The sequence below is a fragment of the Lethenteron reissneri genome, chromosome 2 (genome assembly GCF_015708825.2).
Source record: "Lethenteron reissneri isolate LAM-NWPU_2019-01 chromosome 2, ASM1570882v1, whole genome shotgun sequence".
NCBI classification, from domain to species: Eukaryota; Metazoa; Chordata; class Hyperoartia; order Petromyzontiformes; family Petromyzontidae; genus Lethenteron; species Lethenteron reissneri.
In genome coordinates this window covers 8,977,265-9,049,353 of record NC_083780.1, presented here as the reverse complement: position 1 = coordinate 9,049,353, position 72,089 = coordinate 8,977,265, and the positions used below count along the sequence as shown (strand labels likewise).

At 48.4% G+C, this 72,089-nt stretch overlaps 1 protein-coding gene across 1 annotated transcript; it reads right to left on the bottom strand.

Moving 5' to 3' along the window:
* Positions 1 to 32,168: 32,168 nt before the first annotated feature.
* LOC133343973 (tumor protein p53-inducible protein 11-like) lies at positions 32,169 to 67,703 on the bottom strand. The gene is made up of 7 exons (XM_061553978.1): positions 67,458 to 67,703; positions 47,206 to 47,395; positions 42,167 to 42,225; positions 40,526 to 40,574; positions 38,511 to 38,607; positions 36,710 to 36,811; positions 32,169 to 32,484 (listed from the first exon to the last, which is right to left on the bottom strand). The coding sequence occupies exons 2-7, from the start codon at positions 47,392 to 47,394 to the stop codon at positions 32,348 to 32,350; spliced, it is 633 nt and encodes a 210-aa protein (XP_061409962.1). The 5' UTR covers position 47,395; positions 67,458 to 67,703; the 3' UTR covers positions 32,169 to 32,347.
* Positions 67,704 to 72,089: the final 4,386 nt, after the last annotated feature.

Below are 72,089 nucleotides of genomic sequence, written 5' to 3'. Positions count from 1 at the left end.
GAGCCAATCCAGGAAATTGAGCGCGCGTGCCGAATCCTCGTTGCCAATTACCCCCCCCCCACCCCCCGGCGTCACGGTGACTCACTCGGACCCGTGCCAGCACCGTCCTCCTCATCCCCATCCCGTTCAGCCTCCTCGCTCAAAAGGGCACGGTGCTGAGACGCCTGCCGCGGTGGCTAGAAGATGTTAACTACCTCGCCTGGTATACAGGAGGTCGTGGGTTCGATCTCGACCCTGACGTCTGTTCTATATTTGGAGTTTGCGTTGTCTCTCTCATCATCATCACGGTAGTGAGATGTTAACTACCTCGCCTGGTATACAGGAGGTCGTGGGTTCGATCTCGACCCTGATGCCTGCTGTATATTTGGAGTTTGCGTGTCTCTCTCTCTCATCATCATCATCCTGGTGGCTAGGATATGTTAACTACCTCGCCTGGTGTACAGGAGGTCGTGGGTTCGATCTCGACCCTGACGTCTGTTGTATATTTGGAGTTTGCGTATTTCTCATCATCATTACGGTGGCTAGGAGATGTTAACTATCTTGCCTGGTATACAGGAGGTCGTGGGTTCGATCTCGACCCTGACGTCTGTTCTATATTTGGAGTATGCGTGTCTCTGTCTCTTATCATCATCATCACCACGGTGGCTAGGAGATGTTAACTACCTCGCCTGGTATACAGGAGGTCGTGGGTTCGATCCCGACCCTTGACGCCTGCTGTGTATTTGGAGTTTACGTTGTCTCTCTCTCTCTCATCATCATCATCATCCTGGTGGCTAGGAGATGTTAACTACCTCGCCTGGTCTACAGGAGGTCGTGGGTTCGATCCCGACCCTGACGCCTGCTGCTGTATATTTGGAGTTTGCGTGTCTCTCTCATCATCATCATCACCACGGTGGATAGGAGATGTTAACTACCTCACCTGGTATACAGGAGGTCGTGGGTTCGATCTCGACCCAGATGCCTACTGTATATTTGGAGTTTGCGATCTCTCTCTCCCCGTGGTCGCGTGGATTTTCATCCGGGTTTCCCCTCCACTTTATAAACATGCATTGAGATAATTTGGCTGATATACATTTCCACATGATAAGCCACTTCGTTGAGCAATCGTTTGCGGCCAGGTCGCTTCTGAAAAATAGCTCAGTGGACCTTACCCGGTAAACTAAAAAAATAGTTTATAGTTTCGTGAGTTGTATCCATCCCTATAATAGCCACCAGAAAATATTTGTGAGATCTGTACTCGGCTACTGCCGCGTAACTCTCCCCTAATGAGCCTCATCGAGTGAACGACGCATCAATGAATAGCTGAAGTGGCGACAATGAAATTCGCATCCCCCCACGATCGCGTCACTCGCGAGATGAGATGGTCCTGCGAACGCAAGTCCACGCGTATTTTAGATATTACCATATAATGCCATGGTGGGTGGGTTGGGGGTGAATAGGGGAGCAGCGGAGGCGGGGTGGGGGGTAGAACGCGCGCTCGTCAGCGAAATCACCGTCGTTCCAATGTACGGACCGAGTCGCAGCCGACCTCTGAACTGTTGTGATAAATTGCCAAAGTCTGTCTCATCGAGCCTACTAGAGTGGATTGCACCCCTCCCCCCGCTCGCCCCACGCGCCCCCCGAATGGCATCATTGATAACTGTGTCGGCACGGTGGTGCGCAACTGACGCACGCGCGCACACACAAATCAGCGCGTTTATCAATAGCACTTGAATAAGGTTCACTGCCCGAAACGTCGCATATTATAAACCAATCCTTTCTTTGACGGCAGCGTTCGCTGATGAGCGTTGGGTTAAGCCCGGTGAGCGCGGAAACGGGTTGATCCGACAACGTTGGTTCATCCGTTTCCACTGTTTCCCAACGCCGCGCGGTTATACCGGGTTCGCTCTGCGCGAGCGTTACGCGTCAAACCCGTGTTTGTGTAGTGACTAACTCGGAGACGATAAAACTCGGAGGCACTTCTTTATTAGCAAGCACCATCGGGGCTAACACTCTTAATAGCTAGTCCGTCTATTGTTGGCGGCGCTACTCAGTCAGGACAGTTGGTAGGACGGTGAAGACGACGAGAAGGACGGTGAAGACGACGAGAAGGACGGTGAAGACGACGAGAAGGACGGTGAAGATGATGAGAAGGACAGTAACGAAGACTCCAGTAGCAACACAACGGGGATACCACTCCACACGACAGCCCCGAGCTCCCCTACAGGGGCCCCTCTTATACTGTCACGTGGCCTGGCTCTGTACCCGGCCACGCCCCCTTTCTGGAACCTACCAGCGGGTTCTTGGTGTGCCCTCTCTGTGACCTTTCCCCTAGACCCGGGGGGGGGGCTATGAGAAGAGCCGGGTGGGGAGCGAGTGGATGCAGTCTAGATTTGAAGCTCTCGTGACTGCAATGATTCATATTCTTAGGTTTTTTCGGTAAAGTCACGTAGGTAAAAAATAAAATTCATAAAAGTAAAATAAAAATAAAATAAAAATTACGACGTTTCGGAGGCAACACAAGCTGTATCTCACTTGATACAGCAATCGTGCTGTGACTGTTCCACCTGAAGACGGAAGCTTGTGTTGCCTCCAAAACGTCGTGATTTATATTTTATTTTTATTTTACTTTTATTAATTTTATTTTTTTACCTACGTGACTTTACCGAAAAAACCCTAAGAATATGGATGCAGTCTTTTACCGTGTGACAGGGTGATACAGTACGTGAACAGGCGAAGGTATAAGTTTAGAAAACGCTCGTTTATGTGCAACTAAGAAATAAAGAAACACTTTGAGTTCAGACACCTCAAACAAGCGTCAGACTTATTGCTCCCACAAGTTAAGGCGTAGCTTAGTTTCTGGTGCAAGAAAGCTGCGCCTACACTCTGGTGTATCACGTGGCCTGCTGTCGTCAGGGCTGCCGTAAGCCGCAGTTCCCCTTCCCTGCCAGCAGCCAGCGCTATGCTACTATTCTATGCCACTACACCACTATTCTATGCCTACTACACCGCTATTCTATGCCACTACACCGCTATTCTATACCACTACACCACTATTCTATACCACTACACTACTATTCTATACCACCACTATTCTATACCACTACACCGCTATTCTATGCCACTACACAACTGTTCTATACCACTACACCACTATTCTATACCACTACACCAATATTCTATACCACTACATTACTGTTCTATGCCACTACATTACTATTCTATACCACTACACTACTATTCTATACCACTACTATTCTATGCCACTACACCGCTCTTCCATGCCACTACACCACTGTTCTATGCCACTACACTACTATTCTATGCCACTACACTACTATTCTATACCACTACACTACTATTCTATACCACTACACTACTATTCTATACCACTACACTACTATTCTATACCACTACACTACTATTCTATACCACTACACTACTATTCTATACCACTACATTACTATTCTATACCACTACACTGCTATTCTATGCCACTACACCACTATTCTATGCCACTACACCACTATTCTATACCACTACACCACTATTATATGCCACTACACCACTATTCTATGCCACTACACCACTATTCTATACCACTACACCACTATTCTATGCCACTACACCACTATTCTATACCACTACACCACTATTCTATACCACTACACCACTATTCTATACCACTACACCACTATTCTATACCACTACACCACTATTCTATGCCACTACACTACTATTCTATACCACTACACCACTATTCTATGCCATTACATTACTATTCTATACCACTACATTACTATTCTATACCACTACACCACTATTCTATGCCACTACACCACTATTCTATGCCACTACATCTGCACACGAGCGGTTCGAGTAGACGGCGCTAGAGCAACGCAGCCGCTCCTCTGCGCGTTACAAGTTCGACGAGGTCGCGGGCTCCCTCGCTTCACGATGTGAGCGACGCACGGATTTTTTTGTTTTTGTTTACGCGGCCGTGCTGGAACTTTCGATGTACCCCCCTTCGAGGTTCGTTATCGAACAGCACGCCACGCAATCGGATGACGCATCGGAGGGCTGCACTATATCGTTGTTAAAATTAATGGACACTGATGGGTACAGTTCGTATATATATATCATTGGAAAGCCGTGCTTAGGCGCAGTAATGGAGTAATTGGTACGTTAACGGCAGATGTCCGCGTGCATGTTCGCTTACAAAACACACACTCACCACACAATGAGCGATACGTAGTGATGTTAACCCACGTGGAACGTATAACGTATCTGCGTCTTCCATGATCTCGCGATAAAACACACACACACACAAAAACCCCGTGAGAATATTCGTTAAAACATTTCCATGAAATGTTATACATATATATTTGAGGCGACGTTGGGCATATGTGCAATGAAGAAGGTCCATTTCCCGAACCGTCGCATATGACATATTTAAATGTTTTAAAGTCCCACAGTGTTATTGACGAATGTTATTCTTAGGTGTTTTCGGTAAAGTCACGTAGGTAAAACATCAAAATTAATAAAATAATAAAATAAAAATAAAGATCACGACGTTTCGGAGGCAATACAAGTCTCCGTCATCAGGCGGGACAGTCACAGCCAGATCAGCTGCATCAAGTGAGGCAATGATTCAAGATGTAATCCCTTAAAAGCGAGTTGAGAGGGGGAGGAGAGAGGGGAGGGTCTCATCAGAATGTTAAACACTGGGGATGTTAACACTCGGTAAAGTTTACCGAGTGTTAACATCCCCAGTGTTTAACAGTACTCTCTTCATTGTTCAGCCAGCATTGGTATAAACATACGCATTTTCTTTCTTTTCTCATGTGTATCAGACCTCCCCCCTCCCCCCTCTCTGTCCAATGCGTTGGCGTGGGCAGCAGTGTGTCGCTTGCGCACAATAGCTTCCACGCCGTCGCCCACCCCCTTTTTTGGCCCTTCTCTCCCGATACTTTCCATTCATTGGCTACCACATTCTGATGAGCCCCTCCCCCTCTCCTCCCCCCTTCAACTTGCTTTTAAGGGATTACATCTTGAATCATTGCCTCACTTGATGCAGCTGATCTGGCTGTGACTGTCCAACCTGATGACGGAGACTTGTGTTGCCTCCGAAACGTCGTGATCTTTATTTTTATTTTATTATTTTATTAATTTTGATGTTTTACCTACGTGACTTTACCAAAAACACCTAAGAATATGATTCCTTGCAGTCACGAAAGCTTCAAGTCTAGAATTGACGAATGTGTTGAGTGGTATTGTTGATTGTGCTTTGAGCACCGCTGCTACTGCAGCTGCATCACCAAATGATTTCTCATTCAACGCAAATCGAAAGCTGCAGGGTGGCACGTCACAGTGGGCAACACTGGTGCCTCACAGCAAGAAAGTCCGGGGTTCGATTCACGATTCGGGCTTTGTGTCTGCCTGTATGGGATTTGTTAATTTTCCATCCCCACTGTTCCCTAAGAGTTGCCTCCCACAGCAGGGAGCTTTTGAAACACCCAATGTAGCAGGACCACCCCAAATGCAACAAGGACCCTCCTGATAGAGGCGCCACGGTGGTGAGCTGTTAACTCCCTCGCCTGGTATACAGGAGGTCGTGGGTTCGATCCCGACCCTGAAGCCTGTTGCTGTATATTCGGAGTTTGCGCGTCTCTCTCTCATCATTACGGTAGTGAGATGTTAACTACCTCGCCTGGTATTCAGGAGGTCGTGGGTTCGAGCCCGACCCTGACGCCTGCTGCTGTATATTTGGAGTTTGTGTCTCTCTCTCATCATCATGGTAGTGAGATGCTAACTACCTCACCTGGTATTCAAGAGGTCGTGGGTTCGAGCCCGACCCTGACGCCTGCTGCTGTATATTTGGAGTTTGTGTCTCTCTCTCATCATCATGGTAATGAGATGCTAACTACCTTGCCTGGTATACAGGAGGTCGTGGGTTCGAGCCCGACCCTGACGCCTGCTGCTATATATTTGGAGTTTGCGTTGTCTCTCATCATCACGGTAGTGAGATGTTAACTACACACTCCCCGTGTTTGCGTGGCGATGTTGACGCACCGCAACAGGTACTCATTACAGGCTGAGTCGATCTAGGGGAGGCCCTGGACCGGTTCAGATAATCGTCGCTGGTGTTGATGGCCGTGGGCGAGAATTAAACTCGCTCCGCCGGGTTTCGTAGTGCAGTGCGCTAACCACTGCGCCACCGCCCCCCCCCACACACACGCGCGCATGGAACTGGTTATTAATAGAACGCAGTGTCTGCTCTTGAACAAAGACGAACAATGGAATTGCATCGAAGCTCATTGAGCGGTGGGAAGCCGCCTGTGAACTGAGTAACATTATACTTTTCTGTATCTCTCTCTTTCTCTCTCTCTCTCTGTGTGTGTGCTGTACTACAGAACAATGTACACGGAGTCGATACGCCCTGACGTTCAGGACACCGCGTGGTACAAAAAGCAATTCTAATAAACTTAGTGAGAGAGAATTGCCTTTCATTCATTCATTGTCATATTTAGCCGCGACGAACAAAACGCGTAATCTGAAGTGTCACCTAATGAATGTTCGTTACTTGCGCAGACTAAGCGGATTAGTCGTTAACAATGTTTTTTTTGCGGTGATGCATCATGTTCTATATATATAATAAAAAAATTGTCGAGGGAAAAAACAATGGGACGTTCAACCTTGATGTTCATCTTGTTAATCATGGGGTTGTTGTTTTTTTGTGTAAACCAATTTTTTTTATTTAAAATAATGGTATATTATTGTTCCGTTTGCCTGTGCCTCCGACGCACTCTCCGTTCCGTTGTTGCCCGTTCCTCCGCACGGAACGTTCCTCCGCACGGAACGCTCTAAAGCCAATGCTGTTCTGGTCCTGCGCGGATCTACCACAGATCTCTCCCTCGCAAGCTGGTCGGGTAACGGGCCCAAATGAGAGATGATCTGCGCGTGGCAAACACACGTTGGTTGATTGATTGATTGGCATTGATTTCCGCCTCAATCTAAAATAATGACTTCGTCTAAACGGGATAACGGCCACCCCAAGTGAATGGAGTGGTTTCATGGTTTTATTGCCACAACTGTTACATTTTACGAGCTAAAGCCCACGGAGCTATGAGGTCTTTTTTTTTCCAGAGGCGACCTGGCAACACGTGATGATGGCTCGTCGCAATGGCTTATACCATCATCATCATCATACATGGACATTTTATAGTTGCAACCAAATCATCTAAGCTAGTTCTAATTCCTGGCGAAAAGTCGTACTCAGACTGTAAATAGTCGTGGCTTGGCTCTCCAACACACCGGTGGTGCTGTACTAGTACACTACACTACTATACACTACACTGTACACTACACTATACACTACACTACTATACACTACACTATACACTACACTACTATACACTACACTATACACTACACTATACACTACGCTACTATACACTACACTAAACACTACACTATACACTACACTACTATACACTACACTATACACTACACTATACACTACACTACTATATACTACACTATACACTACACTATACACTACGCTACTATACACTACACTAAACACTACACTATACACTAGACTATACACTACACTACTATACACTACACTATACACTACACTACTATACACTACACTATACACTACACTACTATACACTACACTATACACTACACTATACACTACGCTACTATACACTACACTAAACACTACACTATACACTACACTACTATACACTACACTATACACTACACTATACACTACACTACTATACACTACACTATACACTACACTATACACTACGCTACTATACACTACACTATACACTACACTATACACTACACTACTAAACACTACACTATACACTACACACTATTGCTGTACTAGTGACGAATTGGCCACGTTCTGTTTAGGTGACAAACCTTACTCGTTGGCTGTGTCGGGTGGTGGCGGGTTTAACGACACATTTATATATTTACGCGATCTAACCCCCCAAAAAACAAACCCTGTATTATAGACAAATCATCTAAAAGGATTTTTATAAATTTGGAGGGGAGGGACCCGGTGAACAATCCACGTGACCACTACAACAGGCATCGCCAGGGTCCGGGATCGAACCCACGAAACCTTCTGCGTAGCCAGGTGAGGGAGGTGACATCTCCCTCGCCACTGCGGTGTACGGGATGTCCAGCAAGTCCAACTCTGCACCGGTTGCGACATCAGCAGGGTCAAGATTTCTTGAACGAATCAATGCCGGTGCGAGAGGTTCCTCCACTGTGTGTGTGTGTGTTTATTACTAGTTCATGAAGCCTGTCTTCGCCAGGCAAACTTTTTAAGAAATGGAATAATGAGCCTGATGTGATATAAATATTTTTGTTGACAATTTTTCATCTACGATCAGACACTAACGATTACTCTAAACATTTGTATTTTCGCAAAAAAATTGTTGATGACTTGATTCAACTTCTTATATTTAAATATGTACCCATCGGAAACCGCTAAAGGTAAAGATTATCTTTCATTAGAAAGAACAAAAATGAATGAACTTCATAGTCTTTGAGAGGAAGCTCGTATATTTTACCGTTTGCCAATTATTAAGATATGAACATCATTAAAGCGAAAAAATTTTCGTTCAAAAGCGCTTGAATCCGAAATATCTCAAGAACAATCAAATATAAAACAATGGTTCTCGCTTTATTTGCTGTCTAACGCTCTTATCAAACTAAAAAACCTGCAATAATATTTTGAACGATTTTGTAAATTAATATTTTAAATGATTTTTCTTATGATACTCACAAAACATGTGTATGAGGCCTTAAAATGAACAATCTCAGATTTTCAGATTTTTTTTTCCTGATATTTGTGTCCTAAAGGCTACCCGTGTACCGAATTTCAGCTTTTTACCTGGTCGGGAAGTATCCTAGAGGTTTTTTCTTCAGACAAACAGATCAAGGTATTTATCTAAAATAGAATAATTCCGCCATGCACATCCCACCGCCAGTTTCATCGCAATGAGCGTAGCGCCTCCCGCTGGACACTACGGGATATTGCACCACGTGAGCGCGCCTCTCCCTAAAGTTCCGTCCATAAATGACGTCACGCGATTTTGGACGATTTTTGACCCCCCCCCCTCTCGTCACACGGCGTCACAAAAAGTCAGACCCCCCCTCAAATATGACGTCGTAGTTTTTAATCTTGGGGGGGGGGGGGGGAGTTAAACGGCCAGGAATTAATTTAAATAATTGATTATGTAGACTCTTCTAGAAGACCTATTCTACGTATTCTTTGGGTCTGTCGGTAAAGTGCACGTAGATAGAACAATAAAATAATTAAAATAAAATTATCATTATTTTTTATTCTCTTTATTTTTATTATTTTATTGTCGTTATTTTTTCTATCTACGTGACTTTACCGAAAGACCCAAATAATATGAATTCCTGCAGTCACGAAAGCCTTAAGTCAAGATTCTATTCTACTGTTTAAAACAATACAGAGACAACAACAACCGCCATTCGCCACGAAGTGGCGGTGACGTCACCACGGACGCTTGTGCCAGGCCATGTGCACGTTGAGGCCACGTTAAGTGTCGAACGCCCGCTGGCAGGAGGTCACGGAACAGACTCAGCAGGTGCCATGGGTCGACTGACTGAGATGACCGGCCGATGCATCACCTGTTGCTCCCTACTGTGCCAACAGAGACAGACACATGCCAGCACCACGCCCAGAATGTCTTCCATTTATTGTTCCATCGCAACTCCACTTCAAATGGCCAACTTACGCCACCATCTGCCGAATGCCGCGCACATCCAAGTCAAGTGATGTGTGTGGGTCTCTTGTCTCTCTCAAAGACATTGATTGTGCGGATTTCATTTCCGTAGGAAGGGCTGCAGAGTCAAAGAGTGCGTACGCCCTCTAGTGGCCACTCGGAAGAACTCAGTCTTGAAACGTCCAATTGTTGAAATGCCACAAAAGATGTGGACTTCATGTGTCAAAGTTAAAGCGAAACAAACAATTTCAAGGTTATTTTTGGGGTGACAATTCAGCATTTCCGTGTGTGCGTGTGTGTTTTTTTTATGTTGGGAAATTACATTAATCCCAAAATAACAAATCTTGCTGCTCGGGGAGCCATAAGGGGCCGTCCATAAATGACGTCACGCGATTTTTGACGATTTTTGACCCCCCCCCCATCGTCACACGGCGTCACAAAAAGTCAACCCCCCCTCAAATATGACGTCACAAATTTCTCCCCCCCCCCAAAACAAACAAACACATTTCCATTTTGAAAATATAACATGGTTTAAATCGCTTTAAACTATTTGTCATTGTAGTGCGTATTTAATGTGGCGCTGCACTCTGATGTTGTGGGAGTGTTGTTATAACAATTAGTGTTGTTGTAATAACAATTCTATATTTATTTAAAGGTGCGCATTTTGATGTAACGTCACATTTCTCACCCCCCCCCCCCTCGTCACACATCGTCACAAATGTCTGACCCTCCCCCCCAGGTGCGTGACGTCATTTATGGACGGCCCCTAAGTTCAATTGCGAACGGTTTCAACGCCGAATCTGGAGTCGTCTGTTAACTACCTCGCCTGGTGTACAGGAGGTCGTGGGTTCGATCCCGACCCTGACGATACCTGCTGCTGTATATTTGTAGTTTGCGTGTCTCTCATCATCATCACGGTAGTGAGATGTTAACTACCTCGCCTGGTATACACGAGGTCGTGGCTTCGATCCCGACCCTGACGCCTGCTGCTGTATATTTGGAGTTTGCGTGTGTCTCTCTCATCATCATGGTAGTGAGATGTTAACTACCTCGCCTGGTATACAGGAGGTCGTGGGTTCGAGCCCGACCCTGACGCCTGCTGCTGTATATTTGGGGTTTGCGTGTGTCTCTCTCATCATCATGGTAGTGAGATGTTAACTACCTCGCCTGGTATACAGGAGGTCGTGGGTTCGAGCCCGACCCTGACGCCTGCTGCTGTATATTTGGGGTTTGCGTGTGTCTCTCTCATCATCATGGTAGTGAGATGTTAACTACCTCGCCTGGTATACGCGAGGTCGTGGCTTCGATCCCGACCCTGACGCCTGCTGCTATATATTTTGAGTTTGCGTGTCTCTCTCTCCCCGTGGTCGCGTGGATTTTGCTCCGGATCCTCCGGGTTCCCCCTCCACGTTTACAATCAACAACGTGCGTTGGGAGCAACTTGACTGCTTAAACATTTCCACACGGCGATCAAGCCACGTCGTTGAGCTATCGTTAGCGATAGCTATCGTCGCTTCTGAACAAGTATAACCCGTAAAAACAAAGTTTTTCACTCTAAATCCTTTATATGCGTGACGGCTAGAGTCCTCTCGTCATCTGGCTTGAGATGGCTGCCACCTATGGGTCAGATGATTGTCTGCCAGTATTAAGCAATTGGTAATTAAATATTTAATTTGTTTTCCCTAAACAGTGTAAAATTTTGGAAAAAAAATTTCACGAACATTAATTGTCTCGCACAACGAGTCTGTGTGCAAAATGTCAGCTCGATTGGATCACGGGAAGTGGGTTAAAAAACGAGCGAAAGATTTGCACGGTCGTAAGCAAGCAAGCAAGCGAACTTAATATAAAGGATTTTAAAAAAAGAGCCAGAGAGCTCAGTGAACCTTACCTGGTAAAATAAAGAAGAGTTTTAGCAGGAGTGGGATGGCCTCCACGCACGGGTAGTCCCACGGCGATGTTGGAGGAGACACTCTCGAACTATGCTTTTCAATTTCAAGTCGTCGAGTGTTGAACGAAGCCTCTTTTTTCCATATCCTGCTTCAGAAATTAAGTGAGGATATTTCATTGTCTGTAATCCCTCCCCCCCCCCGCCATTTACTGAGAAGCGGTGAATGCCGGCAAAATGAACGCCAGAAGGTAATCGTGTAAATCGTTTATAGTTTTCGATTGGCCCGGGGCGGTTCGACAAACTTCCATTCATCCCGCAGCCACGTGGTGTGGCGCCCACGATGGTAATGTGGAATGGGAGGTAGTCGCTGTTGCTGCTAGAACGTCGGACATACCTGCACAGTGGAGCCGGCCTGTGCACTTGAGAGGGCCAGCGTCCATCACATTAATTTATGCATTCGCGCACCGGTCCATGCATTCATTAATGCACCCACAAATGCATTAATTCGTGCATTTAAACATTCATCAGCGTATCGATGTATTTATTCATGAGTTAATTAATCCAGTCGTGCGTGTATTGATGTATTAATTAGTAAGCAAGCTATATAATTCATACATGCATTAATGCATCGATGCGCTAATGCATTGTAGCAATGCAGAAACGCGTGAGAATTGTTCTAACTTACCGGGGGAGTTGAAACGACGACAAACGGCGTGATAATCCTTTGACGCGTGTACACCGCGTGACAATTTAATTCGTTTGGCTGTGTCGGGTGACGGAGGGTTCTTAAACGACACCATTTTTTGGGTCAGCTCATAACGGTGGCCCAGCCCAAACACATCAATTGGTATTATAACATTGGCTGCGAAAAGCCTACGTGTTAAGTTAGGGTGATGGTGGGTAACCGTGATGGTGATGCTGATGATAGCAGCGAGGGTGGCGATGGCACAGTAGGGGGCACAGCTGATTGCATCCGCCGGTGGTCTCAATCAAGTCAACCCATGGCACCTGGGTCTGCCCCGTGACCTCCTGCCAGCAGCGAGCCTTTGACACTTTTCACGTGGCCTCAACGTGCACCTGGCCCGGCACAGGCTATTGGCGGTTGTTGTTGTTGAGGGTGGTGATGGTGGTGGGTGCCACGGTGGCGAAATGTTAACTCCCTCCCCTGGCATACAGGAGGTTGTGGGTTCGATCGTCACCATGACCCCGGTATATTTGGAGTTTTTGTCTCTCTCGCCGTGGTCACGCGGATTTTTCTCCAGGTCCTCCGGTTTTCCCTCCACGTTCAGAATCAACATAGTGCGTTGGCAGCATTTGGCTGCTTATACATTTCCACACAATGCCATTTTGTTGAGCTATCATTTGTGACAGCCAGGCCGCTTCTGAGAAAGAGCTATAAAACTCAGGAGGCATTACTTGGTAAAATAGAAATAAAAGTTTTAGATGAAAGTTTAGATGGCACCGATGGTAATAATGGTGGACAAGAACAGGAATCGCCTCTCGTTTGGGAAGGGCTCACCTGACATCCCGGACACACGGGTAAAGGTTTCGCAGTGATAACTAACGGACACGCAATACAAGACTCAAACCAACTTTTACTGGCACAAATCACTTTCCAATAAACAAGAACAGGACTGGCAATTTTTTTTTTAGTTTTTTTTTTCTTGGGTAAACACACAACTCGCACGTGAAATTTCACCAATTTTTCATCAAACATCTTTCAAAGAGACCCCATTCTTTTCGTTGTCAAGCAGGCGAAGAGGTCACGCGAAGGGCAGTCAAATCGTTTTGAGAAACCGATAATGTCGTTGTTGCTGTTGTTTGACGGTGCCTACAGCGAGTCTTTGTACGATAAGAAGCACGTGAGATGTCTTCTTCACAGCTCACGTTCGGGATCCATCCCTGAGCCTGAGCCTCGTTCTGCAACAGACTCCAAAAGTGGCGTCGTCGTCGATTGACGCCACTCGCGATGGACTGCTACTCATAAGGGCGCGCAAAGACAGACGTCCTTACTTACTAAACTCAGCTCGTCTACCAAAATGTTCCTTCACCGCCGCGTGGAATGAGTGGCGACAACCTTTTTTTTTGGGTGCCCAAATCGTCATTTCGTAAACTTGAAATAATGCAACCTTGGTGGCTAAAACTGCGTGACGATGACTGTCGCAAGATAGACATCAGTTCCATCAGTTGGTCGCTTCTTCATATGCAAAAAAACAAACAAACACGGGGAACGCACGAACTGCAGCAGACTCTCGCTTGATTTAAGGGACCCAAAAACGACAACAACAACGACAACAACAACAGCACGACACAGTGAATAATGATAATTGGGGTTTGTTCGTTAAATCGAACATCTGGTGAGATGTGACGGTTCAGAATGTGTCGCGTCCAGCTCTCAAAGCCCTTTTTTGACCGGTTCATAATTCTCTCTCGTGAAAATGTTTTTTTTTGGACAAAGCTATAAATGCGAATCTTGTAGCCTCACGTCCCACCGGGGATGAAGAGGGGTCACGTAAAGCATTACGAATGCGCCCGGAGAGCTGATGTCAATTGTACTGCACGCACAGGAACGGGGCACAGGATTGTGGTTAAGCACTTCCACGCAGACCCTCTACGTCTCTCTCTCTCTCTTCGTCGTTGTAACGGCCATAAGCTGTCAACCCACACGGTTTTACCCCGTATTCTTGTACAGGGGAATTGAGTTGTTAGGTCCACACGGCGTACGGCCGTTTCAATACGGGCAACATTTTTTGTCTATGTGTTTGCGTTTCTCCCTCGTGAACGGGACTTTTGTAGGATGAACGTTGAGATTTAAAAGGGCACGGGGGTGACCAATAAGGTCTTAATTGGTCTGTAAAACGGTAGGCACTGATAAGGGGTTGACAGGTTTGTGACGGTACAATAACGATTCGCAGCACGTCCCAAAAACCGACGCTAATCTTTCCCCTCCCTATAGCCGACACTCGAAAGAAGAAAAGTCTACAAATGCACGTGCTAAAATGTAAATAAAAAATAAGGTGGACAGAGTTTGAGCCTCAAGTGACATTGGGGGTTTTAAAATGGAACGCAAACGTCGAGTGGAATAAACAAACCGGTTCGCGGTGGCTCGGTGATTGTCACCGTCTTGAAAAATCACCGAACCACTTAGCGGGCGACGGTTGGGGTTTGGTTTCTGGCAATGCCTCCCACTGATTTTTTTATGGAGCGATACCAAATAAAAAAAAACGTTGCCATCTGCTGTAAAGAGAGTGAGAGCGCGTTCGTGACACCGTAACGTTACACCGTCGCAATCACGAGACACCGTGCGTGCTGATGTCCACGGCAGGGAGGCTGGGTGGATGTGATGGTTCGTGGCCCCGCAAGCAAAAAAGGGTCCTGGGTTTCATTCCCGTCTTGGCGCACCCTTTTGGATATTCTCTCCCCTGTTACGCATGGGGTCTCCTCCGGGTTTTGCTCCCATCGCTAACACCCCCTCCCCCCCGCCATACATTACAAACTGGCATTGGTCAAAACATCCCCAAATATGAAAAATGACACTGCAGATTACAAAGTTGGGATTAAACGTAGCAGGACTTGGCAGGCTGCTCCGTGCCATTCATTAGGGCTCTCGTGGGTAAATAATTGTCAGAGTGAATAATGATATCAGCCCGCAAGTTTATTTCTGGAGGACAGACGGATGATATTTAGCGCTCTATATTGGCACAATACCATCGATCGAGAAGCACACTGTCATAACAGACTCTTCCTTGGGGTGAAGGTAACCTGTTTAAATATTGGACCCATTAATGAAACAAAAAATTACCCTCATGATAGGTTGGCCGGGTCTGTACTGTTCCCTGGGCAGATGAAACCCACCACCCTAACCTCACCCCCACGATTGTTCTGAGGCCTAGGACGCAGCCTTTCCAAATAAATAAAATACTTGGCACGTCCTCTGAGCGCAAATGAACGTGCGGAAGAAGATTTCTCTGTCGACAAAAGCCCCCTCTGCTTCTTCGACCTGCACAGCAGCCAGTGCGGCCAAGCAGTCAGCGTGCGTGTGTGCGTGTGTGCGTGCGTGTGTGTGTGCTTGTGTGCGCGCGTGTGTGTGGGTCCTTATGGGGAGCGGTGGTGTAGCGGTTAGCGCGCTGCGCTATGAACCTGGCGGCCCGGGTTCGATTCCCGCTCATGGCTAACACCAGTGACGATTATCTGAACCCGTCCTGGGCCTCCCCTAGGTCGACTCAGCCTTAAATGAGTACCTGGTTCGGTGTGTAAACATCGCCACTGGGGAGACAAAGGCGGTCGGGCGTGGTGCTGGCCCACCCACCCCCTTGTGTACCGTTCCGGCCTTCATAGGTGCTCGTTAACAGCACTTGCCCCTACAGTCTGTTAAGGCTATATGGGGGATCTTTGTCTTTGTCCTACAGGCAACCAACAGCAGCTCGCAGACTCGCGGACGCAGTTTTTTCTGCAACGCCGCTGCACTGTCTCTCTCTATCTCGCCCTCTCTCACACACACGCAGAACAGCGCAGGCACGCGGGCTAATCTCCTTTGTTCTGCCACCTGTGCTCAAAATGCGACACCAGGGAGTGTAGGCCACATAGGCACCATCGCAACGACGATAACAACAGAAATACGGGTCACCGCATCGCGCTCGGAGCGCCGCTCATCCTTCGGATGCGAGGAAGCCACTGGAGCAATGCACTTTCCAATCTAAATCGAAAACTCATTTCCTTAGAGATGATACCGTTTGCGTTCAGTTTGTTGTCCTTACCCCCCACCCAAACCTCACCTCCGATTCGCAACCGGTGGCAACGTACGGTGAGAATGGAGTGCAACATACATGCGTGCGTGTGTCGTGGTGTGTGTGCAGGACAGCGACATTTCAATGCCCATCTTACCATCTATCTCCCACGTACACCCACCATCCCACCCACCCCCACTGGTGTTAATGCATTTTAAATGTTGTTGTTTGGGTGGGTTAACTGCTGCTCAAGCTAATTATCTGCAACAGCAGTCCCATCCATCCAAAACCGCAGATAGCAGAAGTGTCAACGGCATTTGTTCCATTCGATGCAAATTGAAAACGAGAGACATTGGATCTGTTGCTCGTGAGAAATCTCACACGTCGGCGAGATTTGCTTTCTTTTTTTAAACGCGAGATGGAAATGCACTTTACGTTAACTTAATTTCCCATGATCCCACGAAGCAGCAACAAGATGACCTAAAACCAAATATCACAACATCTGAACCCCACCACCGCCGTTTACACAAAAAAAACAACTAAGGCGTGGCTTCTCTTTCTTTGTTGTTGTTTCAAACGTTGGAATAGTTCTGTTGTATTCCAGCGTACGGCGGCAATGTGGTTCCGAAGCTGAATGCCCACTGTCGAAGTCTGCTTCTGCTGCTGCTGCTGCCCACGAGAGGGCTTCGGGCGAGAGAGAAGAGTTCGCGTGGTTTTACTATCGCGTCTCCTCCTCCTCTTCTAACGCAGGCCACGGTGGGTTTGCAAAACGGGCCATAGTGTGTGTTGCATGGCCACACGCTGCGGTTAAAAAGCAAGATGCTTAAAAGTTGTGCCAGTTTTTTGTTTGCCTTCATTAGGTCTCCTGCTCGCACTGACGCAAAGTCACATCGAAGGTACGTATGATTTGTGGAGGTCAAATCGTGCGGCGATCCTGTCGTACGGAACGGCCTCAACCCACAATAGCTTGTGAGACCTGTGAGAACGGGAGTCGATTTTTGTTGTGTTACTTCGCGAGACAACATCAACAAAGTCTTCCGCCAAATTTCTTCACGCGGTAAAATAAAAGGGTGGTGGTCATTCTTTGGTTCTTTCGGTAAAGTCACGTATAAAGAAAAAATAATAAATTAAATAATAGCATAATACGACGTTTCGATTGCAACACAAGCAATCATCATCGGGTATAAAAGAAATAGCAACAAAAATCTAACCAGAAAACTATAGACAGACATATACGCAGACAGATATCACAAAGATACACAAAGAGAGAACACGTATCGGCACTTTGTGTATCTTTGTGATATCTGTCTGCTTATATGTCTGTCTATAGTTTTCTGGTTACATTTTTGTTGCTATTTCTTTTATACCTGATGATGATTGCTTGTGTTGCAATCGAAACGTAGTATTATGCTATTATTTAATTTATTATTTTATCTTTACACGTGACTTTACCGAAAGAACCAAAGAATAATTCCTGCAGTCACGAAAGCTCCAAAATTAAGGATGGTGATCACTCACGACAGAGGGGGGGGGGGTCAAAAAGCCAGCCGACTTTCACGCGACCTGCGGGAAGTTGGTGAGAGGGGGGGCCCGTAAGGGCGTCTACAATATAGGGGATACATATTGGACAACGAAAGCAATAATTGTGGATACGCATCTTGATTACACGTCAGTAAAAAAATAATAACACATTGGTTGGTCACGTGTGTGGTAAGGCTGGCTTGAATTAACATACGATTATTGTAGTTTTAACAAGTACTGTACCTAAGAAAGCCTGAAACAAAAACAATGTACAGTATGATAGAAGAAAGGGCTTTTATCTGTCCTACTTCCGCCTCTAATAACCCGTTAAGCAAATCAAAATAAATTGGCAGTGAAGTCAACATTGTACACGTGCAAGCAACGGTGACAATATACATGACATCAGTATCTTACACTGCTATATGTAATTCCCATTCTGTTACGTATTTTTTTATGGGGGAAAATTAAAGCCCCATTCCAATTTATATATGACGGATAAGCAGGCTTAAACTATTGTTCGCGAAACGTATTAAAATGCGATTTAACGGGCGTAGAAACGGCTTAATATTCGTGTACGTTTGAAGAACGTGATTCTAACCGCAGCGAATTGTCATCTCAGATCTTCTTGGTTCGCTCGTCTTAAAACAAAAAAACGTTCTACACTTCCGAATTGATCAACTTTAATCTAATTCAGTAAATGTTTTTCAGCAATTATTTTACCGTGTCTAGTGGCCTGTTGCTGCCCTGTCACGTACCCTCTGCTTTGAGATCCCTGATTCAAGGCGCTTTATAAATGTTGGATTGCAAGTATCCCTCGATTGACGAAACGGGGGACGCGTTCTTCAATAAGCGGGCGTAAAACGAAAATGTCGTGAATGGGAATTCCCTTTCCCATTGAGTTGATACAAACAAATAAGGGATATGTTCTTTCGGACCAGTCGTTGCAACTCTACACCCAAAAATAAACACACACCTAGATCGCTTTGCGCGACACCAAAACAAAATTTCTAAAATAGAAAACATCAATAATTAAACGATCGAATACTAATTAATTTAAAACAGACAACGGAACCAAAGACCCTGCTGCTGCTGCTGCCTCTGCACGGACCACACAGCGACACGGTGACGGACGGATCTTATCTTGTCTTGGATTTAGTTTTCAAATATATATAGAGCGCTTTTGTCAAAGCGCTTAATAAGAATTAGAAATTGTGCATTGGTTATTGGTCGATGGGGAAAATGGATGATGGGGGTTTGAGTGTCGGGGAGAGTGAAGGGATGCCAAGGGAGGGTGATGGCAGGGAGAGGGAGAGGCGAGATTAGGTAGGATGGTTAAAGTTTTAAGGATGCGGACAGCAAGACGTAGAGCGATACGCAATTGAAATAAGACGAGTCTTAAGGGAGGAACGCAAACCGGTGAGCGAAGTTGCCTGTGTGATGTGGAGTGGGAGTTTATTCCAATTGAGGGGAGCCAGGAAGGGAAACGTGACAGAGCACAGGAAGGGCGGTGGGGGGGGATGACAACGCAGCCGACCCGGGTGGCTTCTCCTTTGATGGGTCTCTCGGCGCGTGGCCGGAGTAAAATTTCGTTCGATTTCGTTCGATTTCGTTCACCGAAAAAGTGTCCGTAATTTATCTTCTTGGTTCTTTCGGTAAAGTCACGTAGAACGGAAATAATAAAATAATAGAAAGTGAATTTATTGTTATTTTATTATTTCCCTTCTACGTGAAAAATAAAATTTTATTATTATTTTATTATTTCTACGTGACTTTACCGAAAGAACCAAGAAGATAAATTACGGACACTTTTTTAATAACGACAAGACTGGCGCGCCTTGATTTACGAACGTTCCCGTTAACGCTAGTTGACAAATTACGGACAAATTTCGATTTAAAGCTTTCGTGACTGCAGGGATTCATCTTCTTGGTTCTTTCGGTAAAGTCACGTAGAATGGAAATAATAAAATAATAAAAATAAAACATAATAAAATACAATTCTCACGACGTTTCGGCCACAACGCAAGCAGCCGTCCTCAGGTGAAGAACAGGTCTGTCGAGAAGACAGACCTTTATTATTTTATTATTACCATTCTACGTGACTTTACCGAAAGAACCAAGAAGACTGTCCGTGGCTTATTTCCCAACGTGAACGTCGCAAGCCGCAATTGTTGCAGAGCGTGCGGCTAACTAGCGCAGGGTTCCCCCGTCGTGGTTTGCCACTAGCTCGCTGTGTGTGCGGTATAAAATAAACTCCACAAATAAGAGGGGTTTTGGGTTAAGATCGCGTGAATATATAAACGTGTCGTTAAACCCGCCACCACCCGACACAACCCAACCAGTGAGGTTTGTCACGTAAACAGATCGTGGCCAAGTCGTTATTAGCACAGCACACCGGTGCGTTGGAGAGTAAACCCACAAGATTTACACCCCAAAAAACCTCGTATTATGGACAATATTGGTCGCGAAAGTCTACGTGATAAAACAAAAATGAAATTGTTATCACGCCAGTCCCAATGAGGAACGCGTCAGCGTTCACCGACTAAAATAACAAGGACCTGCTGTCCTTAGCACTCTCTAGCGGATATAAAATCAATTGCGCCAACGCACTCGCCTGCATCTGCAACAAACAAGAGGGTTGGTGGAGATGGGGGCGGGGGGAAGTTATGGCAGTCTATTCCACCACGTTTGGAGCAGAAAGTCAGCCGATTTTAAACACGAAATCTGGACCATCGTCCAGATCGCTGGCCTCCAACCGAAGGCCCTCGTCAAGCCTTGTGGCCTGATCCTCCTGTCCGATTCGGTCACAGTGGGGGTGGTGCTAGGACGGGATGGGGGGTTGAGGGATGGACGGTGAATCTGGGATAGAGGATTTCAGAATGTGGCCTCCCGTACCGTGGCGCCCTCGTCGCGCAAGGAAGGTGCCGGGAACTCCACCTCGACAGCAGCTACAACCTGCCTGGATTGGTCTCTCCTCTGTGCTGGTGGCAGTGTGTGAGACCATCCCAACAATTGTGTTTTTTGGGGGGGGGGGGGGAAGTTTCTGCGCATTTCTTGCAATGTGCAGAGTCGTGCTGTTGGCCACCCACCCACCCCCTCGTGCGCCGTGCCGGCCTTCAAAGGCGCTACCCGATAACAGCACTTGCCCCAACAGTCCGTTAAGGCTAGACGGGGGATCTTTGTCTTTGCAGTCGACACACACACGCACACACTTGTATATATGTACTCATAACATGCATGCACACTCCAACCCAAACACAAAGATCCCCTGTATAGCCTTTACATGCTGTTGGGGAAGGTGCTGTTAGCGAGCACCTATGAAGGCCGGCACTGCACACGAGGGGGGTGAGTGGCCAGCGCCAAGCCCGGCCGCCTTTGTCTCCCTAGTGGCGATGTTTACACACCGCACCGCGTACTCATTTTAGGCTGAGTAGACCTAGAGGAGGCCCAGGACCGGTTCAGAAAACCATCACTGGTGTTAGCCGTGAGCAAGAATCAAACTTGGGTCGCCCGGTTTGTATGTGCAACGCGCCAACCACTGCACCACCGCTCCCCACGCACACTACAAAAGACAAAAATCCCTCGTAATAGCCTGTAACAGACTACTGGGGCAAGTGCTGTTAGCGAGCAGCACCTACGAAGGCCGGCACAGCACACGAGGGGGGGGGGGGGGGTGGCCAGCACCATGCACGCTACACCTCACACACATGTACACAATCCATATTACACACAACGCACGCATACACAAAACTCACTCGTACACACAGGCACACACAAATTCCCCCAAAGTGGCTTTTTTCTGCGAGCATCTGCTACAGCCGGAATGGCACGTTTGATAGAAGGCAATGGCAGGGCCGGTGAAATTTCTGACCATCCACCATTGATGGTTCATGACCGCCACCATCACCACCATCACCACCACCGCCACCATCACTACCACCGCCACCACCACTACCACCACCATCACCACCATCACCACCACCATCACTACCACCGCCACCATCACTACCACCACCACCACCGCCACCATCACTACCACCGCCACCATCACTACCACCACCACCACCGCCACCATCACTACCACCACCATCACCACCATCACCACCACCGCCATCACTACCACCACTACCACCATCGCGACACGGGGCTCACAGTGATGATGATCGTGTTGGAGCACACCGAGCCAACACCGCAGGCGTCCTGGGTTCCAAGCCCTCAGCTGTCCACTCTCCTGGTCCAATTATTCCCCTGCTTTGCGTGGGGTTTTCTCCAGCAGCTCGCGGTGCCTCTCACAGCCGAACATTTCCAAACGTACGAAAGCGTGACCCCATGACACGCGAGTTTCGAGACCCGTCGGGACAGGCTTTCCTGGCCGGACAAGTAAGGCCCAATTGTTTATTGTATTTGGCCGTGTGGTCAGAGTGCTTGACTTAAACGAAAACTGTTTATGTTACCAGGCAAGACCCACGAAGCTGTGTAGCTCTTTGTGAGAAGGGACCTGGTCACAAATGCTAGCTCAACGAAGTGGCTGTAGTAGAGTATTATCATATCTGAATACTCGAAGCGTGCGATGTTGATTCTAAATGAGGACCCGGAGAAGAACCCACGGGACCACTGGGAGAACATCAAAACTCAATAGTACAGGCGTCAGTGTCGGGATCGAACCCACGACCTCCTGTATACCAGGCGAGCTAGTTAACATCTCTGCACCGTGGCGAGACGTTAACTTGCAAACAAATCCCATGTGGGGCCAAATTGCACGAGAGCGGCACAATCCGGCAGTGGAAAACGAGGGAATGTTGAGGAACGGTGGCGTTTGGCTGTTTACCTCTTAACTGTGATCCGTACACACCACGTGTGTGCGCGCGCGTCTTCCTGTGTGCATATGGTTACCATACACGGTGTGTGGTAGCCGGCGGGTGTCAAGATCGGCCTCCGTGGAGGAGGCTCGTAAGCGACGGCTCCCAGGAGGCAGTCACCCTCCAACAACAACAACAACTATTGTAGGGGTGCAGGTGGGACGCTAGCAACAACAAAAAAACGCGGCAAGACGGCACAGTGAGCAGCAACAGCTGGTACGCATCTGCCAGTCATCATCTCAAGTCAGTCAACCCGCAACACCCGGGTCTGTCCCGCGACCTCCTGCCCGCAGCGAGCTTTCGGCACTTCGCGTGGCCTCGAGGTGCACCTAGCCTAGCACGAACGCCGTGGTGATGTCACCCCGACTTAGTGGTGGATGGTGGCCATTGTTATTGTTGGGCGTGCATGATAGCAGGGTACCTGCGGCACCCCAAACCTCTCATGCGAAATTTGCAGAAGGGTTCTTTTGGCAGCGTTTAAAAAGCCACACAGTGCGTAGGAGATTGGCTCTGCACATTAAATGACAGCTCCACAGGGGGAGGCATAAAACCATTTATTACAATTAATTTATATTTTTAAATATAGCATCATTCATGCCAATTGAAACCCACACCTGTCAACCCCTTATCAGTGCCGTACCTTATTACAGTCCAATTCAGACCTTATTGGTCATGCTGTGCCCTTATTAATCTCAACGTTCATCCTACAAAGTCCCGTTCACAAGGGAGAAACGCAAACAAATTGACAAAAAAAAATGTTGCCCGCATTGAAACGTACGCCTATGGACTTAAAAACTCAGTTTCCCTCTAGAAGAATAGGGGTAAAACCGTATGGTTTGACAGGTATAGACACCTCAAAACCACTGTCGCATTCGTAAACGTGCACTGTTTATTTCTTCTTCGTGGATGCGTGGAATAACCACAAATATCCAGAGCCGGTGCTACCAACAATTTCCAAAGTTCTGGTGGTCTTATCTCGTGTCGAATGGCTCAGGTCCAATCGCTTGGGCCGGTCGCTGGGACGGAGATCACACCGCTGTGCCAGTTGCACCGCGGCGGAATTTCTGCACCCCCCCCACCCCCCCCAACAACCCTAAACTTGTGATCGGCTGCCGCCGTCTGGAGGGCAGATAACGCTGGCTCCACTGATTGCCTGCCAAATCGGTGGCACAACCCGCAATGGATCAACGTCTGAACGCGTCGGGCACATTTTGGAACCTCGCGCCTGCGGATGGATTTGGGGCTGTGTTGCCAAGGGCTGGTGCGAGCCACCGAGTTTGTGGTTGAAAGAGCAATGGACGTCGCTTTTGTTAAGAGGGTCAAAAAGCTGCCCTCTCGCGCAATCGTCGAAGCTTTCCTTTTACAGTTCGCCGGATAAATATTCACAAAAATATTTTCTTTTACAAACCCAATACAGAGGTAGTTTAGTACGAGTACAAAGACTTACGCAAAACGTACACACGCACGCACGCACACAACCTGTTTACTTAAAAAATATTTTCACTCGAGATGCGAACTCAGGTGAGGTAGGCGAGGCAGGTGTCACCTGACAGCGGGGTGGCCATTGCCCAACAACCGAACAAAGTGAACCCCTAACCCCACCTGGGCCCAAGCACGGCTCACGCAACTTAGAGAGGGAAACGCTCTCATCTCTCCGCAACACGCACACACACACACAAATCCCTTTTTTTCACATTACTAGGCTTCTTATGAGGCCTTGGCGACATTGGAATTTGGGCCTACGACCCGCAACGTATTGGACCGCAGTTACACCAAAAGGATCGTCGCTCTGGCAGAGGCTCGTCAGGTTCCTCCCGTCGAAATGAAGGATGAAGAAAATAAAGACTCTGAATCACATTTCACCGATAGCGTTCGTTCGCGCGCGCGCACACACACACGCGCAGAATGTGCCTTTTCACATTACTAGGTTCCGTTTCAGGCCTTGGCGCCATTGGCATTTTGGGCTGACGGCCTGCCTCGTGTAGTGAAATCACGGTTAGACTGAAAGGATTATCGCTCTGGCAGAAGCAGCAGCAGCAGCAGGAGGAGGAGGAAATTGATAATGGGGTTACCAGATGTAATAGTTCAACGTTAATGTGCCATTTTATTGCGGGACTGCTGTGTGCTATCTTGAGGTGCTCTGGGACTGTTTTTGCTTCCGCTGCCTAAGCTTGGGGATTGGTGTACTTAGGCAATTTGAACTTATATATACTTTATCTATTTTAATTTTTTTTGTGATTTGCTTACCTTTCCTATACTTTGAACTCCTATCGTGTTTTTGTACTGTCGTTGTAACTTTCTGACCCACCCCTGCATTGAACAAACGTTTTTTCAAGACCTTGGGAAAAAGAAACGCTGGAAGGGAATTCCAAAGTGGAGCAGGGTGGTAAAGACGCCCAGCCAGCAGCCAGCCAGGAAACTCGAGACATCGATTGTTTTTAATAGTCGTGTGATTAATCCACCACCACTGCACGTGGATAAATACCTGCCTGGGGTTCTGTCATCTTGATTAAATGACTTGGCTTAATCATGCAGAAAGCATCCGATCTCGGATGCATCCGACTGCTAGAGAGACTCAAATCTATTATTGAAGAAATGATAATAGGATTACAGGACAAGAATAATAATACAGATAATTCAGGGAGATTAAGATGTCAGCCAGCCTTCGCGCGGCCCAACTCCGACGGGTGAGAAATCACGGCCGATGCCGTCGTCATCATGATCGACCCGGCGAGCAAACGTCGATTATCGATCGATTATCGATCGATTATCGATCGATTATTGATCGACGTTCTGCCGCTCTCCAGAGCACCAACTACCCGGGCCACCGTGACGGGCCCCCGCATCTCCAGGGCCAAACAACACCCACTCGGACAATGCAATAATGACAATAATTCACGCACAAGTCTTGTTTCTAATTAAAAGAATAACAAACCAAAAAACCCCCCCCATTAATGTTACCATTCGTAATTATAATACTATACCACTTTTTATTTTATAGGTGCCTTCACTACACTAACTCACTAAATGCCAAAGTGTTGGCAGAAGGAGCGGTCCCGGGTTGTTGTTGTTGTTGTTAACCGAATGACGTGCGGTGCTCACTGACTAGAAGGTTGTACTGCACTGGTTGTGCACCTCCGATGGAGGCGGCTGGCTACGTACGGTGCGAAACAGGTTCAACATACAAACATACGGACAAATACATTGTCATAGCGGCCGGCGCTCTGACAAGGACAACAACATATCCCGTAGCCCAACAGAGGAAGCAATGACTGGCCCCACCGTGAAATGAACTCGGCCCTATCGACATGTCAATGCTGCGAGTCCTATTCAAAAAAATCTTGCCTACCTCCCTCCTCGTACGCCGCCGCTCTTTCACCGCACACACACACACACACGCGCATCGCCCCAATGCCGCGGGAAACATCGATTTCGGCTCCGATTTGATTGTTTGACTGTGCAAACGCGTGACAGCCGCCGGTGTACGTGGTAGGCGATTGACCAATTTAACTCCGGCTTCGCGAGTGAATAGTAGCCATGACAACTTTGGACTGGTGAGCCCGGGGTACTTTGCCGGTCAAGCGGTGCACCGCGTTTCTACCCTGCTCCTTCCCAGCTCTCTCTCCCTCTTGCCATGATTGCACTGAGCACATCCTGTGATTGGGCCCGTGTAATCTCGCTCCGCGATGGGGGCCTCGCTGTTCCAAACAATCCCTACGATGCCATTTAAATCCAAGAAAGAGAAAAAAAACTCGAGTTCGTCGCTTTGCAGCGGCGATTGAAGGGCGCAGTAAAGAGGGCCCCCGAAAGGGGGGCGCCACGTGATTTGAGGGGGGGGGGAGGAGAAGGGGGGTGGTAGATGGGAGTCGGGTTGCCGCCTATTCCACTGCAGACCGAACCCGGGCATCTTTCTCAAGTCAGCCGCGGTCTCTTTCGCACCTCCGACGAGCACGGTTCGCTACGTACGGCGCGAAAGAGGTTTGGCATACGCACGTACACAGCTACGCACGTACGCACGTACACACGTACGCACGTACACACCTACGCACCTACGTACGCACGTACGCACCTACGCACGTACGCACGTACGCACCTACGCACGTACGCACCTACGTACGTACGTACACACAGACGCACGTACGCACGTACACAGGTACACACCTACGCACGTACGCACGTACACACCTACGCACGTACACACGTACACACCTACGCACGTACGCACGTGCACACCTACGCACGTACGCACCTACGCACGTACGCACGTACGCACAGACGCACGTACGCACGTACACAGGTACGCACGTACGCACGTACACACCTACGCACGTACGCACGTATGCACAGACGCACGTACGCACATACACAGGTACACACCTACGCACGTACGCACAGATGCACGTACGCACGTACACAGGTACGCACCTACGCACGTACACACCTACGCACGTACACACAGACGCACGTACACACGTACACACGTACGCACGTACACACGTACACACCTACGCACGTACGCACATACACACCTACGCATGTACGTACGTACACACGTACGCACGGGCATTGTCAAAACTGTGCAGTGGAACTGAAATGAAGTTCAACACAAGCGACGGTCGCAGATCTCGGGCACAATTCTATTCCTGCCACCTGAAGACCAGGCGACAGGTTTTGCCGGACTGCTCAGGCTCAAGCTTGGACAGGGCACGGTCCTGGACAGGACACCAATAATAATTTGCCTGCATTTAAAAATCAATTACTCGAATATGTTACCGTTAGGTCCCATCAGCCTGTTAGCAAAGGACAATAGCGACCATTGACTGACGTCGAAGACAAAAATCGACAACAGTTTGGATCAGCTTTTGACAAGCAACGTGAATAATTAGAATATGAGAGATATATTCAAGGATAGTAGATACAACTAAAGCCGTGCGTAACTAAGATGCATGCCGTAAGTGGTGTTTGTGGAATAAATATCTGAGTATGTCATGAATGCGGATGAGTTAATGGAACAAATGAGATAAGAGGTGGCTGCCAAAGTACGGAAATGGATCATTTTACTCGTATTGTGGAAGCTGAATTTTTAATGTCCACATTTTTTTTTCATATAGAGGATGCAATTCGGTTGGAAATAATAATGCACTTAAACAAAATATAGAGAACACAATTGAATTGTTGATATCTTGTTTCACCAACATAGGTGGGGTTCTGGAGGCCAAGGGGAGGGACAGAGTGCCAAGAGCAAGTTGGGGGGGCGGGGGGCGGGAGATGTGAAACGAAGCCCACAGATTGCCACGGGAAGCCAGCCAGCTTCGTTTGTGAAACGTGCAACAATTATTCTTGAGTGGCATTTGAAAGTTCGTTTTTAAATCCTTTATATTAAGTTCACTTGCTTGCTTGCTTGCGCGCTTACGACCGTGCAAATCTTTCGGTCGTTTTTTAACCCACTTCCCGTGATCCAATCGAGCTGACATTTTGCACGCAGACTCGTTGTGCGTGACAATTTCTTTTCGTGAAAATTTTTCCCCAAAATTTTACACTTTTTAGGTAAATTTTTTTTTATATTTAATTGGTGGCAGGGAATCATCTGACCCATAGGTGGCAGCCATCTCAAGCCAGAGGATGAGAGGACTCTAGCCGCCCATTTCAAAGACCAATGTGGGCTGGGTTGTGGCCCATTGAACACGCATATAAAGGATTTATAGTGAAAAACTTTGTTTTTACGGGGTAATTTTTTTGTTGTTCTTGCACTGCAGCTTCACGGTGATATCTTCACCGCTGTTCGGTGGTGAACGGCGGACGCCCATGCGCGTATTGTTATTGCTGAGTTTTATTCCTGCACGTGTTCCTCATGGTGTAAGAGCTCTCCGTGCGTGGACTTGCACGAAGGCAATTGTTGAGCGTCTTAACGGTGTCCTGCACTTGCTCTCGCGCGGATTTGTTTTTGGACGAATGTCAGCTGTTCTGGGATTTGTGTTCCTTGATAACCTTCACGGGCAGTCCTCAAAGGAACGATGTTGCTGTTCAGCACGCACGGCCGACAACTCTGGCGGTGGGGGGAAAAATTCACAGACATCTCGTGGTGTCTCAACGCTGGTGGAAATGTTTTCGGTGTCTCCTGCAGGCAAAACTGGTCGCTCTTCTCGAGTGTACACGTTTTTGCATGTAAACAATTCATGCGATTCACAAGTTTTGGCAGAAGGCGATTGAAGAATGGCAGAGTGCTTTGTTTTGGCACAATAAAACAACAAAAAGCAGGATTGGCATTGGGACTAGATTCCCACGAGGTCGATTTGAGCCCCAGATCGCACGGTGGGGGTCATATAATTAAGCCACATTCACACAACTGGACAGAGCCACCAGTGGAGGCAAGATTTGTGATCTGCCAGACGCAAGCAAAGCATGGCAGAGAACGTGTCTTCAATACGCGCATTTCGTGTTCCCAAGTTGACACTCATAAATCTGTTCTTTTTTTTGGAATGCATAAAGCATCACGAGGCTAAATAATTGGCACCTCCCTGTGCAGGGGATATGGAACGTTGTGATTCACAACCTGAAAATCCGCCAGCCAAGGGGCTGACAGATCCAGGGGTGGAGGATTGAATTCGAGCTTAATTAGTGGGGGCATAGCTCACTATTCAGAAGAAGAGAGGCCAAGTGAGACTATAGTCGGCAAGAGGAGAGGAGAGAGAAGGCCCTGAACGTTTGTTGCCGGCGTAAGCGAAATAAAATCAATCGCAAGAGAGGACGGAGCGCAGAGGGAGAGCCAGCGAGACAGCATGCACACTGGAAACAGTGAGAGCAGAGAGAGCAAAGGGAGAGAGAGAGAGAGCAGTGGCTCCAAAACCAGAGTGACAGCAGACTGGGACAGAGGCTGAGAGAACACAGAGACAACTGTTACCAAGAAATAGAGAAGCAGAGAAGTTGTTAAGGGTGTGGAGACGAAATTCACGACGGTCACATTGGTAATAGTGCCTTTTCCTTTTTGAGTCTCATCGAGCCAAACTAAGGCACCATTAGGATTCGTAGGATAATATGCAAAAGATTTCATAAAAAGGAATTGGCCAAACATCCCAATGTTGGACTCTCCTTGAGACTCGGCAAGGATTTCCTGGATAAACGCGAACTCCGGGTGATCCTCGCAGCAACGGCCTTGGGCTAACAGATCGGACAAAGACGGACACCGGATCGCGCGGCGCTTTCAGATGGCGCTTCTGCGGCCGTCTGGAACGCCCTTGTCCTCCGATATTAGGAAGCCGCTGGGGAGCTCTGCGCTGTTAAATCGTCTAGATTAGAAATCTATCTCTTTAGAACGGCTTCTTTGCGTTTAGTTCGTTGTCCTTCCCCCGCACCACCGACTAGCACGGTTGGCTACGTACGGTGCGAAAGAAGTTCAACGTACGTACACACATTATTATTATTACTACAACGATTCAGGAAGCTGCCGGGGTGCAGTGGACTTCCAGAAGTCGCCGGTCCGGTGCAAGTTTATGAAATCCCCCCTCTCCCCCCCACCGTTTCGCCTGCGTCCACCCAACAGAGTAAATGGGTACACACACAACGCAGTTAGTCGATCGCCAGGCTGCGCGCGTGTGGGGTAAAATCTTGGCACGGCCACTCTTTATCCTCCAACACGTCTGGTCCGCGTGGAAGAGCAGGCCAAGTGTCCCCCTCCTCCCCCTCCCCCCCCCGAAAGTTCACTCCCACTTCACATTTTAAAACTGTTCTGATAATATTCGTGCCAAGTGTCACTGGCCCTGCTGGCACCATGGACACCTCTCTGGATGCGTCGCTTGCGCTGCGATTGGCTCACGGCACCGGGACGTGCCGGCATTAAACGACGCTCACGGTCCCCCGGAAATTGTTCTTGCGCCGATTTCTCTTTTCCGTTTCGTGTAATGGCACCTTTTTTTTAGCTTTTGTCATTTCCGTGAACCCGGGGTTTTAGTCTCGTGAAATGAGGCCCCCCCCCCTATGTTGGACGTCTGCGAAAAAAAAAAGATCTTCATGGCTCATCGGATTCCTCCAGTCTAAGTAAAGTTTCCGATTCGTCGGAGTTCTCGCTAGGTCACAACAACATTTAGCTGGAGGGTTGAACGTGGCCCCTAGGTTTGGTTTGCAGACACCCGGGCGGGTAACCCCCAGTTGGATCCACACAATGTGCTTGGAAGGAAGCAGCAGACCTGGCAGAAGTCTGCCACTTTGTAGGCGGCATCATTATTAATAATAAAGGTTTTTTCTGGGGTTAGATCGCGTCTATTTAAATGTGTCGTTAAACCCGCCACTGCCCCGACACAGCCAATTCGTAAGGTTTGTCACGTAAACAAAACGTGAAAATTCGTTACTAGTTCAGCACTAACCGGTGTGCCGTAGGGTAAACCCGCAACAGTTACAATTCGAGTACCACGTTTCGCTGGTGATTACAAGATCCAGCTTCATCAGGCGATCGGCAGTATTGTGAAAGAAAGTCCTCCTATTTCAGTGGCGGATTTAAAGGCACATTTATATTTATGCGATCTAACCCAAAATGACATTTATATTATGGATTTTATTGGTCGCGAAAGCCTACGTGTGAAACCTGCATTATTATTTCAGTATTTAAAAATCTGCCAAATATCCACCCAAAGATGTGAGCCGTTTGAATCGCAATATAGCTTTGTGTTTTAAGGTTGGAAAACAAATAACGGAATACACCGTTACTTTGTGTAATTAACGGTCAACAAAACGAGTCATTTCTGTTTTCGTGCAGAGGATTAGTTTAGTGATAGCTAAGTTAGTTTTAATGTAAAGGTCATGATATCATGGCCAGGAAGAACGTAGTCTCAACCTCATTTGTGTTGAGTCTCAAAAAGAAAAAAAACAGAGGCAGGTTAAAACTGGTTAGTGCAGTCGATTGTACAACAAATTTCAGTGTAGTAACGACGTCGTGAAGAACGGAACGTAACCTTTGTTCACGTTGTTGCGAATTTTACCCAACGTATGCTGGACCTAACGTGTGCATGGAACTCACAAACGTGTGTGTGCGTGCTCCCACGTGACACCAGACTGGAGTGGCGGCTACAGCAGACCAAAGCAACGCGTCGACTTCAAAACTCAAAACGGACTTTCATTAAAAAAAAAGTAAAATAAAATCGCGGGGCAGGATTGTGGTTGTTTTGTGGTTTGTGTGCGCGAGCTTGAAACCTGCGTTCGATCCTACTGATGCACGCGCACGTGTGCGTGCGCACATGTGTGCGCGTCCTAGCGTGCGTGCGTGTGTGTGTGTGTGGTGCGTGCCTTTCCGTAGCAGTGCGTGTCCGTGCGCGCGTCCTCCTACGTCCGCGCGCGCAAAACGGTCCTGCCAATGTCGTCTGCTGGCCCTATCCGACGCACGAGCTGCGTCACTCTACGTGGACTTCCCCACTCTGGGGGGGGGGTGGGGGGCTGGGGGAGGGGGGGCATGAAGCTCGCGTGATGCTGCTGCTGCTGCTGGCTGCGTGCGTGGTCCGTGTGTTCGTGCGTGCGCGTGTTACGCCGTCATACGCGTGCATCGCCAGTCGCGGGTCCGTGCGCGCGCGCGCTCGCTCGCTCGCCCCCAGGAGCCGCCCGCCCCTAGTGCTGCTTCTTGGTGCGCCTCCCAACGCTGCGGTGGTAGAAGCAGGCGACGAGCGTGAAGAGGGCGCGCGAGCTCAGCAGCAGGGCCAGGTTTTCCGGAGCGGTGCCCCGCTCCCACACGGCAAACACCGTCACTGCCGGGTGGGACGACGACGGCGAGGGAGAGCGGGAGAGAGAGCGGGAGAGCGGGAGAGAGAGCGGGAGAGCGGGAGAGAGCGGGAGAGAGAGCGGGAGAGTGGGGGAGAGAGAGCGGGAGAGGGAGAGAGAGCGGGAGAGTGGGGGAGAGAGAGCGGGAGAGAGAGCGGGAGAGAGAGCGGGAGAGAGAGCGGGAGAGTGGGGGAGAGTGGGGGAGAGAGAGCGGAGAGAGAGCGGAGAGAGAGCGGGAGGAGAGCGGGAGAGAGAGCGGGAGAGTGAGAGCGGGAGAGAGCGGGAGAGAGAGCGGGAGAGAGCGGGAGAGAGAGAGTGGGAGAGAGAGCGGGAGAGAGAGCGGGAGAGAGCGGAGAGTGGGGGGAGAGAGAGAGGGGAGAGAGAGGAGAGCGGGAGAGTGGGGAGATAGAGCGGGAGAGAGAGCGGGAGAGAGCGGGGAGAGAGCGGGAGAGAGAGCGGGGAGAGAGAGAGCGGAGAGAGCGGAGAGAGAGCGGAGAGTGGGGGAGAGAGAGCGGGAGAGAGAGCGGGAGAGTGGGGGAGAGAGAGGGGGAGAGCGAGCGGGAGAGAGAGCGGGAGAGAGAGCGGGAGAGTGGGGAGAGAGAGCGGGAGAGAGAGCGGGAGAGAGCGGGAGAGAGAGGGGAGAGAGAGCGGGAGGAGAGCGGGGAGAGGGGAGAGAGAGCGGGAGAGAGAGCGGGAGAGAGAGAGGGGAGAGAGAGCGGGAGAGAGAGAGCGGGGAGGAGAGAGGGGAGAGCTGGGGGAGAGTGAGAGCGGGAGAGAGCGAGAGAGCGATGGAGAGTGGGGAGATAGCGAGAGAGGAGAGAGAGCGGGGAGAGAGCGGGTGAGAGAGTAGCGGGAGATGAGAGCGGGAGAGAGAGCTGAGAGAGAGAGGTAGAGCGGGGAGCGAGAGCGGCGATGCGAGGAAGAGCGGGAGACGATGACGCGGGGAAAGTGGGGGAGAGAGAGGGGGCGAGAGAGCGGAGAGATGAGCGGGAAGCGGAGTGGAGGGAGAGAGAGCGGGAGAGATTGGGGAGAGAGAGCGGGAGATGAGAGCGGGAGGAGAGAGCGGGAGAGAGAGCGGGGAGAGAGAGGGAGAGAGAGGGGAGAGAGAGCGGGAGAGAGAGCGGGAGAGAGTGGGGGAGAGAGAGCGGGAGAGAGAGCGGGAGAGAGCGGGAGAGAGAGCGGGAGAGAGAGCGGGAGAGAGCGGGAGAGAGAGCGGGAGAGAGCGGGAGAGAGAGTGGGAGAGAGAGCGGGAGAGAGAGCAGGAGAGAGAGCGGGAGAGAGGGGGAGAGACAGCGACATGGAGTAGGAAGAGAGGGGGTACAGAGAGAGAGGGGGCAGAGAGGGGGGTAGAGAGAGAGGGAAGCGGTAAGGGGAGCAGAGCGAGAAATATTTTGTTAAATCTTTCATTTAAAAGGGGGGGGGGGGGGAGGGGTTACATGAAGCAAATCATAAAAAAAAATGATGATGAACGAAGCAAAGTGCCGACTACACCGAGCATATTCTTGTTTCCTCTGATCGTAAAAAAAAACAGGGAGCGGGAGAGAGAGCGTGATACACACACACCCCAAATATACAGGTGGCTTCAAAAGAATGTTAACACCTACACGGGACTATTGTTTTCAATAGAAAAAAGAAACGGATAAAGATACAAATGTCATGTTAATAGCTTCGAAAAGTCAAAGGGTCTCCACTCGTTCGCCATCGTTGTCAACGCGTGGCCTGGAATCTTCTCCAGGTGGTCTCCAGAGCCCCGGAGGAGGCACATTTCTCGTGGTGTCGTCGCAAATTCTCAGAAGTGTTCACATTTTTTTGAAGCACCCTGTACAGCAGGCGTCAGGGTCGGCATCTAACCCACGACCTCCTGCATACCAGACGAGGTAGTTAACATCTCCTAGCCCCCGTTATGATGATGATAATGAGAGAGACACGCAAACTCCAAATATACAGGCGTTAGGGTCAGGATCGAACACACGACCTCCTGTATACCAGGCGAGGTAGTTAACATATCCTAGCCCCCGTGGCCCACGCCCCTGTTCCCGAACCTCCAGATAAGCTGACTCCTGAAATCGCGGCACTCGCAAAGGGCACTCGACGGGGATGCAGAGGGGGGGGGGGGGTTGGGGCCCCCCCAGGCCCCCCCACCCCCCACTTGGTGCGGCAACGAACGCATTGTGCCACACCCCACGGTAGTTCAAGTTCATGTATTAGGTATAGCCCTGTGAGCCATTCGGCTCTTGAATCGGGTGCAACCGCAACAAACAAAAAACAAAAACATGAACTCGGAGGGGGCAGGCTCGGACACCCCCCCCCCCTTGGAGTGGGCGGGGGGGGCTCAGACACCCCCCCCTCGGAGGCGGCGGGGGGGGGGGCTCGGTTTTGCCAGCGAGATGTCAGTCACATTTCGTTTTTTCTTCAGTGTAAAGCAACCGAGGATAAGTTTTATTTCGTCTGGGATCTTACGTTATGGAGGGTTTCATGTAGCGCTTTACAAGAATTATAAATGGTACATTAGTGTCGGCTGATGGGGGAAAGGGATGGGGTGGGGAAGGGATGGCAGGGGAGGGTGATGGTAGGGGAGGTGAGGGGCTGGCGAGGTTTTGAAGGTGAAGGTTGTTTGAAGGTTTTAAGGACGAGCGATACGCCGTTGAGCCGAGTCTTAAATGTCCACGTCTGGCTTCGAGAGCCCCGCGTTCGTTGACACGTGGCACGCGCGAGGAAGCTCCGTGAGCCTTCTGACCCGGCGTTAAAATGGAAGGCCTGCCAGCATCCTGCGCGATTAAATTCACCTAATTGCCCGTGGGCTCCACTTTTCAACAAAAGGTACTTTTTAAATGTGCCCCTATCGTCCCCGCCGGTGAGCCAACTCCGCACCGGCATCCTAAGCAAAGTCCGCCCTGACCCGAATCAATGCTGGCGAACTTGGCAGACGCGCGTACGTGCACGCGCGCGTTGGAACTTCTTTCGCGCCGTACGCAGCCAACCGTGCTGATCGGGGGCTGCGGGCGGAAGGACATCAAACTCGAGGCGAGCTGGCGGGAGGCCCCCGAACGCTTCGGGCGCGATTTCGCCTCGCGTTCTGCCCCGGATTGCCACGCATCGATACCGTACCGTACGAACGTACGAACGTACGGTACCGTGCGTTGAACTTCTATCCGCGCCGTACGTAGCCAATCGGTCGGAGGCGGTGGGCGGGCGGTTGCAGTTTCTAAAGCAAGTGTTTTTTTTATTCTTGGATCTTTCGGTAAAGTCACGTAGAAGGGAAATATAAAAATAATAAACATTAAACAATTACATTCTCACGACGTTTCCGCGGCTCTGTTATTCACCTGAGAACGGCTGCTTGTGTTGTGGCCGAAACGTCGTGAGAATTTTATTGTAAAATTTTTATTATTTTATTATTTTCCTTCTACGTGACTTTACCGAAAGAACCAAGAATATAAATCCCTGCAGTCACGAAAGCTTTAAATCGAAATTTAAGTGTTTTTTTATACGCTTTCCTTTAACTCACTCTGTCTGTTGTTGTTGTTGTATCTTCAAATCTTGTAACTCAATTTTAATCCACTTCCCAATGTGGTATCGACTGCAAACTTGGTATACTTATGGCATACTGATGACAACACTATATTCTATCATAAAAAAGAAAATATCCATATTTTTAAACATTCTTTTTTAGATGTTATGTTTCAGCTTGGCTCTAATTGTCCACGCTCAACTGACGTCGCCTGTAATTGGCCACGGTCCCTTACGTTATAGCAAGCTTCGGGGCCACTTCCTGTATTCGTGGGGTTCTTCCATTACTAGTAAAAAAAAAATATTACCTATTCGTAATCATTGATAATCAACGTTTTTGGGTTTAGATCGCGTTATTTATAAATGTGTCGTAACCCTCCACCACCCGACACGGCCAATCAGTAAAAAAGTGTCACGTTGACAAAAGACAATTAGTTCACTGCTTTAGCCCACCGGTGTGTTGAAGCGTGAAACCACAACATTTACAATTTGAGTAGTACGACGTTTCGCTGGTAATTGCATCCAGCATCATCGCACATTTAACAACGTGGGGTTAGGGGGCCTGCCCCCCGACTCGCTACTCCGTCCACCCAGCGACGGCGCCAAGAGGCCGAACGGCGCCGGCGATCCCGGCCGGCCACGAACGTCGTCGAGCGGTGGTTGGGGGCCCGAGGAATGTCACGCCGGAGGAGTTCTCCTCACCTCCCATCTGCACGATGAAGTAAGAAGCCTGCAGGGCCAGGCTCCATCGGATGATGGCCTTGTCTGCCGTGTAGAAGGCGTTCCACAGCACCAGCGAGATGCCTGCAGCGAAGGGGGGGGGGGGGACGAGAGTGGAAAGGCAAGCGGCAGCCAATGCTGTGACCGTGGATTTGCGTACGCACATGTACACACATGTCTGTACATGTGCGTGGGGAGAGGTAGTGTAGCGGTTAGCGCGCTGCGCTACGCACCCGGCGACCCGAGTTCGATTCCCGCTCACGGCCAACGCCAGTGCGACGATTATCTGAACCGGTCCTGGGCCTCCCCTAGGTCGACTCAGCCTCAAATTAGTACCTGGTGCGGTGTGTAAACATCGCCACTGGGGAGACAAAGGCGGCCGAGCGTGGTGCTGGCCACCCACCCCCTCGTGCGCCGTGCCGGCCTTCATAGGTGCTCACTAACAGCACTTGCCCCAACAGTCTGTTAAGCTATACGAGGGATCTTTGTCTTTGTCTGCATATGTACACGTATGCACCGTATGTACACGTATGCACCGTGTGTTTGTGTGTGTGGGGCACGGTAGCACAGTGGTCAGCGCGCTGCGCTACGAAACCCGGCGACCCGAGTTCGATTCCCGCTCAAGGCCAACAACAGCGGCGAATATTTGAACCGGTCCTGGGGTCTCCCCTAGGTCGACTCAGCCTCAAGCGAGTGCCTCGTGCGATGTGTAAACGAAGGCGAAAGGCGAGTGGTGCTGACCACGTGCCGGCCTTCATAGGCGCTGCTACTCGCTGACAGCACTTCCCAGAAACAGTCCGTTGAAGGCTACACGGGAGATCTTTTAACGCGCGTGTGTGTGTGTATGTGTGTGTGGAAACATTTAGGCTGGCCTGCCTACGATCCATCCTGGGTTTAACCAGGCTGGATTGTGTGAGGAGCTCACAAATCCTTGAAAGATCTGGGCAAAGTCCCATCAGTGAGCTCCTCCGGCAGGCAAGGCTGCGTTGGCTGGGTCATGTAGCCCGCATGCCCAGCCACCGCATGCCTAAACAGCTTTTGTTCGGCCGGATCGAGGGGGCTAGACGGGCGCGGCACGGGCTGGAGAAGAGATGGAGTGATGTGGTACAGGAGGACGTGGAGCTGAGTGGACTTGCCGATGACTGGTACCAGCGGTGTCAAGATCGGCCTCTGTGGAGGAGGCTCGTGAAGGAAGCTACTGGGCAGTTGGAGGCAGTCGACCCTCCAACAACAACGGAGGGCGGAGGAGCGACGCTCACAACAACGAGCGGAGCGCCGGGTGGCTAAAGCACAGCAAGTTGGCACAGTAGGGGGCACAGGTGGTGCATCAGCCAGTCATCTCGGTCATCTCGGTCAGTCGACCCGTGGCACCTGGGTCTGCCCCGTGACCTCCTGCCAGCGGGCTTTCGACACTTCACGTGGCCTCAAGGTGCACTTGGCCTGGCACAAGCATCGTGGTGACGTCACCGCCACTTAGTGGCGAATGGCGGTTGTTGTTGTTGTTGTTGTATGTGTGTGTGTATGTGTGTGTGTATATGTAGGGGGCACAGGTGGTGCATCAGCCAGTCATCTCAATCATCTCAGTCAGTCGACCCGTGGCACCTGGGTCTGCCCCGTGACCTCCTGCCAGCGGGCGTTCGACACTTCACGTGACCTCAATGTGCACATGGCCTGGCACAAGTGTCGTGGTGACGTCACCGCCACTTAGTGGCGAATGGCGGTTGTTGTTGTTATTGTTGTGTATGTGTGTGTGTGTGTATGCGTGTGTATATGTGTGACTTACACAGCAAAGTTCCTCCGTACAGCCTCATGGACAGAGAGCCCTGAGTGCTCCTTTCCTCGAACAGCACCTCGTAAAGCTTGTCCGGAATTACCAGCGCCTGAAAAACGCAACCCCCCCCCCCCTCACTCACATCATCGTCGTCTGGTTCCGCAGTTACATCACTCCACATCAGTCCCCGCCCGCTAGGCGGTTGCCCACACTGGCTGCAGGGAACTTTCGGAAGGCTCAGAACACATTCAAAGGATTCCCCAAACTCAGGCGGCGGCGGTGCGTTCCGGTTTTTACCGAGTATTTTGTTTAGCAGAATATTTTGATTAAAACGGGAATGGCTCAAAACCGCGAGATGGATTTGAACATTTTGAATCACGGTTTGCTTTGGACCAGGTGACACACACTAATTCAAGTTTGCTTTGATTCTTTCAGTTGCGTTGAGTTTTGAGATTAACCGATTTGATGTGTCGGAATCAGAGTCTTTATTTCTCCCGGAGGTGGAATCCGATGAGCCATGAAGCTCTTCCTCTAAAAGATGCCCAGATGGGGGGCACGTGGGTCAGAAAAGTTACAACGACAAACGATACAAAAACACGAGAGGCGTGCAAAGTGTAGGAACCAAGTGAGAATTCAATGAGACCGGGGTGGTTCTCATTTGCACGGGAACTGGGTTCCACAAAGACTCTGCAAAAGGACGTTTTTGCCAAATTCTATTTTGGGTTCTTCTTTTTCTTAATCTGCTTCTTCTTCCGTATGGCTGATTGTAGATACAGAGCAACAACCACAATTGCACGTTCAAGTGGCTCAAGCCAGATAATTAACCGCATCAGGAGCAGCGGAGTGCATCATCATCATCGGCGTGGTATCTCATTCGTATTTGCGGATCTGGCATTATTGCGTCGTTTCATTTGCGCATCAGGTATCTGCATCTGCCATGATGCGGTTTAGGGTGGACCGTTAACTTTGCAGAAGATCAAATCCAGGGATCTTGTGCGTTGTGTCTTTCACGAGGTGTTTTGTTCGTGAGTTCGTTTGTGTGTGGGAGGAAACAGCGTGGCCTGGTCTAGGGCTTGCGTGCAAGGAGAGAATACTCAAATTTCACAAACTTACTGCATGGCAACATGAAGGTAACTAGTTTGCCGAGATCATCACGGTTCCCTCGCTGTGTGATCCACCAATCCTGCCTCCAAGTTGCCGGGTTAACCAGGACATTTTCTAGGCCCCGCGTTAATCGCGGCCAAGAGATGGGACAGGTGTGATGCTCTGCCACTCTGTCCTGATCCCAGGCCCGAATTCAACAATACAAGCCAGTCGTGCGTAGTGCCTGGATGTAGTTTCTCCTCATCATCAAACAATATCCAATGGGTAAATTCGATTGCAAGAATTCTTCTCAAACTCACCGTTGAGCTTAAAATTATGACAATAATCGGCACGTTAAACGCTTGTACTGGACATGCCACGATTGGATTCACGTGGATATGAACTATTTTAACTTTTACTATCACAGACGAGGCCCACTGAGCTACATAGCAATTTTTATGCAGAAGCGACCTGGCCACAAATCATAGCTCAACGAAGTGGCTTATCATCATGTGGAAATTTATAGCAGCCAAATACTCTAAAGGCACGTTGATTCTAACTGTGGAGGGAAAAACCGGAGGAGCCGGATAAAAATCCACGTAACCACGGACATGCAAACTCTAAATAAATAGCAGCCGTCAGGGTTGGGATTGAACCCACGACCTCCTGCATACCAGGCAAGGGAGTTAACATCTCCTAGCCACCGCGGTGGCCCATGTTGGGTGGTGGAGGGTTCTTAACGACACAAATGTGCCCAAATATAAATAGGTTGCCTAACACCAAAACAATCAATACATGAATCGGATTGTTCCAGATGTTCTATCCAATAACCCAATCGTTCGCAGAACGAAGAGATCATTGCACGCTGTTTCTGCGCAAAGGGGGAAAAGTGAATATTTCCGCCGAAATCACTTTCTCAAAGACACCGAAAATCGAAAACTCACCATGCCCGCGATGACTGTGAACATCGTGGCCGACACGAGTTGCCACAACCTGCGGTGGGGGCAGAGGTGCGTCACAACGGGGTATCGTTAAAACGGACAATCTGCAAGGAAATGGCTCAAAACTACGAGGTGGATTTAAACACATTCCTGCGGAGGGAGCTGGTAGGAACGTTGGGTTGCTCGGTCAATGGCCTGCAGGGTCAACGGCGGCGTGGTGTATTCCGCAAATATGCCCGACTGTGAGGGCAGGCACAAGCTGGCGTGAGTAGGTTAAACGTTGAGTTTTATAAGGGCACCACTGGGTGACCAGCCCTTCCCCACCCAGCCCCACCCCTCCCACCCCCCACCCAGCCCCACCCTCCCCACCCAGCCGCTCCCTTCCCCACCCAGTCCCTCCCCACCCTCCCCACCCAGCCCCTCCCCACCCTCCCCTCTCCACCCAGCCCCACCCCTCCCATGTTTGGATGCACGACGGACGGACAAACAAAATAATCTTCTGTGGGCTGGTGGAACCAGGTGGTTCCTACCAGTTAATTTGTAAAAACAAGGTTTGCTCTGCACAGACCCCCCTCAACTCCAAAGGCCAAAACATTTTCTTAGTCAATATCAATGTTTATGGTCCAGGTGATATCCGCTCATTAAAAGTTTTCTTTCAGACGCGTTGAATTTTGAGGTTATTCGATTCGATGTGCCAGAATGTTTATTTTTTACTGCAGGAGGAATCCGATGAGCTATGACGCTCTTCTTTCACAGATATCCAGCAGGGACACGGGGTCAGAACGTTACAGCAGCAACAAGCAGCGACAAAAAACACGATATGAGTGCAAAGTAGAGGATAGGAAAGGTAAGCAAGTCACAAAACAATCACAAAAACTAAACCATTTTTTCTTATTTTACCAGGCAAAGCCCACTGAGCTATTAGCTTCTTTTTCAGAAGCGACCTCGCCACATGATTGCCCAACGAATAAATATTCAATTGGAATCGACAACAGGGAGTGCTGGTGCACAGCGATGATCCAGTGATTCGGAGGCAAAGAGGAAACTGTGGAGGGTATTTGGCCTACTCGTCCACGTTGACCTGACGTATTGGAAGGGGGTGAGCGCACTCTCACTCTGCCCCCCCCCCCCCGCCGCACACGCGAGCCGCCAAATGAACTGTGGTGAACACGTTAATCCCGTCGTTTAGACATTCCCGTTCGTTTAGACGTTCCCGTTAGTTTAGACGGTCCCGTTAGTTTAGACGTTCCCGGAGATGGAATCGAATCCCGGCGCTTAACCAGTTCGACACATAACAAGAGTCCAGTACAAGGCACAGCCTGCAACAAGGAGGAGGGGGGGGGGGCAGGGGGAGGTGATTACAAAAAACTCCGCGGACTGAGGCCCTGGCCTCAATACTCCTGGGTCCGTAGATGGGGCACAGGGGAGTGCGTTAACGGACCGTGCGTCACACGACGCAAGGTCATTCCGACCGCACGCCGCGCGATCAAGAATTGCCACGGGTGCCGTCGCTGTGCGAAGGTGTCGCACGGCGGGAACATAAGTGTTCGGTCGCGTTGAGGTTCGTGTGAATGAGAGCGCGCGTGCGTGTGTGTGCGTGCGTGTGTGTGTGCGGCGGTGAACGAGAGACGTGTGTCAACTTGCCTGAGCCCCAGAGGTTCCCGTAGGCCAAACTTTGACTCGTTCCCCAACACCTGGCTTATCTGAGGGAGCGGGAATGCAAAGAGGGGGGGGGGGGGGGGAAAGCAACAACAACAAAATCTGAAAATTGAAATCAACGTGCGACAAGTTAACATTTTTCTTTTGAAGGCTGGCCGCAACCACGAAGACAAGTCCACGGAACGCTCGATACGGAATCGCGATCCTGCGCCGCCAGTGGCGCACAAGCACGAAGAATGACGATAAATAATAAAGAGTAATAATAATGACACCACAGAATGCGACACGTTCGACAGAAACGCCGCCCCAAATGGATGCGCATCTACTGTGGCGGGCGTCGCTTCGGGGCATTGGCCCTTCGGCATGGTGGGTGACATCGCCCCAAGCGTTGCCGATTACATTTGAGCCATTTCTGTTCTTGCGCGGTGAGAGGGGTGCGGCGAATCGTGCAAAACGTAAGCGCAAGACACAATGTAAACACACGAAGAAGGGGAGGCGCACACAACGTCCCAGGGGGCAGAGGAGGCAACACAAAACGCCAAAAACACGCACCGGATCGATGACACTTCCTACAATTTATTCTAACCGTTGATTACACTGGTCAACACACTTTTTCTGGCATAAGCTATTCCAACGGTTATAAGGTAACTTTGGGGTGCTGATTCCAAATCTGGCATCAGTTTTTGTCTATCACATCTTTTGAGATATCAAATATTGCATTTTCAATAAAAACTGCAGAAAAAATATATAAAATAAATGTGGATATCTACATAAAATGATATTATAAACACACTATCCTAAAAATACAGCACCATATTTTAACACTAAAGCAGTCACTGACTCGCAACAACTTGCAATCATAAGTGACAGAGTTAATTTCGGGTAAAATCAATGAAAATGGGGTATGCCGATAGTATAAAAATGAGATGTGATAGAGCAAATCTGAGATCAGATTTGGAATCAGCACCCTGAAATTAGTCTAAAACAGCTGCAAAAGTCCAGGCCAGAAAAAAAATGTTTTTTTTTGTTGACCAGTGTTATCCGAGTGGTTACTGAGAAATAATTAGACACGACTGGTGGGTCGCCACTGTGTGTAATCCAACCACCATCCTACAGGTACGCAATATTCCGTCGTGCTATCTGTTGCTTGTATTCGCACCGGATGGGCTCACAGTGATGACATCACCTTTAATCAGAATCAGAGAGGGTTTTATTCGCCATGAAAGTTCGCACAGACAAGGAATTTACTTTGGCCGGAAGGTGCATACGTTCAACATTTAGGAATCTTAAATCTTAAATAAGTGGTCTACAAGTCTAACTATACTAAAGGTACAAGTCTAACTAATACTAAGGAGCTAAAGTATGTAAAAAATTGAATAAAATAAAATCTAAAATATACAATAGCTATAATATACAATATAAAATTATAAAAATTAAAATAGGTTAACATAGTGGAAATATATTTACTCTGTTTAAAGACCGAAACAGAATGGACTTTTCTTCAAAATAATGGCTAAATCGCCTGACAAAGCTGGTTGTTGTATTCACCAGCGAAACGTCGTGCTCCAATTGTAAATGCTGTGGGGTTACTCTCCAACGCACCGGTGAGCTGAAGTAGTCACTAATTGGCACGTTTTGTTTACGTGACAAACCTTGCTATTTCGACACGATCTAACCCCCCCCCCCCCAAAAAAAAACCCTCTATTATACTCTAGAGAATAGCTGTTGCTGAAAATGTACTTCGGTTTTTGTGGTTGGTGTTGTTGTTGTTGCCGGCTACTAATACGACGGCGGTGCTGGTGGTTGTCACTGAAGTATTTCCAGCCTGTGGTGCCTTCATTGTGCCCTTCATCAACGAACGACGGCGCGGCCTGCAGCTTGCGGACAGCCGGGGACACGGTCTTAGGACAAACAACACAAACACACACACACAAAAAACCCCACCATGCTACTGGGTTTCACAACCGCTCTCATCTCTGGGTTGAAATTACGGCTCATTGAAAACACGTTCGATTTTTTTTTTGCCGTGCTGCACTCAAAATCCTTTAATTCAACGGGCTATTTACACTTCAGAGAGCGGTACGCACGTGGGCGGGCGGGCGGGCGGGCAGGCACCTGCGTGCGTGCGTGTCGGGGGTCCACGTGCACTCGTCTATTGAGCGAGGCCGTGAATAGGCGACGTTCATGGAACGGACGGAAACCCGTTCTAGCGGAGCCGTGGAGGTCGTGGAGGGTGAGGACGTGGAGGTGTGGTGAGGACGTGGAGGGTGAGGACGTGGAGGTAGTGGTGAGGACGTGGAGGTAGTGGTGAGGCTGGGGTGAGGACGTGGAGGTAGTGGTGAGGACGTGGAGGTGGGGTGAGGACGTGGAGGTAGTGGTGAGGACGTGGAGGTATGGTGAGGAGACGTAGGTTGAGGACGTGGAGGGTGGTGAGGACGTGGAGGTAGTGGTGAGGACGTGGAGGTAGTGGTGAGGACGTGGAGGTGGTGGTGAGGACGTGGAGGTAGTGGTGAGGACGTGGAGGTAGTGGTGAGGACGTGGAGGTAGTGGAGGACGTGGAGGTAGTGGTGAGGACGTGAGAGTGTGTGAGGACGTGGAGGTAGTGGTGAGGACGTGGAGGTAGTGGTGAGGACGTGGGGTAGTGGTGAGGACGTGGAGGTAGTGGTGAGGACGTGGAGGTAATGGTGATGGGACGTGGAGTAGTGGTGAGAACGTGGAGGGTGAGGACTGGAGGTCGTGGTGAGGACGTGGAGGTGGTGGTGAGGACGTGGAGGTAGTGGTGAGGACGTGGAGGTAGTGGTGAGGACGTGGAGGTAGTGGTGAGGACGTGGAGGGTGAGGACGTGGAGGTGGTGGTGAGGACGTGGAGGTAGTGGTGAGGACGTGGAGGTAGTGGTGAGGATGTGGAGGTAGTGGTGAGGACGTGGAGGTAGTGGTGAGGACGTGGAGGTAGTGGTGAGGACGTGGAGGTAGTGGTGAGGACGTGGAGGTAGTGGTGAGGACGTGGAGGTAGTGGTGAGGACGTGGAGGTAGTGGTGAGGACGTGGAGGTAGTGGTGAGGACGTGGAGGTAGTGGTGAGGACGTGGAGGTAGTGGTGAGGACGTGGAGGTAGTGGTGAGGACGTGGAGGTAGTGGTGAGGACGTGGAGGTAGTGGTGAGGACGTGGAGGTAGTGGTGAGGACGTGGAGGTAGTGGTGAGGACGTGGAGGTAGTGGTGAGGACGTGGAGGTAGTGGTGAGGACGTGGAGGTAGTGGTGAGGACGTGGAGGTAGTGGTGAGGACGTGGAGGTAGTGGTGAGAACGTGGAGGGTGAGGACGTGGAGGTCGTGGTGAGGACGTGGAGGTCGTGGTGAGGACTTGGGAGAGTGAGGATGTGGAGGGTGAGGATTTGAAATCAAAGTTAAACAATAAATTCCCTGCAGCTTGGACAGAATTGTTTTTCGACTGACCACAGTATAATTACACCACCGCTGTCGGCTCGTGGAGGGCCTTAACAACACATGCGGCCCAACCCGACGATTGATCACGAATCATACTATTGGCTGCATTTCATTCCCTGAACGTGAACGCAGTGAATCTATGAACAGGAAGCGAAGCATCAATCTGAAAACTAAAAGCCCCCCCAAAAAAAACCAACTGACAACGGTCAAAATAAACGCGAGGCCCCCCTTTTTTTTCTCCTTCAAAAAATGGAAATAATAAAATGAAATGTTCCCCAGTTTCGCTGCCGCATGGAGCAACAAACGGAGAAGTCGCCGATCCTTTGAAGTGCCCTTTGATCCAATCCCCCCCACTCGATGCCTCACCGCGTTCTTTCCCACTCACATGGGGGATGTACGCACCCCGCGTTCGGGACTGCACGAGCCCGCTAACGGGAACGTAACAATCCTTGCATTGAAATCTACGTTGCGACCGTGGTGGAACGAAAACGTCTCAAAGGGGACATTTTGCTGTTGTTGTTGTTGTTGTTTGGCCTAGGGGACCCACCGAGAGCACGCTTGTCGCTCGATGTTTCCCACAAAGTAAACGCGGAGCTGGCCTGCAACTGGGCATTTCTGTTGTCCTTCCCACACGCCCCTCCGCACCTTTCACAGATGTTCAGCGTGGGCGGATCAGCAAGTTACAACAGCAAAAGAAAACATCAACGACGACACCAGAAAAAAAAAACGTTGGGAGTGCAAAATTGAGAAAAAGCTAAGCAAATCACTGAAATCTAAATACGTAATACGTTAATGCTATGAATCCGATTCATCAAGTTGAGGCAAGGCAGCAAACAACAATAACGAAAAACAGTCACAGACCACACCAAGATAACGCCACGCAGACAGTCCCACAATAACGTGGCACGTGATGGCAAAGTCATCGATGCGAGTGAACGACATAAGCGGTGCAAAACTTTTGAGAAAAAAAACCCGAAACAGGTCACGAAAATAAACGACGAGCGCGTCGCTTCGACGCGTCCCATCCATCGAGCTAGGCCACAGGCCTTGCTCACTTGCCTGTCTCTGTGCCCTCAACTGGCTCCCCATCGCCAGCAGGGTCACATACAAGATCGCCTGCCTCTGCCACCATGCCTTCACATCTGCCTGCCCGCCGTACCTTTTTTCATTATTGACAACTTAGAGCCTCAGCACACGGCAGATGCCTGCTCAGCGCGACTCACGACCTACTCTTGATACCAAGATCCAGGATGGTCACGTCTATGCGCCGCTTCTCGGTGGCAGCCCCAACAGTCTGGAACGCCGTCACCCCTCTGCACATTCGCAGCATCACCTCAATCGCCTCCTTCAAGAAACACTTAAAAACTCACCTCTATAACCACGTGCTTTCCAGTGACTCTGAGCTTGGCCCCGCGCCTCTGAGTTGCGGCCGTTACGTCCGCAAATTTTTCTCGCTTTATGAATTGCATTATTATTATTATCGGCACGCACGCATGTTGAACTTCTTTCGCGCCGTACAATAGCCAAACCCGTGCTTGACCCCGGGGGAGCTGGGGTCGCTCGCCGAGTCCCGTCCCCGCTCACCTTGGAGCGGTGTGCCTCTCCCTCGTCATCCTCGCCGCCGACGCCCAACACCTTGCGTGTCTTGAGGCGGCTCAGCAGGTCCGTCTGGCTGTTCTTCTTGAGCAGGGGGCACGGCGCCTTGGGGGGCGTGGGGCTCGAGCCCGTCGCCTCGATGCAGCCTCCTCCGCCATTGCTGTCCGAGTCGGCCATCCTGGTGGTGGTGGTGGCGGAAGGAAGGAAGATGGGGAAGCATTGGGACGAGACGCGGGTCGTTAATGACAAAAGTTAAAATGAATGCGGTTGATGATAAGGATGGTGGCGACGGTGCAATTTCGTAAACGCGCGCGCAAATATGTCGCGGGCGTAAAATGACCGCGACGCCGAGGCACGGCGAGCCGAGGCCGCTGGTCCCTCGAAAGCCACGGCGAGAGAGGTCGTGGGGGCCTTCAAGCATCTCCTGGAAGGCAGTGGGTGTGGCTGAAACGCCGCTATTAATGTGCCTCGGGGTGATGAAGGCTGCGTTCCAGGTGGAGGTAGCGTCCACCCTGGATGAAACCCTTCACGTAAATGCCCTCTGTTGTCATAGGCAACACCTTCCTACTTATTTCATATTCCGTGGATGGTTCAATGCACGTTGGGTTTTTTTTTTTGCTCTCAACATAATCATATTCTCCATCATAATACGATGGTACCACCTCCGACGACATTTTTCTCATAAGCAGCTACCAGTGTGAGCTTGCTACCGCACATATTTGTGATCTTGAGATGAAATATTTTCATAAAACCGTTGTTAGCAATTGCCACCCTGGGTGATACCGGCAAGCCATTGTTGTTGGGCCCATGGCTGAAGGATCACATATGGTATATTGTACAGGAATATAGCTTTTTCCCCTTAACTCTGGCCAATCTTTTTTTAAACTAATCTCCCGCTCCACACAGTTTTCTGCAGCATGTCGGCCACCTTCTTTCGACCAAAAGCACTTTTTTGTTGCCGAAGAGGACAATTTTCACACACAGTCATGCCAATATAGATATTACAGGCCATAATCAAATGATAATACGTAGCAAGAAAGAAAAAAACCCCAAGAATCCCAGCATTTACTTTGCATGTCAAGACAACCTCACCACTCGCATTTGCACCCACACGACCTTGCGACAAAGCCTTTAATTTAGGCAGCAGACTGTCGGACAGGACGGGTCTTCAAGGCTTTCAAGGTGGCACGCAAAAAAATATAACAATGCAACCTCATACCTGTCAACCTATACGGTTGAAGGAAATTAAGTTGAGTTTTCAGGTCCACACGGCGTACGGCCGTTTCATTTCGGGCAAAAAAATGTTTTCTCCATTTGTTTGTGTTTCTCCCTTGTGGTGGGATTTTGTAGGGATGAACGTTGAGATTTAAAAGGGGGCACGGGGTGACCAAAGATTTTAAGGTTTTCTTGCTGTGCTTTTCACACCTGATGATGATTGCTTGTGTTGCAGTCGAATAGACGTGAGATTTTTATTGTTTTATATTTTTATTATTTTATTGTTTCCCTTCTACGTGACTTTACCGAATGAACCAAGAATATAGTTTTACATTTGTTTACTATATGAAATTTCCTGAAATAATCTTAGCTAATAGACAAAACAAAATGTCCTACTTGTAAAAAAAGTTACTGTATTGACTGTTCCATACTTAACGACTCCAATCTCGAAGACTCTGCATGGGGTGATGTACCAAGTCCTACTGCCGCTCTTGTTTCAACACAACCACGTGTTTGACGATCGCCGGACTGGTTTACAGCCTTTGGAGCGGGTTTTCCGGTTTCGGAACCTGCTAGATAACACTGTGTAAAAGAAAAAAATTGTTCCTGGGTAGTAAGTGTTATTTCCTAATTGTTTATGCCTCAAAAGTATAGAAAATGGCTATTATTCTCCACAAACTTTGCTTTTGTGACCAGAACATTGATATTTTGAAATGTACCTATTTTCCAGAAGATTCCAGATAGATTCAGTGCTGAGTAAACTTGGAGCAACTTCTAGAACATTCTAGAACTTTCCAGTAATATAAATAGTAGTATAAATACAGGGGCCTTAAGCCCACCAGTTCAGTTTAGTTCCAGCTGCCTCAGTGGGTCGATTATAATCGATGATCACATGTAATGGTCACAATGCAATTCGTAACCAGGACAATATAATCCGCAGACACACAGATGACCGTAGAAAAGTCTTGAGACGTGGAGGCAAAGCTCAGCGTCGCTCGAAAGTCGGGCGAAAGAAGTCGGGGAACTTGAAGATGTCTCTATAAAAGTCCGTGTGGGCTGAATGCTGCTCCCGCTGCTTCTGCTGCTATTGCTGCTGTGAATGTTCAGCAGCAGCGGGATTATGGTGATGACGATGGTTGCGTTCCAGACGGCGGAGTGCTGCCCTATGAAAACGACGCCGGGCACTGACCACAGCCCTGCTCCTTGGTATAGAGAGGAGAAGGATGAGTCTGTGAGTCGTTCTGCTGCTACTGCAACTCTGGAGGAGAGTTCCACCGTGAGCTGTCGTGCAGGGCAACCAGAATGACTCTGGAGAGATACGGGGGCTGCGACAGAGAAATGATGCCTGACAGTGCCGGCTCTGCTCCTTCGTGTAGAGAGGAGAAGGATGAGTCTGTGAGTCGCTCTGCTGCTACTGCAACTCTGGAGGAGAGTTCCACCGTGAGCTGTCGTGCAGGACAAACAGAATGAAGAGAGATACGCGGACTGCCACAGAAAAAAGCGATGCCTGGCGGTGCCGGCCCTGCTCACAAGTGTAAAGATGAGGAGGCTGCGAATCGCTCTGCAGCTGCTGTGGAGAGTTCGACCCTGAGCTGTGGTGCAGGATGCAAAGCGTGCTGTTGGAGATACCTTCCCGCAAATAAAACGATTCGTTTTTCCAAGCCCGCGTGTATTATTTTGTTGGCAGATGAATTCCCCCGTTGGGTAAATGGTTTAAAATTTGGTTTTAACACCGATGGGTCCCCACAGTGTAAGAGAAGAGGCCTGCTCAAATATAGGATATTCAGGCACAAAACACTACACGAGGAAATAAACTAAAAACCAAAAACAAATTTGTCGGTTTCAAGGCACGCGTTAACTCTTAATCCATTCAAAATAAAACTTTAATTGTGCCGTTTGTTGGCATTTTGGGCCGTCGGGCCTGTACTTAGCAAACGTAAAAAATATATAAAATATACACAAATCTCTATCATGGGACCTTGTTAGCCAGTATCGAAGTGCGAAAAATTAGAATAGGTTTTACGCTTTCTGGCAATACAACTCGAGGTGTTAAGATATTCAAACACCAAACAGAAACCTTTTTGCAAGGAGTTAAGTCTGCATCAACCACACAGAGTGCTTGTGGTGAACATGCAGACCAACAGAAGGAAGAGTGTTCCAGACGGCCGGAGCAGCGCGTCTGAAAGAGCGCGATGCGGTGACGTCTTTTGTTTCACGAGAGGCGATGACTCTCCTACACAGTTCTAGATTTGAAGCTTTCGTGACTGCAAAGATTCATACTCTTAGTTCTTTCGGTAAAGTCACGTAGGTAAAAAATGAAATTAAACTTAATAAAAATAAAATAATAAAATCACGACGTTTCGGAGGCAACACAAGCCTCCGTCATCAGGTGGGACCGTCACAGCCAGATTTGCATCACTTGATGCAGCAAATCTGTGCGGTGACGGTCCCACCTGATGACGGAGGCTTGTGTTGCCTCCGAAACGTCGTGATTTTATAATTTTATTTTTATTAATTAAAATTTAATTTTTTTCTCCAACACAGCTCGAATGCTCTAACGATGGAGCAGGTTTCTATTGCTCTTTGGTTCTTTCGGTTAAGTCACGTAGATTTTTTTTAAATAATAGCATACAACGTTTCGATTGCACCACAAGCAATCATCATCATCAGGTACAAATGAAAGAGAAAACAAACCTAGTAAACGTAGAAATATAATGCAATACAACACAGAGAGTCGGCTAACATAACAGTCAACACCCTATCTAGTTGATTAACGTTCTTCCAAAGATTGCTAAATTTGAGAGAGACAAAACACAGACACGGAGACACATAGACAAACACATAAGCAGAGAGAGATAACACAGAGACACACAGAAAGATACACACATAGACACACAGACACACACAAGCAGAGGGAGACACACAGAGACACACAGAGAGAGAGACACACATAGACACACAGACATACATAAGCAGAGAGAGATAACACAGAGACACACAGAAAGATACACACATAGATACACAGACACACACAAGCAGAGCGAGACACAGAGACACACAGAGAGAGACACACACATAGACACACAGACAGACACATAAGCAGAGAGAGATAACACAGAGACACACAGAAAGAGACACGCACATAGGCACACAGAGAAACAACGCCTCTGTGTCGAGGCCTTAAATAGAGAGAGAGGGGGGCAGAGAGGTTTCTATTGCTCGTACTATGAATCAGGTTTCTCAAATCGCACCCAGCGGCAAAATGGGTCCACCCAAGTTAAAACGACCAGCAAAGTCGCGTGTGGTGGAATAAAGTGTGGGTACGCACCAACCCTTAACAACGCGTCCTGTCCACGTAAAAAGAAGAGGAGACCAATGATAACAGGGGTTTTCCCCCTTTTTGCTGGCAACAAAACTGAAACCTTTTTACAAGGAATTATGTCTGTATTAACCACAATACTAAGTGGTCAAAATGCAAACAAAAACATACTCTGATAATATATGCATTGCCCTTGAAACTGATTGGTCCACACCAGAGACGGCTTTCTTTTGAGCCTCGTCTCAATTGGTGCTAGACCAGAGGACACCAAAAGGCGTACAGCTCAAAGACAATGTCACTATCAAAGTAATGAGGGCTTGGGGTGAGCATCTACATCATTAGACCTCCTTTGCCAGTACCAAAATATAATAGGGGTTTTCCCCTTTTTTCTGGCCACAAAACTGAAACCTTTTTACAAGGAATAATGTGTGCATTAACCACAATACTTGTAGTCAAAATGCAAACTAAAAACACACTCTCTCCCTGTGGTTGCATAGATTTTTCTCTGGGTTCTCCCGATCCCCCCCCCCCCACACACATTTAGAATCAACATGCGTTTATACTTTTTGGCTGATATAAATGTGTACGTGTTAAGCCACTTCGTTGAGCTTTAATTTGTGGCCAGGTCGCTTCTGAAAAAGATGCTACACAGCTCAGTGGACATTACCTGGTAAAATAAAAATGGTTTGAGTTATTTGAGATATCTTTGCTACGCTACAGCTGATGGACGGGTCTCCACAAGAGTGGGCTCTAGAGGAAATCTGGTCTCCTCTTCATCATTAGACCTCCTTTGCCAGTACCAAAATATAATAATAGGGGGTTTTCTCCTTTTTTCTGGCAACAAAACTGAAACCTTTTTACAAGGAATCATGTTACTGCATTAACCACTATACTTGTGGTTAAAATGCAAACAAAAAACACACTCTGATAAAATATGCATTGTCCTTGAAACTGATTGGTCCACACCAGAGACGGCTTTCTTTTGAGCCTCGTCTCAATTGGTGCTTAGACCATGCATATATTAGAGACACGCAAACTCCAAACAAGGCCGGATTAAGATTGTGTAGGCCCCTGGACTGCAGGTACTGTGAGGCCCCCAGTAATATTTTCAAAAGGGAAACAAAGTTAAAGACAATTTTAATTTATTTTTACAAGGCTAACAACAAATAAAATTCACCATTCACAAACGAAGTAACTTTTCACTTAATCCGGCCCTGACTCCAAATAAACAACAGGCGTCGGGATCGAACCCACAACCTCCTGTATATCTCGCCACCGTGGCGCCCTCCTTAAGGCTTTTCCTTAAGAAGCCTTAAGGAGCCTTAAGTCTCGGGCCTGGAACTTCAAAATGATGTCGTGGGCAAAACAATAAAACAACTATTTGGCACCTCTTCAAGGCAATTCTCTGGTAATAACACTGTCAAATGTGAGCATGTTATCTATCCATCATGGTATTTACGTGAGCCATTTTATGCATGCTTCACGAAGAATCGTCCGTGAAATCGGGTTAAAATCCATTAAAACAAAGTGCGCTCGTAAATTATTGTCGGCGGTGCCCCTCGAGAGAGAATTTTGCGCCCCGGGCACCCACCCTGATTGCCACACCCTCGGTGACCAGGCCTGGGCCAATCACTCGATCGCTGCAGGTGCTGCTGCCCTTAGTAAATCAGACCACCCCCCAACCGCACCCGACTGGGCTGTCCTCGCGAGGGCCAAGAAACGGCTTGATTCCTACCCCAGTGTTGTCCAGAGGGGCACGTGGGCTTCCTGCCGCTCTCACCCCCCACCTCGTTCACCACCATCCATAAGCTCCAGTGACTAGCCTAGTATCGAAAGGAGGAACGTTCCAGACGGCCGCAGAAGTACACCGTACGTAGCCAACCGTGCAAATCGGAGGTGTAACAGACGGACAACAAACTAAACACAAAAAGCAGTTGAAAATTAGTTTTCAATCGCTGTGATTTGAAAAGAGTTGGAGACTGCACTTTAACACCATGGGGCCTAGTAGTAGGTTTTTACCCTTTTAAACTGGTACAAAACTGACACCTTTATTCAAGGCATCATGTTTGCAATAACCACAACACAAGTAGTCAAAAAAGCAAACAAAAAGAAGCAACTCTGATAATGATAATAATATGCACTGTCCTTGAAGTTAATTGGTCCGCACCCGAGACGGCTTTCTTTAGAGCCTAGTCCCCATTGGTGTTGGACCAGATGACACCAGAAGGCGACCTGATGCACGTTTGATGTTGTGAGAAGTGACCTTGTGGCCACACAAAGTGCTTGCCACAGATGAACCACAATACCTTGCCGATCTTGTCAAGGAGGATAAACCATCATCACGCAAACTCCGGTCATCCTCGTAGCAGCAGCAACGGCTTTTGGCTAAGCCATCGAACATAGGCGGTGGTCACCGCATCGCGGCGCTTTCAGATGCGGCCGTCTGGAACGCTCTTTCTTCCGACATTAGGAAGCCGCTGGAGCTGTTAAATCACCCAGACTGAAAACTCGCTTCTTTCGAACTGGCTTTTTTCTTATTAATCTTAATTTTGGAGCTGTGTCGTTTTACATAACATTTCGAAACTTTGCTAGGTTATTTAATTTAGTGTGTTCTGTCTCCCTCTAAACCTGCTTACCTTACTACCCCTCCCTTCGTACTCATTGACATGTAAATGTTTTTCCCTACCCCCTCCCTCTCTCTGCCTCCGCCCCCCTCCGTCTATTTAAGGCCACCCCACAGAGACGATCACCCCTCTCTGTACCTGGGTTGCTCTCTCTATGTATCTTGGTGATATCTGTCTGCTTATATGTCTGTCTATAGTTTTCTGGTTAGATTCTATGTCGCTATTTCATTATACCTGATGATGATTGCTTGTGTTGCAATCGAAACGTCGTATGCTATTATTAATTTATTATTTTATCTTTATACGTGACTTTACCGAAAAAACCAAAGAAGAATTTTTTCTTATTAGTTCGTTGCTCTTTCCCCCGCACCTCCGATTAGCACGGTTGGCTACGTACGGTGCGAAAGAAGTTCAACGTACACACTTACAATGCGTCGTAATACCTTCCCATTTCCACCACTGACGATAGAAGCTTTGGTGGAGGAGGTGCTGTACTCTCACCTATCTCCTCCGTGGAGCAGCCTGCAGATGTCACCATGAATAGCCCTCCTCGCTCTCACCCACGTAGGGTGGAGAGAGAGGCCAGGAGAGGGTTAGGGGAATGGTCAATTTGAGATCAATGCACTGCTGGGAGGGAATTGTGCTCCGATCTTAATTAGTTATGAGCGCTACACAAGAAGCGGTTAAAACAACCGGATTTTGTCCCATTTTTTTTGGGCAAATAAAAAAAAAATTCGTTTAACCACTCGTTCGGCCTGTTTTTATTTATTTCGATTTCAGATAAAATTTTCCCATTTGACAGTTTACATTTCTGTTGGAAGGATTAATTAAGCATGAATGCAATGAAACGTTGCAATTTCGGTTCGGTGGTGAAACCGCTGATCTATTTTTAACACGATACAATTAAATATAATCATTTACCAAATACACTACAATGCGGCACAACACAATGATTACATAATAATACATTTTCTAACGATGGTATAAAATGAATAAAAATGTACAATTGTAAGAGAGCACCATACAATACGGCACGATATAATTACCTAGCACAACACTGCACGTGCATCGGTGAAGCATGTCAGTGGAGGCCGTAATTAAACACTTTTTTTTGGTCGACACGGTTGATGCTTCACGTGGGTTTTATTTTAGCGTGTGAGAGTGTTTTTTGGGCCGCCACCTTTGCCTCTGTAGACCAAGCAACCGCACGTAACTCTCAAGTCAGCACTTGGGCCTATTGTCGTGCAGTTACGCTGCAATGAAATTTCAACCCATTACCGGCATCGGATCTCGGTCCCGATTCAATATCCTGCGGCCACCTGAGTACGGATGCCAATTCTTCTGAAGTGTCCGGGTCTTGCCACCCAGGTTTTGCCACCTGGTCTGGTGGCATCCCAGAGATAGGATGAGACCCCCCACCCCTCCCAACGGGATTTGAACTTGCAGATTTCCAAATGTGAGACTCGCACTCATAGTGTGACCGAATGTTTGCACGTCTATTCCGCGTGGTTCCATGCTTCGTTATTTTGTGGGCCAGGTCGCTTCTAATAAAATAAGCTGGGCTTTGCCTTGTAAGAGAAAACAATATAGTTGATTTTTATATTTTTAAGGTCATTGGTTTGACCTCTCCTACGCTTGGCACTTGTGTTTTTGTTAGTGCTTCTTGTTGTTGTTGTAACCTTGTGACCCCGTGCCCCGACTGGACATCTGTAAAAAAACAAGAGCTTTATAGCTCATCGGATTCCTCCGGTATAAATAAATATTCTGATTCTGAATTCATTTACATTTTACACGACGACATTTGTGGAAACTGCATCTCAAAACACCGTGGACTTTCACAGCTTTTTTGCTTTTTTTCACACGGAGGAAACCTTCACCCGAGCGTCTTGTTGCAGCCCCATCGTGTGGCGTGCGGCCAGCTCCAAACACTCCCCCGAACTCATTGCCTGGGACTGAGATCGCGTAATCGGTGGCGCATGACAAACGGGCGACTTCCGCGCATTTCCACATTTTCTCACCTCGAACCGCCAGCCCAGCGGCGGCGTCGTTGTTGTCAATATGCTCCCCCAATTTTTACAAAAAGTGCCTAATCGAGTGCGGCACACTCGCTGCTAATGCGTTTTGAGTAGGCGCTAGCGTGTCCACGACTCCGACACGCGTTGAGCTATTAACAACTCCAACCGCCCTGCTCAATGTGGATATGCGGGCATTGATTATCGGTGCAATGACGCCAATTCAAATCGATGATAGAGATATCTTTTTTTCATTTTGACAACAGCCCGGTATGAGGAATATGAAGGGGACAGAAGCCCAAAAAGCACTGCTCATGGGTTAGGGGGGGGAGGGAAGGGAGAGAAATGATCAACTATTAAACTAAACTCTTTTATTTTTATTTTACCAGGTAAGGCCCACTGAGCTCTACAGCTTTTTCTCAGAAACCACCTGGCCACAGATGATAGCTCAACGAAGTGGGCTCATCACGTGGACATTTGTAGCAGACAAATGCTCTCAACGCGCGATGTTCATTCTCAATGTGGAGAGAGAAAAACCGGAGGACCCGGAGAAAAGTCCACGCGACCACGGGGAGTGAGATACGCAAACTCCAAATATGCAATAGACCCCTCTTAACGGGTGGTAATTGGTTCCACGAAACCTGTCGTGATGTGCTTTGGTTGTTAAGCGAGTATAGAAAATACAAGTTAAAGGCTTAATTCGCTTCGATAGCATCCACAGTTACCCTTTTTCACCCAAAAAACGTACTTTATAATATTTAAACAATGGAGGCACTCACTACTATACACTACACTATATACTACACTATACACTACTATACACTACACTACTATACACTACACATTGGGCTCTGTGGAGGCCCGTCGTTTAGCGATTAGTCGTTAACAGGGGCGGTCGTTCAGAGGGGTTCTACTGCACAGGCGTCAGGGTCGGCATTGAACCCACGACCTCCTGCATACCAGGCGAGGTAGATAACGTCACGCCACCCCACTCACGTGCAGCAGAGTGACACAGACAATGAAGCGGCACTCCGGGGGGCGGGGGGGGGCGCATAACGAGTCACGACGCAGCCTTCCTACTAAACGCGTTCACCGCTTTTTCTGCGCGCGTGTCTTTTTGCCTCCCTAACCTTCTCTCTGGCGCGCGCGCCCTCCCCGCCGCTCTATTGAAACCAAAAGGCGTGCTGCACAGAAGCCGGCAGTGGCTAATCATTTCTCATCATTAACTTCTTGGCCGAGCCGCGAGCAGAGATTTTTTCGCCAACCGGTGGAAAGATGTCATCCTTGTGCCCCCCAAAAAAACCGCCGCCCCCCACCCCCCACTCCTCACCGCTGGCACTGCCCCCCCAAAATAATTGATCCACGAGCCGTCACTGCTTGCTCCGTTTCCACCCGGGGTCGGGAAACCTGCGGACTCCGAGGCCGCAAGCGGTCTCTACAAGGACGGCTTCGTGACCGTTGTTTATTACGAAGCCACCACCGGCTCGCATTCGCGTGCGTTGTGCGGCTCTTGGGATATCGAGTTTTTTTTTTTTCACCGAATTCCCCCCCCAAAAAAATTGGCTCTTCTTCTTCTTGTTGGTACGTCGGTTGGCGACACCCCCTGGTTGCCATCAATCGGCCACCCTTCGGAGTGGGGCAACCGCGCCAGCCGCTCTGCCTGACGGCAACTTTCCTACAGCCACTGGACGCTCACGCTAACTCACTCGCTCGCTCGCTCCCTTTCCTCAGTGATCGTCAACGACAAATTCTAGCAAGAGGCATCCTGGGCCTTCACCTCTTTCATTTACCGAGCAAGCGGCAGCCGGCGGATGACTGTATTGCTTTTTTTACCAGGTAAGGCCCACTAAGCCATACAGATATTTTTCAGAAGCGACCTACGCCACGCTCATTGAAGTGGCTTCACATGTGCAAATGTATCGCAGCCAAATACTCTAAACGCGTGACGTTGATTCTAAATGTGGTGGGAAACAACGGAGGACCCGGAGAAAAACCCACACGACCACGGGGAGAGAGACATGCAAACTCCAAATATACAGGTGTCAGCATCAGAATCAGACCCATGACCTCCTGTATACCAGGCGAGGTAGTTAACATCTCGCCACCGTGACGCCCCCGCCTTGCCTTTGATCGCCAACTCGAACCCAAACTTGAACCGGATTCCCAGAATTCACAAACTGAGCAGCCTTGGTCTACCCCACTGTGTCTGCACGCGGCTCGCGTCACAGATCACACCTCCGGGACGTGTTTGTTTGTTATGGACTACCATCATCCAGTCCCCGAGAGGCAGCACACGTCAGCAGCAGCGGTGGGAAAATGTTGCCGAAATACGGACCCGAGGAATGGTGGCACTTTTGCTCAGAAACACCAAACGTGTCTCTGGCCCCCTTGGGATGAAGTCTCCACCTCTGCATCCTCCTCGAATCCGGACTCGGAATCAGAATCTTTATTTAGACTGGAGGAATCCGATCAGCCACAAAGCTCTTCTTCTTTTTACTACAGATGTCCAACAGGACCTGAGTAGAGTAGAACCCCTCCTTAACGACGGCGATTGGTTCCATGAGACCCGTCGTGAAGCGATTTGGTCATTAAACGAGTATAGGAAATCGACGTTAAAGGCTTAATTCGTTCCGAAACCATTGAAAGTTAACCCCTTTTTTACCCAAAAAACGTACTTTGTAATATTTAAACAATGGATATTCATGGATAAAAATACTAACAAGATTGTGAATACATACAATTCGAATAAACATGGTTAATCAATGCATTAATTAAAAGCCCGTGGAAATGGTGGGTAAGCGAACACAATGGGCTCTATGGAAGCCCAATGTGTTCACTACACTATACACTACTATACACTACACTATACACTACACTACTATACATTACACTATACACTACGATACACTACACTATACACGACACTATACACGACACTATACACTACACTATGCACTACTATAGACTACACTTCTATACACTACACTTCTTTACACTACACTATACACTACACTATACACTACACTATACACTACACTATACACTACACTACTATACATTACACTATACACTACTATACATTACACTATACACTACACTATACACGACACTATACACTACACTATGCACTACTATAGACTACACTTCTATACACTACACTTCTTTACACTACACTATACACTACACTATACACTACTATACACTACACTATACACTACACTATACACTACTATACACTACACTATACACTACTATACACTACACTACTGTACACTACACTTCCTTACACTACACTATACACTACACTATACACTACTATACACTACACTATACACTACTATACATTACACTATACACTACACTATACACTACACTATGCACTACTGTACACTATACTTCTATACACTACACTATACACTACACTATACACTATTATACACTCTACTTTGCACTACTATACACTACTATACACTCTACAATACACTACTATACACTACACTATACACTACTATACACTACACTATACACTACTATACACTACACTATACACTACACTATGCACTACACATTGGGCTCTATGGAGGCCCGTCGTTAAGCGATTAGTCGTTAACAGGAGTGGTCGTTCAGAGCGGTCCTACTCTATTATAAGCCAGAATTCGTGAGGAGGGTAAGCTCGGAAAGATACCGATTTAAATAATTATTAATTCTACTTTTCAAAATAACTCCTCACTTCCTCCCCTCCCCCCAATTCATTTAAACTCGGACCAGAACACGGTTCGCGAGCTAATTAAACCGCCCGCGCCGGGATACGGAGCGCGGATTAATGATCACTTAGCACCCAAAGCGTTGAAGAGATAATTACATTAACATTTTTTTTTTATTCGTACGATCATTTGTGACGATAATGACGTCTTCATTGTTCCACTTTCTCCGTTTCACCTTCAAGAGCTGCCCGAGGTGCCCACATTCTCCAATCACCGCGCAAAAAGTAGCAGCACGTGTGACCTTTCTTCACCTCGCGTGCCATCCTGAGCTGAACTTTGAGTCACCTCTGCTGTGTTAGACGTTTCTGACAAATCGTGGCAAACCGATAATCAATTTTTGATAGATATGTGTGTTAAAAAAATTGCACGTGATAAATCGATAATGGCAACATACAACAAAAAACGATATTAACAACACGATTTACCACTTTCGAACAGACCGCGTGGAAGTCAGTGAACCCATCCCCTTTTAAGTATGTTGAACTTCTTTTGCACAATACGTAGCCCACCGTGCTGATTGGACGACACCTCATGCGGAAATGACCGCAGAAACCTGCTGAAATTATTCAGTCCCAGATTGCTGTGCAGCCGATGGGTTTTGTACAAGAAACACCCTTTTATTATTGTGAGGACAGACAGGTACAGTATGTGGAGGAGATATATTGTCCACTAATGGGATTCATCTATAACTCACCAAATCCCAAATGTGGGCAAAATGTACATCCCATGGTTACAATATGTCTAACGATGCATCTTACATAACAAAGGGACCTTGACATCACAATCACAACGAAGTAAACTATTTTTCCCCCCAAAATAAGGAATGCAGACATTATCAACGCTCTGGTGACCAACATTTTTAGACTAACTAAAACTAAAGTATTTTATTTTACCAGGTAAGGCCCACTGAGCGATATAGTTATTTTTCACAAGTAACCTTGCTCTCACAAATGACAGCTCAACAAAGTGGCTTATATTCTTAGGTTTTTTCGGTAAAGTCACGTAGGTAAAACATCAAAAGTAATAAAAATAAAATAAAACAAAAATCACGACGTTTCGGAGGCAACACAAGTCTCCGTCATCAGGTGGGACCGTCACAGCCGGATTAGCTGCATCAAGTGAGGCAATGATTCAAGATGTAATCCCTTAAAAGCAAGTTGAGGGGGAGGAGAGGGGGGGGGGAGCTCATCAGAATGTGGTAGCCAATGAATGGAACGTATCGGGAGGGAGGGGGGCGGGGCCAAAAGAATGAACGACGGCGTGGACGCGGCTTATCGTGTGGACATGTATAGCGGCAGCCAAATAATCTAAACGCACGTTGTTGATTCTAAATGTGGATGGACAGAACCGGAGGACTCGGAGAAAAATCCCCTCGACCACGGGGAGCACAGGCAGGCGTCAGGGTCGGGATTGAAACCCATGACCTCCTGCATACACAGACGAGGTAGATAACATCTAGCCACCGTGGCACCCTTATATGAATGCACATAACACTTAATTGTACAACGCATTCTCGTGACAAGAAGGCGACTGACCACCAGTGAGCGAGCCCAGCGACTGGAGTGAATTAGCGCATGCTGAATTATCAAACAACCTGACCGCTTAAAATATAACCAGAAGTTCCATTCTGTGTCTCCACGTGAAAAGACACTTTTTTTTACTTAAAGTATGTTATAGTCCATCGGCCTATTGGCTTTCCAGACCAATATTAGGGAACACAAATTGGTTTAAGGGAACAATTCTTGAGCCACTATTCTTAGCTCACTAAAACCAGTCACTCAACATTCGATATCGGCTAGGACATGACCTCCGTGACATGACAGGCACGCGCTCTGTTTTCCAACATTTTTTTTTCCTGTTGTCCCGATTAATTTTCCAGCATACAAGCAGAGGAGGGGAGTCGAGTCAACGACGGAACAAAACACAGGCAATGTGGCCTTAATTCAAGATGTGACCCTTTGCTAATTGCCCGTTCCCATTTGAGGTTTGTTACAGACGTAAATAATAACCATGCGGGTTCAAAATAAATCACTGGGCGGTGGTCACAACTGTGAGCGAATTGAGACATGCCAAAATGGGATGATGTTGTTTCTGTAACTCGTACATGGGGCTACGCATGGTGAAACTACGAACTATTATTTTTTAATTAACGAGGTAAGGCCAACTAAGCTATACAGCTCTTTTTCAGAAGCGACCTGGTCACAAATGATAGCTCAGCAAAGTGGCCCAACATTTAGATATTTATAGCACCAAAATTATCTCAATAATCTCAACGCATGTTTCTAAATGTGGAGAGAAAAACCAGAGGACCCGGAGAAAAAAAGCCATGTGACCACGGGGAAAAAAACAAATATACAGGCGTCATGGTTGGGATCGAACCCATCACCTCCTGTATACCAGGCGAGGTAGTTAACATTGCACCACCGCAGCACCATTGCAATAACAGCACTCACTGCAAGGGTCGTGGCAATCGTAAACAATAATTAACTCAATTTTGCTTACGGCAAATGTCTTCTGCATTATCCATGACGCTTTTTTAAAAAGTATTTATAATATGCACGGATGGTGGACCACTCATATGTTTCGATTTAAAGCTTTCGTGACTGCAGGGATTCATCTTCTTGGTTCTTTCGGTAAAGTCACGTAGAAGGGAAGTAATAAAATAATAAAAATAAAACATAATAAAATAATTTATTAGTTTTATTTTTATTTTTATTATTTTATTACTTCCCTTCTACGTGACTTTACCGAAAGAACCAAGAAGACCACTCATATGTAGTAACGTTGCCACCCGATCTAGCGACATCCACTGCAGGATTCAGTTCAAATCCCCGCGGCCACCATGATAATTACTGCCAATGTAAAATAACCAGAACAATACTTTGAACCATCTGCTTCACAGTGAGTGGATGTTAAAGATCCCCTGACGTCGTAAACAAGAGTAGGTAATTGTGTGCCAGCACCACGATCCAAATATAAAAAAAAAAATTGCACCCCAAATGAATTACTCAATTGTGATCGTACATAGCGTCCATCGCCCCCTACTGGCAGACCAATGCCCCGGGACCAGAGGACGCAACCGGGTACCCGATACCCGTACCCTACCCGATACCCGGGTAGCTGTTTGCGACCCTGGTGCGGCCGGGTACGGGTACGGGTAGGACGTGAGTCACTGGTGAGTAACCATTTGTCACTCATTTCGGGTAGGGTACCGGTACGGGTCGGGAACGGGTACCCGTACCCGGCCGGGTACGGGTACCCATTTGCGACCCTGGTGCGGCCGGGTACGGGTAAGGAATCAAAACCCGTTTGCGACTTCTGCCCGGGACTCATCCTGCTCTCTTCAGCTGTCATCCAGTTACACGAACTCACTCATCCACTCACCCACCGCTCCAGCCACCATCTCACCCACTAATTCGCCCACTACCTCATTAACCCGTTCGTGCCCATGAGACGCAACGATTGCAAAATGTTTAAACTTGAAACCTGAACCGACAATTCTGTGCTTACAATCAGTTTTTGCATCGATGCAGCGCCACTCATAATACTACTAAGAATAATCACTTATTTATCCAGATAAGCCACACTATGTCCGGAGACTCTTCTTTAGGACGGTCCTACATGAGGACGTTTGGCCATTACCAAGGAAATTGGTAATGGGAGCCCATGCAGAACAGGGGGAGAACATACAAACTCCACACGGAGAGGTGCCATAGTTGGGAATTGAACCCAGGGCCCTGTTGTTGTGAGGGACAAACGTAACCACCACGCTGCCCTTCCGCCTCAGCCTTTCTCGTACAATTAATCTCAATATTAGAAAAAAAAATTATATAACAAAATGTCTGCCGGTTGACCAAAACCTCAAATCGGTACAAAAAAAATAAGTACCCGGCAATTAATTTAATTTAAATATTCATAACCACAACCATCATCAGCATTATCATATTAATTAAATTACTTTAACATGAGCAAACCATATATCATCACAAAGTGCAGACTGAAATATTGATCAAATAATGAAATTCCAGAGATGCATTGCCCTTTATTTTCATTACGTGAAAAACAAACAGCAATTATACCTTGGTTGTCTCTCTCGATGTGTGGCAGGAGCGGTGGTGCAGCAGTTAACGTACTGCACCACGAACCTGGCGACCAGAGTTCGATTCCCACCCACGGCCAACACCAGCTCCGTTTATCTGAACCGGTCCTGGGCCTCGTTCCCCTAGATCGACTCAGCCTCAAATGAGTACCTGGTGCGGTGTTTAAAATCATCGGAGACAAAGGCGGCCGCGCGTGGTGCTGGCCACTCACCCCCCTCGTGTGCCGTGCCGCCGGCCTTGATAGGTGCTCGCTAAGAGCACTTGTCCCAACAGTCTGCTAAAGCTATACGGGGAATCTTTGTCTTTGTTTACATAACCGGGTCAAAATTGTGTGAGCCGTGTTCTCTCCTTTGTTGTCCAATGTTTTCCATTCTGTGTGTCTGTGTGTGTGGGGAGCGGTGGTGGAGCGGTTAGCGCGCTGTGCTTCAAACCCCGGCGACCCGAGTTCAATTCCCGCTCATAGCCAACACCGGTGACTATTAACTCCCCTAGGTCGACTCAGCCTCAAACGAGTACCTGGGTGCGGTGTGTAAACATCGCTACTGGGGAGACAAAGGCGGCCGGGCGTGGTGCTGTCCACTCACCCCGTGGGGTGTGCCATGTCGGCCTTCATAGGTGCCACTCGCTAACACCACTTGCCTCAACAATCTGTTAAAGGCCATACGGGGGCTCTTTGTCTTTGTGTCTTTGTGTGTGTGTGTGTCTCCCTCTGTGTCTACGCTGACTGATTGCTTCGTGGTTAACCTAGGGCCGCGTACCTTCCTCTCACCGGTCCAACCCCAGCCGCTCCAACATTTTGCACGATTGCACTTGATTCAAATTCACGGTGACCTCGGTGACAGCACCCGATATAGCTCGACTCAACAAACGCCTCTTTTTTTTTCTTGGTTCTTTCGGTAAAGTCACGTAGAAGGGAAGTAATAAAATAATAAAAATAAAACATAATAAAACAATTCTCACGATTATTTTATTTTTACTTCCCTTACTTCCCTTCTACGTGACTTTACCGAAAGAACCAAGAAGATGAACCCCTGCAGTCACGAAAGCTTTAAATCGAAATTTAAACGCCTCTTTGCTCCCTCTGAAACCAACGTTCGCCCGCTAACGGCACAACATCCAAATCCACGAGCGGCATTTTACATTGTGGAAATCTGAATTTCACCGGTGACCATCTTCAGCCGGCCAAAAATGCCTTTGACCGCGGCTTAAACTAAAAAACTAAACAGCTACCCCGAATGAAAAAGAGCCATTTGGCAGCATTTATTTTAATCATTATTATTACATAATTCCAATTAATGCAGGACAAAGCCCCCACCCACCCCACCCACACCCTCTCCGTACGCAAAAGAAAAATTGCAACGACAATTATCATTTCTATTAACGCGCGCCCTTTATGCATCGACAGCGGCGTCGCCGCCTCTGCAACAACCACATGCAACGCATTCGAAGCCTTGGCCAAGTAGCCGCAGCAGCATCATCCCCCCCCCTGGTATCGACATCGGCCCGGTGACACTTCACTGGCACGGGTTGCAAGGGACACTCGCTCCTTGCCACGCGCTCGCGTCTTGCGAGCGAGCGAAAGAGCACCGCCACTCCGCGAAGCTTTCTTCCCAACCCGCTGGCCTTTGAAAGGGCCAACGTTGTCGGAATCTACCATTCGCCTTCCCATCGAGTGGTGCAGTCCCAAACGAATGCTATTTTTACTCAGCCTACCCCGGAGGGGAGGGGGGTGGGGGGCGGGGGATGGCGCAGGGCCGAGTCAATCCTGATTACGATGAGAGGAACTCGCAGATCTTACGACCGATGCCGTCGTTTTTCACGACAGCCACGGGAACATTTTGCCCCAGCGTAGCGGTACCGTTGTCGTAATTAATATTCTATGCAACGCAACTAAAGCGAGAGATATATGTATATATTTACAACGACAACAACAACAAAACATACACGATATTAATCTAATCGCTGCAACCCCCGCCCCACTCCCCCCCCCCCCCCCCCCCCCAGTACGCATTGCATGCAATATTGTGTCTCGCTAATGGGGAGAAAACCGTGTATTCGTGTCTTCTGTTACCACGATACAATTCCCAGCCATCGCCTTTGTCATCGCAAACTCTCATCATTTTATTTCTCCCACGATGTATTGAAATTGCTCGTCACGTGTGTGTGTGTATTTTTTTAAAAAAAGCATTATATATCATCATTATTCCATTGTCACCTTCCCTAGCCCTCCCACATCGTCACCATGACTTCCATATGTTAATATGCAACGTTGAGCGCATCATCCACGTTCATCATTAACCGTTCTCGCGTAATCAGCATTCCGCAATTCTCTCGGTTATATTACCGAGAATAAATAATAATAATAATGTTCATTCATTATTCATAGCCTCAATCGTTCCCGAGTAAGTACACCATGCAGCAAACGCCGTGAACATCGTCATCATATCGGTTCACTACCGTCTATCGTTAACACCATACGTATGCTCGCAAATTATCCACATGGAATACACAATGCACCATCATTATCTGCGGTATACCAAGCAACGTTGCAATTTTTACATTTGCATATCATTCGGAGGGGCATTTCCCCCAATTCCTAATCATTACACCCCACGATACCAGCATTTTCAGAATCCTCAAATATCATCCGAAATCAAATCACATTGTGTCCACTCGAATCATATCGGTTATTCATCTGAATCGTCGCAATGAAACAACAACCACCACCACCACCATCATCATCCCCGCCACCACCGTCGCCTCCATCACATACGAGCCCTGCCGTTGTGGTTGCCGTTATGGGCAAGGAAGGGAGCGCTTTGCCTATGTTCGCCGTTAAAGGTGAGAAAACAAGACGCAATCCGCCCCTACGCTTTCCCAAGCACCAGTAGCAGCACCAGCCAGCAGGCAGTAGCAGAATTATTCATTAGTATTTTTCTCTTGAACTTAAATATCTCGGGCAGATACAGCAGCCTTCTTCGTATGCCAAGTCATCAACGGGTACAATAAAATAAAAAAACCCACTATACCGTTATCAGAAAAAAACAACAAAAACACACCACACAGATATGACAATTTATTTTAAATGTGTTTTTTTTCCCCCAATCCCAGGCACAATCCCGTAGCACTTATTTATTTATTTACGGGTCATTTTTCTTTTTTTTTTCTTGCGACCACAAAAAAAAATCGTCTTGAAGCGCTCTCACCTGCAAGCGAAGATCAGCCTCGTCGCGAGTGATGACGAGATGACGCTGATGCTGGGTTTACTGTAAGATCGTGCTTGTATATTTGCGGTCTCTGCTGCTGCTGCTGCTATTACTGCTGGCTGCTGTGTGCGCGCGCGCGTGTGTTAACCCACGACAGCGCTGTGCGTAATCTCCTCGGCGTGCAGGCGTCGCGGATGACGCTTCGCTCGGTGGCTCCGTCGCGTGCGCGCGCGCGGCCACCGGCGATCCGAGTTTTACCGTAAATTCTCGACTAAAGGAGGCCACCCTAAAATCCTACTTCATTTGTTTCTGTCACATCCTCCACCCCCCCACCCCCATTATCCCCTCCTCCCCTCCTCCCCCACCAGATGCCCCCCTAACCCGCCCCCCTCCTCCAATATTATTCGTGCTTCTCTCCGTTCTATCGTAATGGAGATCGGGGGCGACAAGCGGGGTGGGGGGGGAGCTGTTCCTTGTCTCTGTCTTTTGTTGTCGTTCGCTCGGGCCGCGTGACGGGGGAGCTGCTTTTCGCCACCCCCTCCTCCTCCCTCCCCCCCCAGCGGTCGTTTTAACGCAGCCGGCTGCCGTATATTCTGTAAGCGAGGCGTACCGACCCGAACAAAAATACGGACAAAAGACTCTCTTCCCAGTCGATCATTATTGAGGGCGAGTTAAAACTGGGTGTTCGGAATTGGATGTCCGTCGGAGGTTGGGTCGAGGGGAGCTATTGATGTTGAATCTGGGATCATGCCTCAATCATCATCGTCGTCGTCGTGATGGATGGATAATCATTGGCGTGGACACGTGGTCGTTAACGTCGACGTCGTCAGAATCATCATTGTTCAGAGTGTCAACAAATGAGCGTCCTTGGAGGCTGCTTGGCTCATCTCCGATACAGGCCCGAGCCAGTGGTCAGTGGCGGAATTACACATTGATATCATGAGAGCAGGGACGTGCGGACAGGGGAGGCAGGGGAGGCAGAGCCTCTCATCTGTCATACTCCAATGAAAATAGCTGTTACGAAAAAGAATAAATTTAGATTTAAAGCTTTCGTGACTGCAGGGATTCATCTTCTTGGTTCTTTCGGTAAAGTCACGTAGAAGGGAAGTAATAAAGAACCAAGAAGGAAAAGAATAACTAAATAAAAAGATATATAAAGATTTTTCCACTGATCTGTGTTATAAATGTAATTTCTGTACGATTCCAATTATTTTTATAGTAAAAAAATCGGCAAATTTGCGGAGCTCCGCTGCAAATACAGGAAGAGACGAGAGGTGAGGCAGCGACGAGCTCAGCCTCCCCTCTGATTGCGCAACCCCTCAGTAACTGGATGGAGCGCGGGCAATAAGCGCGTGCCTGTTACTATCTCAGTATGTCACCAATGTAATGTTTGTAGACCCCTTCATTTCATGTCCTCGCCTTCCATACTCCAGGTAACTTATTTCACGTATGCGTATAAATATATTGAGGCTCGCTGGTCTCGTCATGAAACTGCAATTAAAAAGCACCAGGGGAGGCAGCTATCACATCTGCCTCACTGAGGGGTACGTGTCAAACACGCCCCCCTCAGTGGGGACACGCCCCCTCCGTGATGCCACGCCCCCTCAGTGAGGCCACGCCCCCTCCGCGAGGCCACGCCCCTCAGTGAGGCCACGCCCCCTCCGTGAGACCACGCCCCCTCAGTGAGGCCACGCCCCCTCCGTGAGACCACGCCCCCTCCGTGAGGACACGCCCCCTCAGTGAGGCCACGCCCCCTCGGTGAGACCACGCCCCTCCGTGAGACCACGCCCCCTTCAGTGAGGCCACGCCCCCCCCTCCGTGAGGCCACGCCCCCTCAGTGAGACCACGCCCCTCCGTGAGACCACGCCCCCTTCAGTGAGGCCACGCCCCCCTCCGTGGGGCCACGCCCCCCTCCGTGAGGCCACGCCCTCCTCAGTGAGGACACGCCCCCCTCAGTGTGTGAATCTGGCTCTGCCACTAGCCAGTGCCTCCCCATCCATTGACCTCACCGCACGTCACTGCATGGGCGGTAGGCTATCCATTGGGGCAACCACTGTTGACTTATCCACAAAGTGGTACTCGTTTTATCGACCCAATAAGGATGTTCAATAGGATTTTAACTCACACCCTTCCGATTCCCAGCCGATCGCTCTGTCGCTGAGCCCATCTGGCCAGCCATCGTCATTGTTTAATGCCACCAACAACAGCATAGCAACACGGCACTCTAATGACTGTCATAATGGCTCTGTGTCTATGACTAAAAGCAATATTGGCCACGTCAATATAATGAAAGTAACGCTGGCTTCCTCTTGAAGAGCAGAAGAAAAAACAAACATGCGTATGGATTGACCTTGTTACGCTTTCCAGCACGTGCGTTTGTGCTCACAAGTACTGTACGATCCATACTTTATCTATATTAGTAGACTCTCGATAATCCAAACACATCGATTTCCCCCCGATGACTCGACCCACTAAGTGGATAGCAGAGCCACGCCAATTAAAATCAAATTAAACTCCGCCCACTGTTGTAAAGATATTGCAACTACTGTACTGTAGAGTTGTTCTTCACGTGCTCGTACTTTGTGCGTCACTGCCAACCCAGCAGCAGCAGCACCGGCAAATAATTTGCTCAGCTCAGAAGAGCAAATGTCCTTGCCACGGAACACGACACAACACAGATACAAGGGAGTGTGATGATTCCCCCCCTCCCCCCATGGTCAAGAGTAACGGTGGAGTGCCAATCAAGGCAGGAGTCCCACCTGAGCGAGAGGAGGCGACACCGGTCATCCGCATCGCGCGGCGCTTCCCGATGCGCCTCTGCGGCGGCCGTCTGGAACGCTCTTCCTTCCGATATTGGGAAGCCACTCGGAGCTTTGCACTTTAAAAATCTGGATTGAAAACGGATTTTTTTAGAAGCGATGTTTGTGTTTGGTTTGTTGTCCTATCCCCGCCACCTCCAATCAGCACCGTTGGCTACGGACGGTGGGAAGGAAGTTGAACGGACATACGTGATGGTGGTGATGATGATAATTGTTTTTTTACCCTTTTATCTGGCAAAAAAACTGACACCTTTTTTTTACAAGGAGTCATGTTTGCATAGACCACAATACCTGCAGTCATAATGCAAACAAAAAACATAACTCTGATAATGTATGCACTGTCCTTGAAGTTGATTGGTCCATACCCGAGACAGCTTTCCTTAGAGCCTAGTCTCACATGGTGTTGGACAAGATGACGCCAAAAGGCGCGTGAGACTAGGCTCTAAGGAAAGCTGTCTCGGGTGTGGACCAATCAACTTCAAGGACAGTGCACACATTATCAGAGTTATGTTTTTTGTTTGCATTATGACTGCAGGTATTGTGGTCTATGCAAACATGACTCCTCGTAAAAAAAAGTTGTCAGTTTTTTTGCCAGATAAAAGGGTAAAAACCAATTATCATATTTTTTACTGGCAAATGAGGTTCCAATGGTGGTGGTGATGCTGTTTATGGTAGTAGTGATGATGAGGAAGTGGGGGATGTTGACGTTGATGCTGGTGATGGTGGTGGTGATGATGTTAATGATGCGGCCGTCTGGAACGCTCTTCCTTCCCCATATTAGGAGAGCCACTGGGAGCTATGCACTGTTAAATCTAGATTTAAATAAACCTTACTTTAAAAATATGAAGTTTTAGATAACTAAATTGAGGGTCACAAGACACCTGGACCACTCCTGTACATATATACACCGAGCTGATGGAGTGACGTACAGTACTGTACTCGGCTGGCCAGACTCCGGCTCCAGAGCCCTCGATCCAGAACAGAGTTTGCCGATTGTCTGCACGGAGCTCCGGAGCCCCCGATCCAGAACAGAGTTTGCCGATTGTCTGCACGGAGCTCCAGAGCTCTCGATCCAGAACAGAGTTTGCCGATTGTCTGCACGGATTCCGGAGCCCTCGATCCAGAACAGAGTTTGCCGATTGTCTGCACGGAGCCCTCGATCCAGAACAGAGTTTGCCGATTGTTTGCACGGATTCCGGAGCCCTGGATCCAGAACAGAGTTTTCCGATTGTCTGTACGGAGCTCCAGAGCTCTCGATCCAGAACAGAGTTTGCCGATTGTCTGCACGGAGCCCTCGATCCAGAACAGAGTTTGCCGATTGTCTGCACGGAGCTCCAGAGCTCTCGATCCAGAACAGAGTTTGTCGATTGTCTGCACGGAGCTCCAGAGCCCTCGATCCAGAACAGAGTTTGCCGATTGTCTGTACGGATTCCGGAGCCCTGGATCCAGAACAGAGTTTGCCGATTGTCTGTACGGATTTCGGAGCCCTGGATCCAGAACAGAGTTTGCCGATTGTCTGCACGGAGCTCCAGAGCTCTCGATCCAGAACAGAGTTTGCCGATCGTCTGTTCTGGACTCTAACGATCGAGGGTGTATCCATTAGAGTCAAGTCAATCTCCTTCCGAATTCCAATTTTTGTCTCCTCCACATCCACTTACTGGATGCCTCCTTATTTGAAAACGGGTGTTCTCATCATCATCATCATCACGAGTCTGCTGGCTACGGACTCGTTATAGAAGACATTCACCGATGCCAAAATACCGGCACGATGACGTTTGGTCAAAATACCTCCCCGCTCTCCCCCCCACCCGTG

Coding starts and splice junctions, on each gene's coding strand:
- LOC133343973 (XM_061553978.1), bottom strand. CDS start 47,394: ATGGCCGACTCGGACAGCAATGGCGGAGGAGGCTGCATCGAGGCGACG. Junction 38,608..40,525: donor TCACAGTCATCGCGGGCATG/GTGAGTTTTCGA, acceptor TGCGTTTTTCAG/GCGCTGGTAATTCCGGACAA. Junction 36,812..38,510: donor GTACGGAGGAACTTTGCTGT/GTAAGTCACACA, acceptor CCTTCGCTGCAG/GCATCTCGCTGGTGCTGTGG.